This window comes from Heteronotia binoei, chromosome 8 (genome assembly GCF_032191835.1).
Source record: "Heteronotia binoei isolate CCM8104 ecotype False Entrance Well chromosome 8, APGP_CSIRO_Hbin_v1, whole genome shotgun sequence".
NCBI classification, from domain to species: Eukaryota; Metazoa; Chordata; class Lepidosauria; order Squamata; family Gekkonidae; genus Heteronotia; species Heteronotia binoei.
This window is the reverse complement of record NC_083230.1, coordinates 52906302-52978390: the sequence shown is the minus strand read 5'-3', so window position 1 is coordinate 52978390 and position 72089 is coordinate 52906302.

Below are 72089 nucleotides of genomic sequence, written 5' to 3'. Positions count from 1 at the left end.
AATTTTTCCCCATCAACACTGTACCATTCAGTGTGATATTAAAAATACATCTTATCCAACCCTAAACCCAACCCCAATATTCACCGAAACATAAGTGTGTCCTGAACTCTAACCCTAACCCTAACCCTTACCATATGGGCCCATTCATTCTAATGAATCTCATAGGCTATAATGGAGAATGGAAAAACATCCAAAAAATTTTCCCATCAAGAGTATACCATTCAGTGTGATATGAAAAATACATCTTACCCAACCCTAAACCCAACCCCAATATGCACCCGAACATAAGTGTGTCCTGAACTCTAACCCTAACCCTAACCCTAACCCTTACCATATGGGCCCATTCATTCTAATGAATCTCATAGGCTATAATGGAGAATGGAAAAACATCCAAAAAATTTTCCCATCAAGAGTATACCATTCAGTGTGATATTAAAAATACATCTTATCCAACCCTAAACCCAACCCCAATATTCACTCGAACATAAGTGTGTCCTGAACTCTAACCCTAACCCTAACCCTTACCATATGGGCCCATTCATTCTAATGAATCTCATAGGCTATAATGGAGAATGGAAAAACATCCAAAAATTTTCCCCATCAACAGTGTACCATTCAGTGTGATATTAAAAATTCATCTTATCCAACCCTAAACCCAACCCCAATATTCACCGAAACATAAGTGTGTCCTGAACTCTAACCCTAACCCTAACCCTTACCATATGGGCCCATTCATTCTAATGAATCTCATAGGCTATAATGGAGAATGTAAAAACATCCAAAATTTTTCCCCATCAACACTGTACCATTCAGTGTGATATTAAAAATACATCTTACCCAACCCTAAACCCAACCCCAATATGCACCCGAACATAAGTGTGTCCTGAACTCTAACCCTAACCCTAACCCTTACCATATGGGCCCATTCATTCTAATGAATCTCATAGGCTATAATGGAGAATGGAAAAACATCGAAAAAATTTTCCCATCAAGAGTATACCATTCAGTGTGATATTAAAAATACATCTTACCCAACCCTAAACCAAACCCCAATATTCACCCGAACTTAAGTGTGTCCTGAACTCTAACCCTAACCCTAACCCTTACCATATGGGCCCATTCATTCTAATGAATCTCATAGGCTATAATGGAGAATGGAAAAACATCCAAAAAAATTTCCCATAAAAAGTATACCATTCAGTGTGATATTAAAAATACATCTTACCCAACCCTAAACCCAACCCCAATATGCACCCGAACATAAGTGTGTCCTGAACTCTAACCCTAACCCTTACCATATGGGCCCATTCATTCTAATGAATCTCATAGGCTATTATGGAGAATGGAAAAACATCCAAAAAATTTTCCCATCAAGAGTATACCATTCAGTGTGATATTAAAAATACATCTTATCCAACCCTAAACCCAACCCCAATATGCACCCAAACATAAGTGCGTCCAGAACTCTAACCCTAACCCTAACCCTTACCATATGGGCCCATTTATTCTAATGAATCTCATAGGCTATAATGGAGAATGGAAAAACATCCAAAAATTTTCCCCATCAAGAGTATACCATTCAGTGTGGTATTAAAAATACATCTTACCCAACCCTAAAACAGACCCCAATCTTAAACCGAACATATGTGTGTCCTGAACTCTAACCCTAACCCTAACCCTTACCATATGGGCCCATTCATTCTAATGAATCTCATAGGGTATAATGGAGAATGGAAAAACATCCAAAAATTTTTCCCATCAAGAGTATACCATTCAGTGTGATTTTAAAAATACATCTTACCCAACCCTAAACCCAACCCCAATATGCACCCGAACATAAGTGTGTCCTGAACTCTAACCCTAACCCTAACCCTAACCCTTACCATATGGGCCCATTCATTCTAATGAATCTCATAGGCTATAATGGAGAATGGAAAAACATCCAAAAAATTTTCCCATCAAGAGTATACCATTCAGTGTGATATTAAAAAAACATCTTATCCAACCCTAAACCCAACCCCAATATTCACTCGAACATAAGTGTGTCCTGAACTCTAACCCTAACCCTTACCATATGGGCCCATTCATTGTAATGAATCTCATAGGCTATAATGGAGAATGGAAAAACATCCAAAAATTTTCCCCATCAACAGTGTACCATTCAGTGTGATATTAAAAATTCATCTTATCCAACCCTAAACCCAACCCCAATATTCACCGAAACATAAGTGTGTCCTGAACTCTAACCCTAACCCTAACCCTTACCATATGGGCCCATTCATTCTAATGAATCTCATAGGCTATAATGGAGAATGGAAAAACATCCAAAAATTTTTCCCATCAATAGTATACCATTCAGTGTGATATTAAAAATACATCTTACCCAACCCTAAACCCAACCCCAATATGCACCCGAACATAAGTGTGTCCTGAACTCTAACCCTAACCCTAACTCTTACCATATGGGCCCATTCATTCTAATGAATCTCATAGGCTATAATGGAGAATGGAAAAACATCCAAAATTTTTCCCCATCAACACTGTACCATTCAGTGTGATATTAAAAATACAACTTATCCAAACCTAAACCCAACCCCAATATTCACCAAAACATAAGTGTGTCCTGAACTCTAACCCTAACCCTAACCCTTACCATATGGGCCCATTCATTCTAATGAATCTCATAGGCTATAATGGAGAATGGAAAAACATCCAAAATTTTTCCCCATCAACACTGTACCATTCAGTGTGATATTAAAAATACATCTTATCCAACCCTAAACCCAACCCCAATATTCACTCGAACATAAGTGTGTCCTGAACTCTAACCCTAACCCTAACCCTTACCATATGGGCCCATTCATTCTAATGAATCTCATAGGCTATAATGGAGAATGGAAAAACATCCAAAATTTTTCCCCATCAACACTGTACCATTCAGTGTGATATTAAAAATACATCTTACCCAACCCTAACCCAAACCCCAATATGCACCCGAACATAAGTGTGTCCTGAACTCTAACCCTAACCCTAACCCTTACCATATGGGCCCATTCATTCTAATGAATCTCATAGGCTATAATGGAGAATGGAACAACATCCAAAATTTTTTCCCATCAAGAGTATACCATTCAGTGTGATATTAAAAATACATCTTATCCAACCCTAAACCCAACCCCAATATTCACTCGAACATAAGTGTGTCCTGAACTCTAACCCTAAGCCTTACCATATGGGCCCATTCATTGTAATGAATCTCATAGGCTATAATGGAGAATGGAAAAACATCCAAAAATTTTCCCCATCAACAGTGTACCATTCAGTGTGATATTAAAAATTCATCTTATCCAACCCTAAACCCAACCCCAATATTCACCGAAACATAAGTGTGTCCTGAACTCTAACCCTAACCCTAACCCTTACCATATGGGCCCATTCATTCTAATGAATCTCATCGGCTATAATGGAGAATGGAAAAACATCCAAAAAATTTTCCCATCAAGAGTATACCATTCAGTGTGATATTAAAAATACATCTTACCCAACCCTAAACCCAACCCCAATATGCACCCGAACATAAGTGTGTCCTGAACTCTAACCCTAACCCTAACGCTTACCATATGGGCACATTCATTCTAATGAATCTCATAGGCTATAATGGAGAATGGAAAAACATCCAAAATTTTTCCCCATCAACACTGTACCATTCAGTGTGATATTAAAAATACAACTTATCCAAACCTAAACCCAACCCCAATATTCACCGAAACATAAGTGTGTCCTGAACTCTAACCCTAACCCTAACCCTTACCATATGGGCCCATTCATTCTAATGAATCTCATAGGCTATAATGGAGAATGGAAAAACATCCAAAATTTTTCCCCATCAACACTGTACCATTCAGTGTGATATTAAAAATACATCTTATCCAACCCTAAACCCAACCCCAATATTCACTCGAACATAAGTGTGTCCTGAACTCTAACCCTAACCCTAACCCTTACCATATGGGCCCATTCATTCTAATGAATCTCATAGGCTATAATGGAGAATGGAAAAACATCCAAAATTTTTCCCCATCAACACTGTACCATTCAGTGTGATATTAAAAATACATCTTACCCAACCCTAACCCAAACCCCAATATGCACCCGAACATAAGTGTGTCCTGAACTCTAACCCTAACCCTAACCCTTACCATATGGGCCCATTCATTCTAATGAATCTCATAGGCTATAATGGAGAATGGAACAACATCCAAAATTTTTTCCCATCAAGAGTATACCATTCAGTGTGTTATTAAAAATACATCTTATCCAACCCTAAACCCAACCCCAATATTCACTCGAACATAAGTGTGTCCTGAACTCTAACCCTAACCCTTACCATATGGGCCCATTCATTGTAATGAATCTCATAGGCTATAATGGAGAATGGAAAAACATCCAAAAATTTTCCCCATCAACAGTGTACCATTCAGTGTGATATTAAAAATTCATCTTATCCAACCCTAAACCCAACCCCAATATTCACCGAAACATAAGTGTGTCCTGAACTCTAACCCTAACCCTAACCCTTACCATATGGGCCCATTCATTCTAATGAATCTCATAGGCTATAATGGAGAATGGAAAAACATCCAAAAAATTTTCCCATCAAGAGTATACCATTCAGTGTGATATTAAAAATACATCTTACCCAACCCTAAACCCAACCCCAATATGCACCCGAACATAAGTGTGTCCTGAACTCTAACCCTAACCCTAACGCTTACCATATGGGCACATTCATTCTAATGAATCTCATAGGCTATAATGGAGAATGGAAAAACATCCAAAATTTTTCCCCATCAACACTGTACCATTCAGTGTGATATTAAAAATACAACTTATCCAAACCTAAACCCAACCCCAATATTCACCGAAACATAAGTGTGTCCTGAACTCTAACCCTAACCCTAACCCTTACCATATGGGCCCATTCATTCTAATGAATCTCATAGGCTATAATGGAGAATGGAAAAACATCCAAAATTTTTCCCCATCAACACTGTACCATTCAGTGTGATATTAAAAATACATCTTATCCAACCCTAAACCCAACCCCAATATTCACTCGAACATAAGTGTGTCCTGAACTCTAACACTAACCCTAACCCTTACCATATGGGCCCATTCATTCTAATGAATCTCATAGGCTATAATGGAGAATGGAAAAACATCCAAAATTTTTCCCCATCAACACTGTACCATTCAGTGTGATATTAAAAATACATCTTACCCAACCCTAAACCCAACCCCAATATGCACCCGAACATAAGTGTGTCCTGAACTCTAACCCTAACCCTAACCCTTACCATATGGGCCCATTCATTCTAATGAATCTCATAGGCTATAATGGAGAATGGAACAACGTCCAAAAATTTTTCCCATCAAGAGTATACCATTCAGTGTGATATTAAAAATACATCTTATCCAACCCTAAACCCAACCCCAATATTCACTCGAACATAAGTGTGTCCTGAACTCTAACCCTAACCCTTACCATATGGGCCCATTCATTCTAATGAATCTCATAGGCTATAATGGAGAATGGAAAAACATCCAAAATTTTTCCCCATCAACACTGTACCATTCAGTGTGATATTAAAAATACATCTTATCCAACCCTAAACCCAACCCCAATATTCACTCGAACATAAGTGTGTCCTGAACTCTAACCCTAACCCTAACCCTTACCATATGGGCCCATTCATTCTAATGAATCTCATAGGCTATAATGGAGAATGGAAAAACATCCAAAATTTTTCCCCATCAACACTGTACCATTCAGTGTGATATTAAAAATACATCTTACCCAACCCTAACCCAAACCCCAATATGCACCCGAACATAAGTGTGTCCTGAACTCTAACCCTAACCCTAACCCTTACCATATGGGCCCATTCATTCTAATGAATCTCATAGGCTATAATGGAGAATGGAACAACATCCAAAATTTTTTCCCATCAAGAGTATACCATTCAGTGTGTTATTAAAAATACATCTTATCCAACCCTAAACCCAACCCCAATATTCACTCGAACATAAGTGTGTCCTGAACTCTAACCCTAACCCTTACCATATGGGCCCATTCATTGTAATGAATCTCATAGGCTATAATGGAGAATGGAAAAACATCCAAAAATTTTCCCCATCAACAGTGTACCATTCAGTGTGATATTAAAAATTCATCTTATCCAACCCTAAACCCAACCCCAATATTCACCGAAACATAAGTGTGTCCTGAACTCTAACCCTAACCCTAACCCTTACCATATGGGCCCATTCATTCTAATGAATCTCATAGGCTATAATGGAGAATGGAAAAACATCCAAAAAATTTTCCCATCAAGAGTATACCATTCAGTGTGATATTAAAAATACATCTTACCCAACCCTAAACCCAACCCCAATATGCACCCGAACATAAGTGTGTCCTGAACTCTAACCCTAACCCTAACGCTTACCATATGGGCACATTCATTCTAATGAATCTCATAGGCTATAATGGAGAATGGAAAAACATCCAAAATTTTTCCCCATCAACACTGTACCATTCAGTGTGATATTAAAAATACAACTTATCCAAACCTAAACCCAACCCCAATATTCACCGAAACATAAGTGTGTCCTGAACTCTAACCCTAACCCTAACCCTTACCATATGGGCCCATTCATTCTAATGAATCTCATAGGCTATAATGGAGAATGGAAAAAACATCCAAAATTTTTCCCCATCAACACTGTACCATTCAGTGTGATATTAAAAATACATCTTATCCAACCCTAAACCCAACCCCAATATTCACTCGAACATAAGTGTGTCCTGAACTCTAACACTAACCCTAACCCTTACCATATGGGCCCATTCATTCTAATGAATCTCATAGGCTATAATGGAGAATGGAAAAACATCCAAAATTTTTCCCCATCAACACTGTACCATTCAGTGTGATATTAAAAATACATCTTACCCAACCCTAAACCCAACCCCAATATGCACCCGAACATAAGTGTGTCCTGAACTCTAACCCTAACCCTAACCCTTACCATATGGGCCCATTCATTCTAATGAATCTCATAGGCTATAATGGAGAATGGAACAACGTCCAAAAATTTTTCCCATCAAGAGTATACCATTCAGTGTGATATTAAAAATACATCTTATCCAACCCTAAACCCAACCCCAATATTCACTCGAACATAAGTGTGTCCTGAACTCTAACCCTAACCCTTACCATATGGGCCCATTCATTGTAATGAATCTCATAGGCTATAATGGAGAATGGAAAAACATCCAAAAATTTTCCCCATCAACAGTGTACCATTCAGTGTGATATTAAAAATTCATCTTATCCAACCCTAAACCCAACCCCAATATTCACCGAAACATAAGTGTGTCCTGAACTCTAACCCTAACCCTAACCCTTACCATATGGGCCCATTCATTCTAATGAATCTCATAGGCTATAATGGAGAATGGAAAAACATCCAAAAAATTTTCCCATCAAGAGTATACCATTCAGTGTGATATTAAAAATACATCTTACCCAACCCTAAACCCAACCCCAATATTCACCGAAACATAAGTGTGTCCTGAACTCTAACCCTAACCCTAACTCTTACCATATGGGCCCATTCATTCTAATGAATCTCATAGGCTATAATGGAGAATGGAAAAACATCCAAAATTTTTCCCCATCAACACTGTACCATTCAGTGTGATATTAAAAATACAACTTATCCAAACCTAAACCCAACCCCAATATTCACCGAAACATAAGTGTGTCCTGAACTCTAACCCTAACCCTAACCCTTACCATATGGGCCCATTCATTCTAATGAATCTCATAGGCTATAATGGAGAATGGAAAAACATCCAAAATTTTTCCCCATCAACACTGTACCATTCAGTGTGATATTAAAAATACATCTTATCCAACCCTAAACCCAACCCCAATATTCACTCGAACATAAGTGTGTCCTGAACTCTAACCCTAACCCTAACCCTTACCATATGGGCCCATTCATTCTAATGAATCTCATAGGCTATAATGGAGAATGGAAAAACATCCAAAATTTTTCCCCATCAACACTGTACCATTCAGTGTGATATTAAAAATACATCTTACCCAACCCTAACCCAAACCCCAATATGCACCCGAACATAAGTGTGTCCTGAACTCTAACCCTAACCCTAACCCTTACCATATGGGCCCATTCATTCTAATGAATCTCATAGGCTATAATGGAGAATGGAACAACATCCAAAATTTTTTCCCATCAAGAGTATACCATTCAGTGTGATATTAAAAATACATCTTATCCAACCCTAAACCCAACCCCAATATTCACTCGAACATAAGTGTGTCCTGAACTCTAACCCTAACCCTTACCATATGGGCCCATTCATTGTAATGAATCTCATAGGCTATAATGGAGAATGGAAAAACATCCAAAAAATTTCCCCATCAACAGTGTACCATTCAGTGTGATATTAAAAATTCATCTTATCCAACCCTAAACCCAACCCCAATATTCACCGAAACATAAGTGTGTCCTGAACTCTAACCCTAACCCTAACCCTTACCATATGGGCCCATTCATTCTAATGAATCTCATAGGCTATAATGGAGAATGGAAAAACATCCAAAAAATTTTCCCATCAAGAGTATACCATTCAGTGTGATATTAAAAATACATCTTACCCAACCCTAAACCCAACCCCAATATGCACCCGAACATAAGTGTGTCCTGAACTCTAACCCTAACCCTAACTCTTACCATATGGGCACATTCATTCTAATGAATCTCATAGGCTATAATGGAGAATGGAAAAACATCCAAAATTTTTCCCCATCAACACTGTACCATTCAGTGTGATATTAAAAATACAACTTATCCAAACCTAAACCCAACCCCAATATTCACCGAAACATAAGTGTGTCCTGAACTCTAACCCTAACCCTTACCATATGGGCCCATTCATTCTAATGAATCTCATAGGCTATAATGGAGAATGGAAAAACATCCAAAATTTTTCCCCATCAACACTGTACCATTCAGTGTGATATTAAAAATACATCTTATCCAACCCTAAACCCAACCCCAATATTCACTCGAACATAAGTGTGTCCTGAACTCTAACCCTAACCCTAACCCTTACCATATGGGCCCATTCATTCTAATGAATCTCATAGGCTATAATGGAGAATGGAAAAACATCCAAAATTTTTCCCCATCAACACTGTACCATTCAGTGTGATATTAAAAATACATCTTACCCAACCCTAAACCCAACCCCAATATGCACCCGAACATAAGTGTGTCCTGAACTCTAACCCTAACCCTAACCCTTACCATATGGGCCCATTCATTCTAATGAATCTCATAGGCTATAATGGAGAATGGAACAACATCCAAAAAATTTTCCCATCAAGAGTATACCATTCAGTGTGATATTAAAAATACATCTTATCCAACCCTAAACCCAACCCCAATATTCACTCGAACATAAGTGTGTCCTGAACTCTAACCCTAACCCTTACCATATGGGCCCATTCATTGTAATGAATCTCATAGGCTATAATGGAGAATGGAAAAACATCCAAAAATTTTCCCCATCAACAGTGTACCATTCAGTGTGATATTAAAAATTCATCTTATCCAACCCTAAACCCAACCCCAATATTCACCGAAACATAAGTGTGTCCTGAACTCTAACCCTAACCCTAACCCTTACCATATGGGCCCATTCATTCTAATGAATCTCATAGGCTATAATGGAGAATGGAAAAACATCCAAAAATTTTTCCCATCAAGAGTATACCATTCAGTGTGATATTAAAAATACATCTTACCCAACCCTAAACCCAACCCCAATATTCACCGAAACATAAGTGTGTCCTGAACTCTAACCCTAACCCTAACTCTTACCATATGGGCCCATTCATTCTAATGAATCTCATAGGCTATAATGGAGAATGGAAAAACATCCAAAATTTTTCCCCATCAACACTGTACCATTCAGTGTGATATTAAAAATACAACTTATCCAAACCTAAACCCAACCCCAATATTCACCGAAACATAAGTGTGTCCTGAACTCTAACCCTAACCCTAACCCTTACCATATGGGCCCATTCATTCTAATGAATCTCATAGGCTATAATGGAGAATGGAAAAACATCCAAAATTTTTCCCCATCAACACTGTACCATTCAGTGTGATATTAAAAATACATCTTATCCAACCCTAAACCCAACCCCAATATTCACTCGAACATAAGTGTGTCCTGAACTCTAACCCTAACCCTAACACTTACCATATGGGCCCATTCATTCTAATGAATCTCATAGGCTATAATGGAGAATGGAAAAACATCCAAAATTTTTCCCCATCAACACTGTACCATTCAGTGTGATATTAAAAATACATCTTACCCAACCCTAAACCCAACCCCAATATGCACCCGAACATAAGTGTGTCCTGAACTCTAACCCTAACCCTAACCCTTACCATATGGGCCCATTCATTCTAATGAATCTCATAGGCTATAATGGAGAATGGAAAAACATCCAAAAAATTTTCCCATCAAGAGTATACCATTCAGTGTGATATTAAAAATACATCTTACCCAACCCTAAACCCAACCCCAATATGCACCCGAACATAAGTGTGTCCTGAACTCTAACCCTAACCCTAACTCTTACCATATGGGCCCATTCATTCTAATGAATCTCATAGGTTATAATGGAGAATGGAAAAACATCCAAAATTTTTCCCCATCAACACTGTACCATTCAGTGTGATATTAAAAATACAACTTATCCAAACCTAAACCCAACCCCAATATTCACCGAAACATAAGTGTGTCCTGAACTCTAACCCTAACCCTAACCCTTACCATATGGGCCCATTCATTCTAATGAATCTCATAGGCTATAATGGAGAATGGAAAAACATCCAAAATTTTTCCCCATCAACAGTGTACCATTCAGTGTGATATTAAAAATACATCTTATCCAACCCTAAACCCAACCCCAATATTCACCGAAACATAAGTGTGTCCTGAACTCTAACCCTAACCCTAACCCTTACCATATGGGCCCATTCATTCTAATGAATCTCATAGGCTATAATGGAGAATGGAAAAACATCCAAAAAATTTTCCCATCAAGAGTATACCATTCAGTGTGATATTAAAAATACATCTTACCCAACCCTAAACCCAACCCCAATATGCACCCGAACATAAGTGTGTCCTGAACTCTAACCCTAACTCTAACTCTTACCATATGGGCCCATTCATTCTAATGAATCTCATAGGCTATAATGGAGAATGGAAAAACATCCAAAATTTTTCCCCATCAACACTGTACCATTCAGTGTGATATTAAAAATACAACTTATCCAAACCTAAACCCAACCCCAATATTCACCGAAACATAAGTGTGTCCTGAACTCTAACCCTAACCCTAACCCTTACCATATGGGCCCATTCATTCTAATGAATCTCATAGGCTATAATGGAGAATGGAAAAACATCCAAAATTTTTCCCCATCAACAGTGTACCATTCAGTGTGATATTAAAAATACATCTTACCAACCCTAAACCAGACCCCAATTTTAAACCGAACATATGTGTGTCCTGAACTCTAACCCTAACCCTAACCCTTACCATATGGGCCCATTCATTCTAATGAATCTCATAGGCTATAATGGAGAATGGAAAAACATCCAAAAATTTTCCCCATCAAGAGTATACCATTCAGTGTGATATTAAAAATACATCTTACCCAACCCTAAACCCAACCCCAATATGCACCCGAACATAAGTGTGTCCTGAACTCTAACCCTAACCCTAAACCTTACCATATGGGCCCATTCATTCTAATGAATCTCATAGGCTATAATGGAGAATGGAAAAACATCCAAAATTTTTCCCCATCAACACTGTACCATTCAGTGTGATATTAAAAATACATCTTATCCAACCCTAAACCCAACCCCAATATTCACCGAAACATAAGTGTGTCCTGAACTCTAACCCTAACCCTAACCCTTACCATATGGGCCCATTCATTCTAATGAATCTCATAGGCTATAATGGAGAATGGAAAAACATCCAAAAAATTTTCCCATCAAGAGTATACCATTCAGTGTGATATTAAAAATACATCTTACCCAACCCTAAACCCAACCCCAATATGCACCCGAACATAAGTGTGTCCTGAACTCTAACCCTAACCCTAACTCTTACCATATGGGCCCATTCATTCTAATGAATCTCATAGGCTATAATGGAGAATGGAAAAACATCCAAAATTTTTCCCCATCAACACTGTACCATTCAGTGTGATATTAAAAATACAACTTATCCAAACCTAAACCCAACCCCAATATTCACCGAAACATAAGTGTGTCCTGAACTCTAACCCTAACCCTAACCCTTACCATATGGGCCCATTCATTCTAATGAATCTCATAGGCTATAATGGAGAATGGAAAAACATCCAAAATTTTTCCCCATCAACAGTGTACCATTCAGTGTGATATTAAAAATACATCTTACCAACCCTAAACCAGACCCCAATTTTAAACCGAACATATGTGTGTCCTGAACTCTAACCCTAACCCTAACCCTTACCATATGGGCCCATTCATTCTAATGAATCTCATAGGCTATAATGGAGAATGGAAAAACATCCAAAAATTTTCCCCATCAAGAGTATACCATTCAGTGTGATATTTAAAATACATCTTACCCAACCCTAAACCCAACCCCAATATGCACCCGAACATAAGTGTGTCCTGAACTCTAACCCTAACCCTAAACCTTACCATATGGGCCCATTCATTCTAATGAATCTCATAGGCTATAATGGAGAATGGAAAAACATCCAAAATTTTTCCCCATCAACACTGTACCATTCAGTGTGATATTAAAAATACATCTTATCCAACCCTAAACCCAACCCCAATATTCACCGAAACATAAGTGTGTCCTGAACTCTAACCCTAACCCTAACCCTTACCATATGGGCCCATTCATTCTAATGAATCTCATAGGCTATAATGGAGAATGGAAAAACATCCAAAAAATTTTCCCATCAAGAGTATACCATTCAGTGTGATATTAAAAATACATCTTACCCAACCCTAAACCCAACCCCAATATGCACCCGAACATAAGTGTGTCCTGAACTCTAACCCTAACCCTAACTCTTACCATATGGGCCCATTCATTCTAATGAATCTCATAGGCTATAATGGAGAATGGAAAAACATCCAAAAGTTTTCCCCATCAACACTGTACCATTCAGTGTGATATTAAAAATACAACTTATCCAAACCTAAACGCAACCCCAATATTCACCGAAACATAAGTGTGTCCTGAACTCTAACCCTAACCCTAACCCTTACCATATGGGCCCATTCATTCTAATGAATCTCATAGGCTATAATGGAGAATGGAAAAACATCCGAAATTTTTCCCCATCAACAGTGTACCATTCAGTGTGATATTAAAAATACATCTTACCAACCCTAAACCAGACCCCAATTTTAAACCGAACATATGTGTGTCCTGAACTCTAACAATAACCCTAACCGTTACCATATGGGCCCATTCATTCTAATGAATCTCATAGGCTATAATGGAGAATGGAAAAACATCCAAAAATTTTCCCCATCAACAGTGTACCATTCAGTGTGATATTAAAAATTCATGTTATCCAACCCTAAACCCAACCCCAATTTTAAACCCAACATAGGTGTGTCCTGAACTCTAACCCTAACCCTAACCCTTACCATATGGGCCCATTCATTCTAATGAATCTCATAGGCTATAATGGAGAATGGAAAAACATCCAAAATTTTTTCCCATCAACAGTGTACCATTCAGTGTGATATTAAAAATTCATCTTATCCAACCCTAAACCCAACCCCAATATTCAACGAAACATAAGTGTGTCCTGAACTCTAACCCTAACCCTAACCCTTACCATATTGGCCCATTCATTCTAATGAATCTCATAGGCTATAATGGAGAATGGAAAAACATCCAAAATTTTTCCCCATCAACAGTGTACCATTCAGTGTGATATTAAAAATACATCTTATCCCACCCTAAATCCAACCCCAATATTCACCGAAACATAAGTGTGTCCTGAACTCTAACCCTAACCCTTACCATATGGGCCCATTCATTCTAATGAATCTCATAGGCTATAATGGCGAATGGAAAAACATCGAAAAAATTTTCCCATCAAGAGTATACCATTCAGTGTGATATTAAAAATACATCTTACCCAACCCTAAACCCAACCCCAATATGCACCCGAACATAAGTGTGTCCTGAACTCTAACCCTAACCCTAACTCTTACCATATGGGCCCATTCATTCTAATGAATCTCATAGGTTATAATGGAGAATGGAAAAACATCCAAAATTTTTCCCCATCAACACTGTACCATTCAGTGTGATATTAAAAATACAACTTATCCAAACCTAAACCCAACCCCAATATTCACCGAAACATAAGTGTGTCCTGAACTCTAACCCTAACCCTAACCCTTACCATATGGGCCCATTCATTCTAATGAATCTCATAGGCTATAATGGAGAATGGAAAAACATCCAAAATTTTTCCCCATCAACAGTGTACCATTCAGTGTGATATTAAAAATACATCTTACCAACCCTAAACCAGACCCCAATTTTAAACCGAACATATGTGTGTCCTGAACTCTAACCCTAACCCTAACCCTTACCATATGGGCCCATTCATTCTAATGAATCTCATAGGCTATAATGGAGAATGGAAAAACATCCAAAAATTTTCCCCATCAAGAGTATACCATTCAGTGTGATATTAAAAATACATCTTACCCAACCCTAAACCCAACCCCAATATGCACCCGAACATAGGTGTGTCCTGAACTCTAACCCTAACCCTAAACCTTACCATATGGGCCCATTCATTCTAATGAATCTCATAGGCTATAATGGAGAATGGAAAAACATCCAAAATTTTTCCCCATCAACACTGTACCATTCAGTGTGATATTAAAAATACATCTTATCCAACCCTAAACCCAACCCCAATATTCACCGAACCATAAGTGTGTCCTGAACTCTAACCCTAACCCTAACCCTTACCATATGGGCCCATTCATTCTAATGAATCTCATAGGCTATAATGGAGAATGGAAAAACATCCAAAATTTTTCCCCATCAACACTGTACCATTCAGTGTGATATTAAAAATACATCTTATCCAACCCTAAACCCAACCCCAATATTCACCGAAACATAAGTGTGTCCTGAACTCTAACCCTAACCCTAACCCTTACCATATGGGCCCATTCATTCTAATGAATCTCATAGGCTATAATGGAGAATGGAAAAACATCCAAAAAATTTTCCCATCAAGAGTATACCATTCAGTGTGATATTAAAAATACATCTTACCCAACCCTAAACCCAACCCCAATATGCACCCGAACATAAGTGTGTCCTGAACTCTAACCCTAACCCTAACTCTTACCATATGGGCCCATTCATTCTAATGAATCTCATAGGCTATAATGGAGAATGGAAAAACATCCAAAAGTTTTCCCCATCAACACTGTACCATTCAGTGTGATATTAAAAATACAACTTATCCAAACCTAAACGCAACCCCAATATTCACCGAAACATAAGTGTGTCCTGAACTCTAACCCTAACCCTAACCCTTACCATATGGGCCCATTCATTCTAATGAATCTCATAGGCTATAATGGAGAATGGAAAAACATCCGAAATTTTTCCCCATCAACAGTGTACCATTCAGTGTGATATTAAAAATACATCTTACCAACCCTAAACCAGACCCCAATTTTAAACCGAACATATGTGTGTCCTGAACTCTAACAATAACCCTAACCCTTACCATATGGGCCCATTCATTCTAATGAATCTCATAGGCTATAATGGAGAATGGAAAAACATCCAAAAATTTTCCCCATCAACAGTGTACCATTCAGTGTGATATTAAAAATTCATGTTATCCAACCCTAAACCCAACCCCAATTTTAAACCGAACATATGTGTGTCCTGAACTCTAACCCTAACCCTAACCCTTACCATATGGGCCCATTCATTCTAATGAATCTCATAGGCTATAATGGAGAATGGAAAAACATCCAAAAAATTTTCCCATCAACAGTGTACCATTCAGTGTGATATTAAAAATTCATCTTATCCAACCCTAAACCCAACCCCAATATTCAACGAAACATAAGTGTGTCCTGAACTCTAACCCTAACCCTAACCCTTACCATATGGGCCCATTCATTCTAATGAATCTCATAGGCTATAATGGAGAATGGAAAAACATCCAAAATTTTTCCCCATCAACAGTGTACCATTCAGTGTGATATTAAAAATACATCTTATCCCACCCTAAATCCAACCCCAATATTCACCGAAACATAAGTGTGTCCTGAACTCTAACCCTAACCCTTACCATATGGGCCCATTCATTCTAATGAATCTCATAGGCTATAATGGCGAATGGAAAAACATCGAAAAAATTTTCCCATCAAGAGTATACCATTCAGTGTGATATTAAAAATACATCTTACCCAACCCTAAACCCAACCCCAATATGCACCCGAACATAAGTGTGTCCTGAACTCTAACCCTAACCCTAACTCTTACCATATGGGCCCATTCATTCTAATGAATCTCATAGGTTATAATGGAGAATGGAAAAACATCCAAAATTTTTCCCCATCAACACTGTACCATTCAGTGTGATATTAAAAATACAACTTATCCAAACCTAAACCCAACCCCAATATTCAGCGAAACATAAGTGTGTCCTGAACTCTAACCCTAACCCTAACCCTTACCATATGGGCCCATTCATTCTAATGAATCTCATAGGCTATAATGGAGAATGGAAAAACATCCAAAATTTTTCCCCATCAACAGTGTACCATTCAGTGTGATATTAAAAATACATCTTATCCAACCCTAAACCCAACCCCAATATTCACCGAAACATAAGTGTGTCCTGAACTCTAACCCTAACCCTAACCCTTACCATATGGGCCCATTCATTCTAATGAATCTCATAGGCTATAATGGAGAATGGAAAAACATCCAAAATTTTTCCCCATCAACAGTGTACCATTCAGTGTGATATTAAAAATACATCTTATCCAACCCTAAACCCAACCCCAATATTCACCGAAACATAAGTGTGTCCTGAACTCTAACCCTAACCCTAACCCTTACCATATGGGCCCATTCATTCTAATGAATCTCATAGGCTATAATGGAGAATGGAAAAACATCCAAAAAATTTTCCCATCAAGAGTATACCATTCAGTGTGATATTAAAAATACATCTTACCCAACCCTAAACCCAACCCCAATATGCACCCGAACATAAGTGTGTCCTGAACTCTAACCCTAACCCTAACTCTTACCATATGGGCCCATTCATTCTAATGAATCTCATAGGCTATAATGGAGAATGGAAAAACATCCAAAATTTTTCCCCATCAACACTGTACCATTCAGTGTGATATTAAAAATACATCTTACCCAACCCTAAACCCAACCCCAATATGCACCCGAACATAAGTGTGTCCTGAACTCTAACCCTAACCCTAACCCTTACCATATGGGCCCATTCATTCTAATGAATCTCATAGGCTATAATGGAGAATGGAAAAACATCCGAAATTTTTCCCCATCAACAGTGTACCATTCAGTGTGATATTAAAAATACATCTTACCAACCCTAAACCAGACCCCAATTTTAAACCGAACATATGTGTGTCCTGAACTCTAACAATAACCCTAACCCTTACCATATGGGCCCATTCATTCTAATGAATCTCATAGGCTATAATGGAGAATGGAAAAACATCCAAAAATTTTCCCCATCAACAGTGTACCATTCAGTGTGATATTAAAAATTCATGTTATCCAACCCTAAACCCAACCCCAATTTTAAACCGAACATATGTGTGTCCTGAACTCTAACCCTAACCCTAACCCTTACCATATGGGCCCATTCATTCTAATGAATCTCATAGGCTATAATGGAGAATGGAAAAACATCCAAAAATTTTTCCCATCAACAGTGTACCATTCAGTGTGATATTAAAAATTCATCTTATCCAACCCTAAACCCAACCCCAATATTCAACGAAACATAAGTGTGTCCTGAACTCTAACCCTAACCCTAACCCTTACCATATGGGCCCATTCATTCTAATGAATCTCATAGGCTATAATGGAGAATGGAAAAACATCCAAAATTTTTCCCCATCAACAGTGTACCATTCAGTGTGATATTAAAAATACATCTTATCCCACCCTAAATCCAACCCCAATATTCACCGAAACATAAGTGTGTCCTGAACTCTAACCCTAACCCTTACCATATGGGCCCATTCATTCTAATGAATCTCATAGGCTATAATGGCGAATGGAAAAACATCGAAAAAATTTTCCCATCAAGAGTATACCATTCAGTGTGATATTAAAAATACATCTTACCCAACCCTAAACCCAACCCCAATATGCACCCGAACATAAGTGTGTCCTGAACTCTAACCCTAACCCTAACTCTTACCATATGGGCCCATTCATTCTAATGAATCTCATAGGTTATAATGGAGAATGGAAAAACATCCAAAATTTTTCCCCATCAACACTGTACCATTCAGTGTGATATTAAAAATACAACTTATCCAAACCTAAACCCAACCCCAATATTCACCGAAACATAAGTGTGTCCTGAACTCTAACCCTAACCCTAACCCTTACCATATGGGCCCATTCATTCTAATGAATCTCATAGGCTATAATGGAGAATGGAAAAACATCCAAAATTTTTCCCCATCAACAGTGTACCATTCAGTGTGATATTAAAAATACATCTTATCCAACCCTAAACCCAACCCCAATATTCACCGAAACATAAGTGTGTCCTGAACCCTAACCCTAACCCTTACCATATGGGCCCATTCATTCTAATGAATCTCATAGGCTATAATGGAGAATGGAAAAACATCCAAAATTTTTCCCCATCAACAGTGTACCATTCAGTGTGATATTAAAAATACATCTTATCCAACCCTAAACCCAACCCCAATATTCACCGAAACATAAGTGTGTCCTGAACTCTAACCCTAACCCTAACCCTTACCATATGGGCCCATTCATTCTAATGAATCTCATAGGCTATAATGGAGAATGGAAAAACATCCAAAAAATTTTCCCATCACGAGTATACCATTCAGTGTGATATTAAAAATACATCTTACCCAACCCTAAACCCAACCCCAATATGCACCCGAACATAAGTGTGTCCTGAACTCTAACCCTAACCCTAACTCTTACCATATGGGCCCATTCATTCTAATGAATCTCATAGGCTATAATGGAGAATGGAAAAACATCCAAAAGTTTTCCCCATCAACACTGTACCATTCAGTGTGATATTAAAAATACAACTTATCCAAACCTAAACGCAACCCCAATATTCACCGAAACATAAGTGTGTCCTGAACTCTAACCCTAACCCTAACCCTTACCATATGGGCCCATTCATTCTAATGAATCTCATAGGCTATAATGGAGAATGGAAAAACATCCGAAATTTTTCCCCATCAACAGTGTACCATTCAGTGTGATATTAAAAATACATCTTACCAACCCTAAACCAGACCCCAATTTTAAACCGAACATATGTGTGTCCTGAACTCTAACAATAACCCTAACCCTTACCATATGGGCCCATTCATTCTAATGAATCTCATAGGCTATAATGGAGAATGGAAAAACATCCAAAAATTTTCCCCATCAACAGTGTACCATTCAGTGTGATATTAAAAATTCATGTTATCCAACCCTAAACCCAACCCCAATTTTAAACCGAACATATGTGTGTCCTGAACTCTAACCCTAACCCTAACCCTTACCATATGGGCCCATTCATTCTAATGAATCTCATAGGCTATAATGGAGAATGGAAAAACATCCAAAAATTTTTCCCATCAACAGTGTACCATTCAGTGTGATATTAAAAATTCATCTTATCCAACCCTAAACCCAACCCCAATATTCAACGAAACGTAAGTGTGTCCTGAACTCTAACCCTAACCCTAACCCTTACCATATGGGCCCATTCATTCTAATGAATCTCATAGGCTATAATGGAGAATGGAAAAACATCCAAAATTTTTCCCCATCAACAGTGTACCATTCAGTGTGATATTAAAAATACATCTTATCCCACCCTAAATCCAACCCCAATATTCACCGAAACATAAGTGTGTCCTGAACTCTAACCCTAACCCTTACCATATGGGCCCATTCATTCTAATGAATCTCATAGGCTATAATGGCGAATGGAAAAACATCGAAAAAATTTTCCCATCAAGAGTATACCATTCAGTGTGATATTAAAAATACATCTTACCCAACCCTAAACCAAACCCCAATATTCACCCGAACTTAAGTGTGTCCTGAACTCTAACCCTAACCCTAACCCTTACCATATGGGCCCAATCATTCTAATGAATCTCATAGGCTATAATGGAGAATGGAAAAACATCCAAAAAATTTTCCCATAAAAAGTATACCATTCAGTGTGATATTAAAAATACATCTTACCCAACCCTAAACCCAACCCCAATATGCACCCGAACATAAGTGTGTCCTGAACTCTAACCCTAACCCTTACCATATGGGCCCATTCATTCTAATGAATCTCATAGGCTATAATGGACAATGGAAAAACATCCAAAAAATTTTCCCATCAAGAGTATACCATTCAGTGTGATATTAAAAATACATCTTATCCAACCCTAAACCCAACCCCAATATTCACCCAAACATAAGTGCGTCCAGAACTCTAACCCTAACCCTAACCCTTACCATATGGGCCCATTTATTCTAATGAATCTCATAGGGTATAATGGAGAATGGAAAAACATCCAAAAATTTTCCCCATCAAGAGTATACCATTCAGTGTGGTATTAAAAATACATCTTACCCAACCCTAAACCAGACCCCAATTTTAAACCGAACATATGTGTGTCCTGAACTCTAACCCTAACCCTAACCCTTACCATATGGGCCCATTCATTCTAATGAATCTCATAGGGTATAATGGAGAATGGAAAAACATCCAAAAATTTTTCCCATCAAGAGTATACCATTCAGTGTGATATTAAAAATACATCTTACCCAACCCTAAACCCAACCCCAATATGCACCCGAACATAAGTGTGTCCTGAACTCTAACCCTAACCCTAACCCTAACCCTTACCATATGGGCCCATTCATTCTAATGAATCTCATAGGCTATAATGGAGAATGGAAAAACATCCAAAAATTTTCCCCATCAACAGTGTACCATTCAGTGTGATATTAAAAATTCATCTTATCCAACCCTAAACCCAACCCCAATATTCACCGAAACATAAGTGTGTCCTGAACTCTAACCCTAACCCTAACCCTTACCATATGGGCCCATTCATTCTAATGAATCTCATAGGCTATAATGGAGAATGGAAAAACATCAAAATTTTTCCCCATCAACACTGTACCATTCAGTGTGATATTAAAAATACATCTTATCCAACCCTAAACCCAACCCCAATATTCACCCAAACATAAGTGTGTCCTGAACTCTAACCCTAACCCTAACCCTTACCATATGGGCCCATTCATTCTAATGAATCTCATAGGCTATAATAGAGAATGGAAAAACATCCAAAATTTTTCCCATCAACAGTGTACCATTCAGTGTGATATTAAAAATTCATCTTATCCAACCCTAAACCCAACCCCAATATTCACCGAAACATAAGTGTGTCCTGAACTCTAACCCTAACCCTAACCCTTACCATATGGGCCCATTCATTCTAATGAATCTCATAGGCTATAATGGAGAATGGAAAAACATCCAAAATTTTTCCCCATCAACAGTGTACCATTCAGTGTGATATTAAAAATACATCTTATCCCACCCTAAATCCAACCCCAATATTCACCGAAACATAAGTGTGTCCTGAACTCTAACCCTAACCCTTACCATATGGGCCCGTTCATTCTAATGAATCTCATAGGCTATAATGGAGAATGGAAAAACATCCAAAAATTTTCCCCATCAAGAGTATACCATTCAGTGTGGTATTAAAAATACATCTTACCCAACCCTAAACCAGACCCCAATTTTAAACCGAACATATGTGTGTCCTGAACTCTAACCCAAACCCTTACCATATGGGCCCATTCATTCTAATGAATCTCATAGGGTATAATGGAGAATGGAAAAACATAAAAAAAATTTTCCCATCAAGAGTATACCATTCAGTGTGATATTAAAAATACATCTTACCCAACCCTAAACCAGACCCCAATTTTAAACCGAACATATGTGTGACCTGAACTCTAACCCTAACCCTAACCCTTACCATATGGGCCCATTCATTCTAATGAATCTCATAGGGTATAATGGAGAATGGAAAAACATCCAAAAAAAATTCCCATCAAGAGTATACCATTCAGTGTGATATTAAAAATACATCTTACCCAACCCTAAACCCAACCCCAATATGCACCCGAACATAAGTGTGTCCTGAACTCTAACCCTAACCCTAACCCTTACCATATGGGCCCATTCATTCTAATGAATCTCATAGGCTATAATGGAGAATGGAAAAACATCCAAAATTTTTCCCCATCAACACTGTACCATTCAGTGTGATATTAAAAATACATCTTATCCAACCCTAAACCGAACCCCAATATTCACCCAAACATAAGTGTGTCCTGAACTCTAACCCTAACCCTAACCCTTACCATATGGGCCCATTCATTCTAATGAATCTCATAGGCTATAATGGAGAATGGAAACAACATCCAAAAAATTTTCCCATCAAGAGTATACCATTCAGTGTGATATTAAAAATACATCTTATCCAACCCTAAACCCAACCCCAATATTCACTCGAACATAAGTGTGTCCAGAACGCTAACCCTAACCCTAACCCCTACCATATGGGCCCATTCATTCTAATGAATCTCATAGGCTATAATGGAGAACGGAAAAACATCCAAAATTTTCCCCATCAACAGTGTACCATTCAGTGTGATATTAAAAATACATCTTACCCAACCCTAAACCAAACCCCAATATTCACCCGAACTTAAGTGTGTCCTGAACTCTAACCCTAACCCTAACCCTTACCATATGGGCCCATTCATTCTAATGAATCTCATAGGCTATAATGGAGAATGGAAAAACATCCAAAAAATTTTCCCATAAAAAGTATACCATTCAGTGTGATATTAAAAATACATCTTACCCAACCCTAAGCGCAACCCCAATATGCACCCGAACATAAGTGTGTCCTGAACTCTAACCCTAACCCTAACCCTTACCATATGGGCCCATCCATTCTAATGAATCTCATAGGCTATAATGGAGAATGGAAAAACATCCAAAAAAAATTCCCATCAAGAGTATACCATTCAGTGTGATATTAAAAATACATCTTACCCAACCCTAAACCCAACCCCAATATGCACCCGAACATAAGTGTGTCCTGAACTCTAACCCTAACCCTAACCCTTACCATATGGGCCCATTCATTCTAATGAATCTCATAGGCTATAATGGAGAATGGAAAAACATCCAAAATTTTTCCCCATCAACACTGTACCATTCAGTGTGATATTAAAAATACATCTTATCCAACCCTAAACCCAACCCCAATATTCACCCAAACATAAGTGCGTCCTGAACTCTAACCCTAACCCTAACCCTTACCATATGGGCCCATTCATTCTAATGAATCTCATAGGCTATAATGGAGAATGGAACAACATCCAAAATTTTTCCCCATCAACAGTGTACCATTCAGTGTGATATCAAAAATACATCTTATCCAACCATAAACCAGACCCCAATTTTAAAACGAACATATGTGTGTCCTGAACTCTAACCCTAACCCTAACCCTTACCATATGGGCCCATTCATTCTAATGAATCTCATAGGCTATAATGGAGAATGGAAAAACATCCAAAAAATTTTCCCATCAACAGTGTACGATTCAGTGTGATATTAAAAATTCATCTTAAACAACCCTAAACCCAACCCCAATATTCAACGAAACATAAGTGTGTCCTGAACTCTAACCCTAACCCTAACCCTTACCATATGGGCCCATTCATTCTAATGAATCTCATAGGCTATAATGGAGAATGGAAAAACATCCAAAATTTTTCCCCATCAACAGTGTACCATTCAGTGTGATATTAAAAATACATCTTATCCCACCCTAAACCCAACACCAATATTCACCGAAACATAAGTGTGTCCTGAACTCTAACCCTAACCCTTACCATATGGGCCCATTCATTCTAATGAATCTCATAGGCTATAATGGAGAATGGAAAAACATCGAAAAAAATTTCCCATCAAGAGTATACCATTCAGTGTGATATTAAAAATACATCTTACCCAACCCTAAACCAAACCCCAATATTCACCCGAACTTAGGTGTGTCCTGAACTCTAACCCTAACCCTAACCCTTACCATATGGGCCCATTCATTCTAATGAATCTCATAGGCTATAATGGGGAATGGAAAAACATCCAAAAAATTTTCCCATAAAAAGTATACCATTCAGTGTGATATTAAAAATACATCTTAACCAACCCTAAGCGCAACCCCAATATGCACCCGAACATAAGTGTGTTCTGAACTCTAACCCTAACCCTTACCATATGGGCCCATTCATTCTAATGAATCTCATAGGCTATAATGGAGAATGGAAACAACATCCAAAAAATTTTCCCATCAAGAGTATACCATTCAGTGTGATATTAAAAATACATCTTATCCAACCCTAAACCCAACCCCAATATTCACTCGAACATAAGTGTGTCCAGAACGCTAACCCTAACCCTAACCCTTACCATATGGGCCCATTCATTCTAATGAATCTCATAGGCTATAATGGAGAATGGAAAAACATCCAAAAATTTTTACCATCAAGATTATACCATTCAGTGTGATATTAAAAATACATCTTACCCAACCCTAAACCCAACCCCAATATTCACCCAAACATAAGTGCTTCCAGAACTCTAACCCTAACCCTAACCCTTAACATATGGGCCCATTCATTCTAATGAATCTCATAGGCTATAATGGAGAATGGAAAAACATCCAAAATTTTTTCCCATCAAGAGCATACCATTCAGTGTGATATTAAAAATACATCTTATCCAACCCTAAACCCAACCCCAATATTCACTCGAACATAAGTGTGTCCTGAACTCTAACCCTAACCCTAACCCTTACCATATGGTCCCATTCATTCTAATGAATCTCATAGGGTATAATGGAGAATGGAAAAACATACAAAAAATTTTCCCATCAAGAGTATAGCATTCAGTGTGATATTAAAAATACATCTTATCCCACCCTAAATCCAACCCCAATATTCACCGAAACATAAGTGTGTCCTGAACTCTAACCCTAACCCTTACCATATGGGCCCATTCATTCTAATGAATCTCATAGGCTATAATGGCGAATGGAAAAACATCGAAAAATTTTTCCCATCAAGAGTATACCATTCAGTGTGATATTAAAAATACATCTTACCCAACCCTAAACCCAACCCCAATATGCACCCGAACATAAGTGTGTCCTGAACTCTAACCCTAACCCTAACTCTTACCATATGGGCCCATTCATTCTAATGAATCTCATAGGTTATAATGGAGAATGGAAAAACATCCAAAATTTTTCCCCATCAACACTGTACCATTCAGTGTGATATTAAAAATACAACTTATCCAAACCTAAACCCAACCCCAATATTCACCGAAACATAAGTGTGTCCTGAACTCTAACCCTAACCCTAACCCTTACCATATGGGCCCATTCATTCTAATGAATCTCATAGGCTATAATGGAGAATGGAAAAACATCCAAAATTTTTCCCCATCAACAGTGTACCATTCAGTGTGATATTAAAAATACATCTTATCCAACCCTAAACCCAACCCCAATATTCACCGAAACATAAGTGTGTCCTGAACCCTAACCCTAACCCTTACCATATGGGCCCATTCATTCTAATGAATCTCATAGGCTATAATGGAGAATGGAAAAACATCCAAAATTTTTCCCCATCAACAGTGTACCATTCAGTGTGATATTAAAAATACATCTTATCCAACCCTAAACCCAACCCCAATATTCACCGAAACATAAGTGTGTCCTGAACTCTAACCCTAACCCTAACCCTTACCATATGGGCCCATTCATTCTAATGAATCTCATAGGCTATAATGGAGAATGGAAAAACATCCAAAAAATTTTCCCATCAAGAGTATACCATTCAGTGTGATATTAAAAATACATCTTACCCAACCCTAAACCCAACCCCAATATGCACCCGAACATAAGTGTGTCCTGAACTCTAACCCTAACCCTAACTCTTACCATATGGGCCCATTCATTCTAATGAATCTCATAGGCTATAATGGAGAATGGAAAAACATCCAAAAGTTTTCCCCATCAACACTGTACCATTCAGTGTGATATTAAAAATACAACTTATCCAAACCTAAACGCAACCCCAATATTCACCGAAACATAAGTGTGTCCTGAACTCTAACCCTAACCCTAACCCTTACCATATGGGCCCATTCATTCTAATGAATCTCATAGGCTATAATGGAGAATGGAAAAACATCCGAAATTTTTCCCCATCAACAGTGTACCATTCAGTGTGATATTAAAAATACATCTTACCAACCCTAAACCAGACCCCAATTTTAAACCGAACATATGTGTGTCCTGAACTCTAACAATAACCCTAACCCTTACCATATGGGCCCATTCATTCTAATGAATCTCATAGGCTATAATGGAGAATGGAAAAACATCCAAAAATTTTCCCCATCAACAGTGTACCATTCAGTGTGATATTAAAAATTTATGTTATCCAACCCTAAACCCAACCCCAATTTTAAACCGAACATATGTGTGTCCTGAACTCTAACCCTAACCCTAACCCTTACCATATGGGCCCATTCATTCTAATGAATCTCATAGGCTATAATGGAGAATGGAAAAACATCCAAAAATTTTTCCCATCAACAGTGTACCATTCAGTGTGATATTAAAAATTCATCTTATCCAACCCTAAACCCAACCCCAATATTCAACGAAACGTAAGTGTGTCCTGAACTCTAACCCTAACCCTAACCCTTACCATATGGGCCCATTCATTCTAATGAATCTCATAGGCTATAATGGAGAAAGGAAAAACATCCAAAATTTTTCCCCATCAACAGTGTACCATTCAGTGTGATATTAAAAATACATCTTATCCCACCCTAAATCCAACCCCAATATTCACCGAAACATAAGTGTGTCCTGAACTCTAACCCTAACCCTTACCATATGGGCCCATTCATTCTAATGAATCTCATAGGCTATAATGGCGAATGGAAAAACATCGAAAAAATTTTTCCCATCAAGAGTATACCATTCAGTGTGATATTAAAAATACATCTTACCCCAACCCTAAACCAAACCCCAATATTCACCCCGAACTTAAGTGTGTCCTGAACTCTAACCCTAACCCTAACCCTTACCATATGGGCCCAATCATCTAATGAATCTCATAGGCTATAATGGAGAATGGAAAAACATCCAAAAAATTTTCCCATAAAAAGTATACCATTCAGTGTGATATTAAAAATACATCTTACCCTAACCCTAAACCCAACCCCAATATGCACCCGAAACATAAGTGTGTCCTGAACTCTAACCCTAACCCTTACCATATGGGCCCATTCATTCTAATGAATCTCATAGGCTATAATGGACAATGGAAAAACATCCAAAAAATTTTCCCATCAAGAGTATACCATTCAGTGTGATATTAAAAATACATCTTATCCAACCCTAAAACCCAACCCCAATATTCACCCAAACATAAGTGCGTCCAGAACTCTAACCCTAACCCTAACCCTTACCATATGGGCCCATTTATTCTAATGAATCTCATAGGGTATAATGGAGAATGGAAAAACATCCAAAAATTTTCCCCCATCAAGAGTATACCATTCAGTGTGGTATTAAAAATACATCTTACCCACCCTAAACCAGACCCCAATTTTGAAACCGAACCATATGTGTGTCCTGAACTCTAACCCTAACCCTAACCCCTTACCATATGGGCCCATTCATTCTAATGAATCTCATAGGGTATAATGGAGAATGGAAAAACATCCAAAAAATTTTTCCCATCAAGAGTATACCATTCAGTGTGATATTAAAAATACATCTTACCCAACCCTAAACCCAACCCCAATATGCACCCGAACATAAGTGTGTCCTGAACTCTAACCCTAACCCTAACCCCTAACCCTTACCATATGGGCCCATTCATTCTAATGAATCTCATAGGCTATAATGGAGAATGGAAAAACATCCAAAAATTTTCCCCATCACACAGTGTACCATTCAGTGTGATATTAAAAATTCATCTTATCCAACCCTAAACCCAACCCCAATATTCACCGAAACATAAGTGTGTCCTGAACTCTAACCCTAACCCTAACCCCTTACCATATGGGCCCATTCATTCTAATGAATCTCATAGGCTATAATGGAGAATGGAAAAACATCAAAATTTTTCCCCATCAACACTGTACCATTCAGTGTGAATATTAAAAATACATCTTATCCAACCCTAAACCCAACCCCAATATTCACCCCAAACATAAGTGTGTCCGTAGCTTACAGTGAACTCTAACCCTAACCCTAACCCTTACCATATGGGCCCATTCATTCTAATGAATCTCATAGGCTATAATAGAGAATGGAAAAACATCCAAAAATTTTTCCCATCAACAGTGTACCATTCAGTGTGATATTAAAAATTCATCTTATCCAACCCTAAACCCAACCCCAATATTCACCGAAACATAAGTGTGTTCCTGAACTCTAACCCTAACCCTAACCCTTACCATATGGGCCCATTCATTCTAATGAATCTCATAGGCTATAATGGAGAATGGAAAAACATCCAAAATTTTTTCCCCATCAACAGTGTACCATTCAGTGTGATATTAAAAATACATCTTATCCCACGCTAAATCCAACCCCAATATTCACCGAAACATAAGTGTGTCCTGAACTCTAACCCTAACCCTTACCATATGGGCCCGTTCATTCTAATGAATCTCATAGGCAACATCCAAAAATTTTCCCCATCAAGAGTATACCATTCAGTGTGGTATTAAAAATACATCTTACCCAACCCTAAACCAGACCCCAATTTTAAACCGAACATATGTGTGTCCTGAACTCTAACCCAAACCCTTACCATATGGGCCCATTCATTCTAATGAATCTCATAGGGTATAATGGAGAATGGAAAAACATAAAAAAAATTTTCCCATCAAGAGTATACCATTCAGTGTGATATTAAAAATACATCTTACCCAACCCTAAACCAGACCCCAATTTTAAACCGAACATATGTGTGACCTGAACTCTAACCCTAACCCTAACCCTTACCATATGGGCCCATTCATTCTAATGAATCTCATAGGGTATAATGGAGAATGGAAAAACATCCAAAAAAAATTCCCATCAAGAGTATACCATTCAGTGTGATATTAAAAATACATCTTACCCAACCCTAAACCCAACCCCAATATGCACCCGAACATAAGTGTGTCCTGAACTCTAACCCTAACCCTAACCCTTACCATATGGGCCCATTCATTCTAATGAATCTCATAGGCTATAATGGAGAATGGAAAAACATCCAAAATTTTTCCCCATCAACACTGTACCATTCAGTGTGATATTAAAAATACATCTTATCCAACCCTAAACCGAACCCCAATATTCACCCAAACATAAGTGTGTCCTGAACTCTAACCCTAACCCTAACCCTTACCATATGGGCCCATTCATTCTAATGAATCTCATAGGCTATAATGGAGAATGGAACAACATCCAAAATTTTTCCCCATCAACAGTGTACCATTCAGTGTGATATCAAAAATACATCTTATCCAACCATAAACCAGACCCCAATTTTAAAACGAACATATGTGTGTCCTGAACTCTAACCCTAACCCTAACCCTTACCATATGGGCCCATTCATTCTAATGAATCTCATAGGCTATAATGGAGAATGGAAAAACATCCAAAAAATTTTCCCATCAACAGTGTACGATTCAGTGTGATATTAAAAATTCATCTTAAACAACCCTAAACCCAACCCCAATATTCAACGAAACATAAGTGTGTCCTGAACTCTAACCCTAACCCTAACCCTTACCATATGGGCCCATTCATTCTAATGAATCTCATAGGCTATAATGGAGAATGGAAAAACATCCAAAATTTTTCCCCATCAACAGTGTACCATTCAGTGTGATATTAAAAATACATCTTATCCCACCCTAAACCCAACACCAATATTCACCGAAACATAAGTGTGTCCTGAACTCTAACCCTAACCCTTACCATATGGGCCCATTCATTCTAATGAATCTCATAGGCTATAATGGAGAATGGAAAAACATCGAAAAAAATTTCCCATCAAGAGTATACCATTCAGTGTGATATTAAAAATACATCTTACCCAACCCTAAACCAAACCCCAATATTCACCCGAACTTAGGTGTGTCCTGAACTCTAACCCTAACCCTAACCCTTACCATATGGGCCCATTCATTCTAATGAATCTCATAGGCTATAATGGGGAATGGAAAAACATCCAAAAAATTTTCCCATAAAAAGTATACCATTCAGTGTGATATTAAAAATACATCTTAACCAACCCTAAGCGCAACCCCAATATGCACCCGAACATAAGTGTGTTCTGAACTCTAACCCTAACCCTTACCATATGGGCCCATTCATTCTAATGAATCTCATAGGCTATAATGGAGAATGGAAACAACATCCAAAAAATTTTCCCATCAAGAGTATACCATTCAGTGTGATATTAAAAATACATCTTATCCAACCCTAAACCCAACCCCAATATTCACTCGAACATAAGTGTGTCCAGAACGCTAACCCTAACCCTAACCCCTACCATATGGGCCCATTCATTCTAATGAATCTCATAGGCTATAATGGAGAACGGAAAAACATCCAAAATTTTCCCCATCAACAGTGTACCATTCAGTGTGATATTAAAAATACATCTTACCCAACCCTAAACCAAACCCCAATATTCACCCGAACTTAAGTGTGTCCTGAACTCTAACCCTAACCCTAACCCTTACCATATGGGCCCATTCATTCTAATGAATCTCATAGGCTATAATGGAGAATGGAAAAACATCCAAAAAATTTTCCCATAAAAAGTATACCATTCAGTGTGATATTAAAAATACATCTTACCCAACCCTAAGCGCAACCCCAATATGCACCCGAACATAAGTGTGTCCTGAACTCTAACCCTAACCCTAACCCTTACCATATGGGCCCATCCATTCTAATGAATCTCATAGGCTATAATGGAGAATGGAAAAACATCCAAAAAAAATTCCCATCAAGAGTATACCATTCAGTGTGATATTAAAAATACATCTTACCCAACCCTAAACCCAACCCCAATATGCACCCGAACATAAGTGTGTCCTGAACTCTAACCCTAACCCTAACCCTTACCATATGGGCCCATTCATTCTAATGAATCTCATAGGCTATAATGGAGAATGGAAAAACATCCAAAATTTTTCCCCATCAACACTGTACCATTCAGTGTGATATTAAAAATACATCTTATCCAACCCTAAACCCAACCCCAATATTCACCCAAACATAAGTGCGTCCTGAACTCTAACCCTAACCCTAACCCTTACCATATGGGCCCATTCATTCTAATGAATCTCATAGGCTATAATGGAGAATGGAACAACATCCAAAATTTTTCCCCATCAACAGTGTACCATTCAGTGTGATATCAAAAATACATCTTATCCAACCATAAACCAGACCCCAATTTTAAAACGAACATATGTGTGTCCTGAACTCTAACCCTAACCCTAACCCTTACCATATGGGCCCATTCATTCTAATGAATCTCATAGGCTATAATGGAGAATGGAAAAACATCCAAAAAATTTTCCCATCAACAGTGTACGATTCAGTGTGATATTAAAAATTCATCTTAAACAACCCTAAACCCAACCCCAATATTCAACGAAACATAAGTGTGTCCTGAACTCTAACCCTAACCCTAACCCTTACCATATGGGCCCATTCATTCTAATGAATCTCATAGGCTATAATGGAGAATGGAAAAACATCCAAAATTTTTCCCCATCAACAGTGTACCATTCAGTGTGATATTAAAAATACATCTTATCCCACCCTAAACCCAACACCAATATTCACCGAAACATAAGTGTGTCCTGAACTCTAACCCTAACCCTTACCATATGGGCCCATTCATTCTAATGAATCTCATAGGCTATAATGGAGAATGGAAAAACATCGAAAAAAATTTCCCATCAAGAGTATACCATTCAGTGTGATATTAAAAATACATCTTATCCAACCCTAAACCCAACCCCAATATTCACTCGAACATAAGTGTGTCCTGAACTCTAACCCTAACCCTAACCCTTACCATATGGTCCCATTCATTCTAATGAATCTCATAGGGTATAATGGAGAATGGAAAAACATACAAAAAATTTTCCCATCAAGAGTATAGCATTCAGTGTGATATTAAAAATACATCTTATCCAACCCTAAACCCAACCCCAATATTCACTCGAACATAAGTGTGTCCTGAACTCTAACCCTAACCCTAACCCCTACCATATGGGCCCATTCATTCTAATGAATCTCATAGGCTATAATGGAGAATGGAAAAACATCGAAAAAAATTTCCCATCAAGAGTAAACCATTCAGTGTGATATTAAAAATACATCTTACCCAACCCTAAACCAAACCCCAATATTCACCCGAACTTAAGTGTGTCCTGAACTCTAACCCTAACCCTAACCCTTACCATATGGGCCCATCCATTCTAATGAATCTCATAGGCTATAATGGAGAATGGAAAAACATCCAAAAAATTTTCCCATAAAAAGTATACCATTCAGTGTGATATTAAAAATACATCTTACCCAACCCTAAGCGCAACCCCAATATGCACCCGAACATAAGTGTGTCCTGAACTCTAACCCTAACCCTAACCCTTAACATATGGGCCCATTCATTCTAATGAATCTCATAGGCTATAATGGAGAATGGAACAACATCCAAAAAATTTTCCCATCAAGAGTATACCATTCAGTGTGATATTAAAAATACATCTTATCCAACCCTAAACCCAACCCCAATATTCACCCAAACATAAGTGCGTCCAGAACGCTAACCCTAACCCTAACCCTTACCATATGGGCCCATTTATTCTAATGAATCTCATAGGGTATAATGGAGAATGGAAAAACATACAAAAAATTTTCCCATCAAGAGTATACCATTCAGTGTGATATTAAAAATACATCTTATCCAACCCTAAACCCAACCCCAATATTCACTCGAACATAAGTGTGTCCTGAACTCTAACCCTAACCCTAACCCCTACCATATGGGCCCATTCATTCTAATGAATCTCATAGGCTATAATGGAGAATGGAAAAACATCCAAAATTTTCCCCATCAACAGTGTACCATTCAGTGTGATATTAAAAATACATCTTATCCAACCCTAAACCCAACCCCAATATTCATCGAAACATAAGTGTGTCCTGAACTCTAACCCTAACCCTAACCCTTACCATATGGGCCCATTCATTCTAATGAATCTCATAGGCTATAATGGAGAATGGAAAAACATCCAAAAATTTTTCCCATCAAGAGTATACCATTCAGTGTGATATTAAAAATACATCTTATCCAACCCTAAACCCAACCCCAATATTCACTCGAACATAAGTGTGTCCTGAACTTTAACCCTAACCCTAACCCTTACCATATGGGCGCATTCATTCTAATGAATCTCCTAGGCTATAATGGAGAATGGAAAAACATCCAAAAATTTTCCCCATCAACAGTGTAGCATTCAGTGTGATATTAAAAATTAATCTTATCCACCCCTAAACCCAACCCCAATATTCACCGAAACATAAGTGTGTCCTGAACTCTAACCCTAACCCTAACCCTTACCATATGTGCCCATTCATTCTAATGAATCTCATAGGCTATAATGGAGAATGGAAAAACATCCACAATTTTTCCCCATCAACAGTGTACCATTCAGTGTGATATTAAAAATACATCTTATCCAACCCTAAACCCAACCCCAATATTCACTGAAACATAAGTGTGACCTGAACTCTAACCCTAACCCTAACCCTTACCATATGGGCCCATTCATTCTAATGAATCTCATAGGCTATAATGGAGAATGGAAAAACATCTAAAAAATTTTACCATCAAGATTATACCATTCAGTGTGATATTAAAAATACATCTTACCCAACCCTAAACCCAACCCCAATATTCACCCAAACATAAGTGCGTCCAGAACTCTAACCCTAACCCTAACCCTTAACATATGGGCCCATTCATTCTAATGAATCTCATAGGCTATAATGGAGAATGGAAAAACATCCAAAATTTTTTCCCATCAAGAGTATACCATTCAGTGTGATATTAAAAATACATCTTATCCAACCCTAAACCCAACCCCAATATTCACTCGAACATAAGTGTGTCCTGAACTCTAACCCTAACCCTAACCCTTACCATATGGTCCCATTCATTCTAATGAATCTCATAGGCTATAATGGAGAATGGAAAAACATCCAAAATTTTTTCCCATCAAGAGTATACCATTCAGTGTGATATTAAAAATACATCTTATCCAACACTAAACCCAACCCCAATATTCACTCGAACATAAGTGTGTCCTGAACTCTAACCCTAACCCTAACCCTTACCATATGGGCCCATTCATTCTAATGAATCTCATAGGGTATAATGGAGAATGGAAAAACATACAAAACGTTTTCCCATCAAGAGTATACCATTCAGTGTGATATTAAAAATACATCTTATCCAACCCTAAACCCAACCCCAATATTCACTCGAACATAAGTGTGTCCTGAACTCTAACCCTAACCCTAACCCTTACCATATGGGCCCATTCATTCTAATGAATCTCATAGGCTATAATGGAGAATGGAAAAACATCCAAAAATTTTCCCCATCAAGAGTATACCATTCAGTGTGGTATTAAAAATACATCTTACCCAACCCTAAACCAGACCCCAATTTTAAACCGAACATATGTGTGTCCTGAACTCTAACCCTAACCCTTACCATATGGGCCCATTCATTCTAATGAATCTCATAGGGTATAATGGAGAATGGAAAAACATACAAAAATTTTTCCCATCAAGAGTATACCATTCAGTGTGATATTAAAAATACATCTTATCCAACCATAAACCCAACCCCAATATTCACTCGAACATAAGTGTGTCCTGAACTCTAACCCTAACCCTAACCCCTACCATATGGGCCCATTCATTCTAATGAATCTCATAGGCTATAATGGAGAATGGAAAAACATCCAAAATTTTCCCCACCAACAGTGTACCATTCAGTGTGATATTAAAAATACATCTTATCCAACCCTAAACCCAACCCCAATATTCACCGAAACATAAGTGTGTCCTGAACTCTAACCCTAACCCTAACCCTTACCATATGGGCCCATCCATTCTAATGAATCTCATAGGCTATAATGGAGAATGGAAAAACATACAAAATTTTTCCCCATCAACAGTGTACCATTCCGTGTGATATTAAAAATACATCTTACCCAACCCTAAACCCAACCCCAATATTCACCCAAACATAAGTGCGTTCAGAACTCTAACCCTAACCCTAACCCTTACCATATGGGCCCATTCATTCTAATGAATCTCATAGGCTATAATGGAGAATGGAAAAACATCCAAAAATTTTTCCCATCAAGAGTATACCATTCAGTGTGATATTAAAAATACATCTTATCCAACCCTAAACCCAACCCCAATATTCACTCGAACATAAGTGTGTCCTGAACTCTAACCCTAACCCTAACCCTTACCATATGGGCCCATTCATTCTAATGAATCTCCTAGGCTATAATGGAGAATGGAAAAACATCCAAAAATTTTCCCCATCAACAGTGTACCATTCAGTGTGATATTAAAAATTAATCTTATCCAACCCTAAACCCAACCCCAATATTCACCGAAACATAAGTGTGTCCTGAACTCTAACCCTAACCCTAACCCTTACCATATGGGCCCATTCATTCTAATGAATCTCATAGGCTATAATGGAGAATGGAAAAACATCCAAAAATTTTTACCATCAAGATTATACCATTCAGTGTGATATTAAAAATACATCTTACCCAACCCTAAACCCAACCCCAATATTCACCCAAACATAAGTGCGTCCAGAACTCTAACCCTAACCCTAACCCTTAACATATGGGCCCATTCATTCTAATGAATCTCATAGGCTATAATGGAGAATGGAAAAACATCCAAAATTTTTTCCCATCAAGAGTATACCATTCAGTGTGATATTAAAAATACATCTTATCCAACCCTAAACCCAACCCCAATATTCACTCGAACATAAGTGTGTCCTGAACTCTAACCCTAACCCTAACCCTTACCATATGGTCCCATTCATTCTAATGAATCTCATAGGCTATAATGGAGAATGGAAAAACATCCAAAATTTTTTCCCATCAAGAGTATACCATTCAGTGTGATATTAAAAAGACATCTTATCCAACACTAAACCCAACCCCAATATTCACTCGAACATAAGTGTGTCCTGAACTCTAACCCTAACCCTAACCCTTACCATATGGGCCCATTCATTCTAATGAATCTCATAGGGTATAATGGAGAATGGAAAAACATACAAAACTTTTTCCCATCAAGAGTATACCATTCAGTGTGATATTAAAAATACATCTTATCCAACCCTAAACCCAACCCCAATATTCACTCGAACATAAGTGTGTCCTGAACTCTAACCCTAACCCTAACCCTTACCATATGGGCCCATTCATTCTAATGAATCTCATAGGCTATAATGGAGAATGGAAAAACATCCAAAAATTTTCCCCATCAAGAGTATACCATTCAGTGTGATATTAAAAATACATCTTACCCAACCCTAAACCAGACCCCAATTTTAAACCGAACATATGTGTTTCCTGAACTCTAACCCTAACCCTTACCATATGGGCCCATTCATTCTAATGAATCTCATAGGGTATAATGGAGAATGGAAAAACATACAAAAATTTTTCCCATCAAGAGTATACCATTCAGTGTGATATTAAAAATACATCTTATCCAACCATAAACCCAACCCCAATATTCACTCGAACATAAGTGTGTCCTGAACTCTAACCCTAACCCTAACCCCTACCATATGGGCCCATTCATTCTAATGAATCTCATAGGCTATAATGGAGAATGGAAAAACATCCAAAATTTTCCCCACCAACAGTGTACCATTCAGAGTGATATTAAAAATACATCTTATCCAACCCTAAACCCAACCCCAATATTCACCGAAACATAAGTGTGTCCTGAACTCTAACCCTAACCCTAACCCTTACCATATGGGCCCATCCATTCTAATGAATCTCATAGGCTATAATGGAGAATGGAAAAACATACAAAAATTTTCCCCATCAACAGTGTACCATTCCGTGTGATATTAAAAATACATCTTACCCAACCCTAAACCCAACCCCAATATTCACCCAAACATAAGTGCGTTCAGAACTCTAACCCTATCCCTAACCCTTACCATATGGGCCCATTCATTCTAATGAATCTCATAGGCTATAATGGAGAATGGAAAAACATCCAAAAATTTTTCCCATCAAGAGTATACCATTCAGTGTGATATTAAAAATACATCTTATCCAACCCTAAACCCAACCCCAATATTCACTCGAACATAAGTGTGTCCTGAACTCTAACCCTAACCCTAACCCTTACCATATGGGCCCATTCATTCTAATGAATCTCCTAGGCTATAATGGAGAATGGAAAAACATCCAAAAATTTTCCCCATCAACAGTGTACCATTCAGTGTGATATTAAAAATTAATCTTATCCAACCCTAAACCCAACCCCAATATTCACCGAAACATAAGTGTGTCCTGAACTCTAACCCTAACCCTAACCCTTACCATATGGGCCCATTCATTCTAATGAATCTCCTAGGCTATAATGGAGAATGGAAAAACATCCAAAAATTTTTACCATCAAGATTATACCATTCAGTGTGATATTAAAAATACATCTTACCCAACCCTAAACCCAACCCCAATATTCACCCGAACATAAGTGTGTCCAGAACTCTAACCCTAACCCTAACCCTTAACATATGGGCCCATTCATTCTAATGAATCTCATAGGCTATAATGGAGAATGGAAAAACATCCAAAATTTTTTCCCATCAAGAGTATACCATTCAGTGTGATATTAAAAATACATCTTATCCAACCCTAAACCCAACCCCAATATTCACTCGAACATAAGTGTGTCCTGAACTCTAACCCTAACCCTAACCCTTACCATATGGTCCCATTCATTCTAATGAATCTCATAGGCTATAATGGAGAATGGAAAAACATCCAAAATTTTTTCCCATCAAGAGTATACCATTCAGTGAGATATTAAAAAGACATCTTATCCAACACTAAACCCAACCCCAATATTCACTCGAACATAAGTGTGTCCTGAACTCTAACCCTAACCCTAACCCTTACCATATGGGCCCATTCATTCTAATGAATCTCATAGGGTATAATGGAGAATGGAAAAACATACAAAACTTTTTCCCATCAAGAGTATACCATTCAGTGTGATATTAAAAATACATCTTATCCAACCCTAAACCCAACCCCAATATTCACTCGAACATAAGTGTGTCCTGAACTCTAACCCTAACCCTAACCCTTACCATATGGGCCCATTCATTCTAATGAATCTCATAGGCTATAATGGAGAATGGAAAAACATCCAAAAGTTTTCCCCATCAAGAGTATACCATTCAGTGTGGTATTAAAAATACATCTTACCCAACCCTAAACCAGACCCCAATTTTAAACCGAACATATGTGTGTCCTGAACTCTAACCCTAACCCTTACCATATGGGCCCATTCATTCTAATGAATCTCATAGGGTATAATGGAGAATGGAAAAACATACAAAAAATTTTCCCATCAAGAGTATACCATTCAGTATGATATTAAAAATACATCTTATCCAACCCTAAACCCAACCCCAATATTCACTCGAACATAAGTGTGTCCTGAACTCTAACCCTAACCCTAACCCCTACCATTTGGGCCCATTCATTCTAATGAATCTCATAGGCTATAATGGAGAATGGAAAAACATCCAAAATTTTCCCCATCAACAGTGTACCATTCAGTGTGATATTAAAAATACATCTTATCCAACCCTAAACCCAACCCCAATATTCACCGAAACATAAGTGTGTCCTGAACTCTAACCCTAACCCTAACCCTTACCATATGGGCCCATTCATTCTAATGAATCTCATAGGGTATAATGGAGAATGGAAAAACATCCAAAAATTTTTACCATCAAGATTATACCATTCAGTGTGATATTAAAAATACATCTTACCCAACCCTAAACCCAACCCCAATATTCACCCAAACATAAGTGCGTTCAGAACTCTAACCCTAACCCTAACCCTTACCATATGGGCCCATTCATTCTAATGAATCTCATAGGCTATAATGGAGAATGGAAAAACATCCAAAAAATTTTCCCATCAAGAGTATACCATTCAGTGTGATATTAAAAATACATCTTATCCAACCCTAAACCCAACCCCAATATTCACTCGAACATAAGTGTGTCCTGAACTCTAACCCTAACCCTAACCCTTACCATATGGGCCCATTCATTCTAATGAATCTCCTAGGCTATAATGGAGAATGGAAAAACATCCAAAAATTTTCCCCATCAACAGTGTACCATTCAGTGTGATATTAAAAATTAATCTTATCCAACCCTAAACCCAACCCCAAAATCACCGAAACATAAGTGTGTCCTGAACTCTAACCCTAACCCTAACCCTTACCATATGGGCCCATTCATTCTAATGAATCTCATAGGCTATAATGGAGAATGGAAAAACATCCACAATTTTTCCCCATCAAGAGTGTACCATTCAGTGTGATATTAAAAATACATCTTATCCAACCCTAAACCCAACCCCAATATTCACTGAAACATAAGTGTGACCTGAACTCTAACCCTAACCCTAACCCTTACCATATGGGCCCATTCATTCTAATGAATCTCATAGGCTATAATGGAGAATGGAAAAACATCCAAAAAATTTTACCATCAAGATTATACCATTCAGTGTGATATTAAAAATACATCTTACCCAACCCTAAACCCAACCCCAATATTCACCCCAAAAAAAGTGTGACCTGAACTCTAACCCTAACCCTAACCCTTACCATATGGGCCCATTCATTCTAATGAATATCATAGGCTATAATGGAGAATGGAAAAACATCCAAAATTTTCCCCATCAACAGTGTACCATTCAGTGTGATATTAAAAATACATCTTATCCAACCCTAAACCCAACCCCAATATTCACCGAAACATAAGTGTGTCCTGAACTCTAACCCTAACCCTAACCCTTACCATATGGGCCCATTCATTCTAATGAATCTCATAGGCTATAATGGAGAATGGAAAAACATCCAAAATTTTTCCCCATCAACAGTGTACCATTCAGTGAGATATTAAAAAGACATCTTATCCAACACTAAACCCAACCCCCATATTCACTCGAACATAAGTGTGTCCTGAACTCTAACCCTAACCCTAACCCTTACCATATGGGCCCATTCATTCTAATGAATCTCCTAGGCTATAATGGAGAATGGAAAAACATCCAAAAATTTACCCCATCAACAGTGTACCATTCAGTGTGATATTAAAAATTAATCTTATCCAACCCTAAACCCAACCCCAAAATCACCGAAACATAAGTGTGTCCTGAACTCTAACCCTAACCCTAACCCTTACCATATGGGCCCATTCATTCTAATGAATCTCATAGGCTATAATGGAGAATGGAAAAACATCCACAATTTTTCCCCATCAACAGTGTACCATTCAGTGTGATATTAAAAATACATCTTATCCAACCCTAAACCCAACCCCAATATTCACCCAAACATAAGTGCGTTCAGAACTCTAACCCTAACCCTAACCCTTACCATATGGGCCCATTCATTCTAATGAATCTCATAGGCTATAATGGAGAATGGAAAAACATCCAAAAGTTTTCCCCATCAAGAGTATACCATTCAGTGTGGTATTAAAAATACATCTTACCCAACCCTAAACCAGACCCCAATTTTAAACCGAACATATGTGTGTCCTGAACTCTAACCCTAACCCTAACCCTTACCATATGGGCCCATTCATTCTAATGAATCTCATAGGCTATAATGGAGAATGGAAAAACATCCAAAATTTTTTACCATCAAGATTATACCATTCAGTGTGATATTAAAAATACATCTTACCCAACCCTAAACCCAACCCCAATATTCACCCAAACATAAGTGCGTTCAGAACTCTAACCCTAACCCTAACCCTTACCATATGGGCCCATTCATTCTAATGAATCTCATAGGCTATAATGGAGAATGGAAAAACATCCAAAAAATTTTCCCATCAAGAGTATACCATTCAGTGTGATATTAAAAATACATCTTATCCAACCCTAAACCCAACCCCAATATTCACTCGAACATAAGTGTGTCCTGAACTCTAACCCTAACCCTAACCCTTACCATATGGGCCCATTCATTCTAATGAATCTCCTAGGCTATAATGGAGAATGGAAAAACATCCAAAAATTTACCCCATCAACAGTGTACCATTCAGTGTGATATTAAAAATTAATCTTATCCAACCCTAAACCCAACCCCAAAATCACCGAAACATAAGTGTGTCCTGAACTCTAACCCTAACCCTAACCCTTACCATATGGGCCCATTCATTCTAATGAATCTCATAGGATATAATGGAGAATGGAAAAACATCCACAATTTTTCCCCATCAACAGTGTACCATTCAGTGTGATATTAAAAATACATCTTATCCAACCCTAAACCCAACCCCAATATTCACCCAAACATAAGTGCGTTCAGAACTCTAACCCTAACCCTAACCCTTACCATATGGGCCCATTCATTCTAATGAATCTCATAGGCTATAATGGAGAATGGAAAAACATCCAAAAGTTTTCCCCATCAAGAGTATACCATTCAGTGTGGTATTAAAAATACATCTTACCCAACCCTAAACCAGACCCCAATTTTAAACCGAACATATGTGTGTCCTGAACTCTAACCCTAACCCTAACCCTTACCATATGGGCCCATTCATTCTAATGAATCTCATAGGCTATAATGGAGAATGGAAAAACATCCAAAATTTTTTCCCATCAAGAGTATACCATTCAGTGTGATATTAAAAAGACATCTTATCCAACACTAAACCCAACCCCAATATTCACTCGAACATAAGTGTGTCCTGAACTCTAACCCTAACCCTAACCCTTACCATATGGGCCCATTCATTCTAATGAATCTCATAGGGTATAATGGAGAATGGAAAAACATACAAAACTTTTTCCCATCAAGAGTATACCATTCAGTGTGATATTAAAAATACATCTTATCCAACCCTAAACCCAACCCCAATATTCACTCGAACATAAGTGTGTCCTGAACTCTAACCCTAACCCTAACCCTTACCATATGGGCCCATTCATTCTAATGAATCTCATAGGCTATAATGGAGAATGGAAAAACATCCAAAAGTTTTCCCCATCAAGAGTATACCATTCAGTGTGGTATTAAAAATACATCTTACCCAACCCTAAACCAGACCCCAATTTTAAACCGAACATATGTGTGTCCTGAACTCTAACCCTAACCCTTACCATATGGGCCCATTCATTCTAATGAATCTCATAGGGTATAATGGAGAATGGAAAAACATCCAAAAAATTTTCCCATCAAGAGTATACCATTCAGTGTGATATTAAAAATACATCTTATCCAACCCTAAACCCATCCCCAATATTCACTCGAACATAAGTGTGTCCTGAACTCTAACCCTAACCCTAACCCTTACCATATGGGCCCATTCATTCTAATGAATCTCCTAGGCTATAATGGAGAATGGAAAAACATCCAAAAATTTACCCCATCAACAGTGTACCATTCAGTGTGATATTAAAAATTAATCTTATCCAACCCTAAACCCAACCCCAAAATCACCGAAACATAAGTGTGTCCTGAACTCTAACCCTAACCCTAACCCTTACCATATGGGCCCATTCATTCTAATGAATCTCATAGGCTATAATGGAGAATGGAAAAACATCCACAATTTTTCCCCATCAACAGTGTACCATTCAGTGTGATATTAAAAATACATCTTATCCAACCCTAAACCCAACCCCAATATTCACCCAAACATAAGTGCGTTCAGAACTCTAACCCTAACCCTAACCCTTACCATATGGGCCCATTCATTCTAATGAATCTCATAGGCTATAATGGAGAATGGAAAAACATCCAAAAGTTTTCCCCATCAAGAGTATACCATTCAGTGTGGTATTAAAAATACATCTTACCCAACCCTAAACCAGACCCCAATTTTAAACCGAACATATGTGTGTCCTGAACTCTAACCCTAACCCTAACCCTTACCATATGGGCCCATTCATTCTAATGAATCTCATAGGCTATAATGGAGAATGGAAAAACATCCAAAAATTTTTCCCATCAAGAGTATACCATTCAGTGTGATATTAAAAAGACATCTTATCCAACACTAAACCCAACCCCAATATTCACTCGAACATAAGTGTGTCCTGAACTCTAACCCTAACCCTAACCCTTACCATATGGGCCCATTCATTCTAATGAATCTCATAGGGTATAATGGAGAATGGAAAAACATACAAAACTTTTTCCCATCAAGAGTATACCATTCAGTGTGATATTAAAAATACATCTTATCCAACCCTAAACCCAACCCCAATATTCACTCGAACATAAGTGTGTCCTGAACTCTAACCCTAACCCTAACCCTTACCATATGGGCCCATTCATTCTAATGAATCTCATAGGCTATAATGGAGAATGGAAAAACATCCAAAAGTTTTCCCCATCAAGAGTATACCATTCAGTGTGGTATTAAAAATACATCTTACCCAACCCTAAACCAGACCCCAATTTTAAACCGAACATATGTGTGTCCTGAACTCTAACCCTAACCCTTACCATATGGGCCCATTCATTCTAATGAATCTCTTAGGGTATAATGGAGAATGGAAAAACATCCAAAAAATTTTCCCATCAAGAGTATACCATTCAGTGTGATATTAAAAATACATCTTATCCAACCCTAAACCCAACCCCAATATTCACTCGAACATAAGTGTGTCCTGAACTCTAACCCTAACCCTAACCCTTACCATATGGGCCCATTCATTCTAATGAATCTCCTAGGCTATAATGGAGAATGGAAAAACATCCAAAAATTTACCCCATCAACAGTGTACCATTCAGTGTGATATTAAAAATTAATCTTATCCAACCCTAAACCCAACCCCAAAATCACCGAAACGTAAGTGTGTCCTGAACTCTAACCCTAACCCTAACCCTTACCATATGGGCCCATTCATTCTAATGAATCTCATAGGCTATAATGGAGAATGGAAAAACATCCACAATTTTTCCCCATCAACAGTGTACCATTCAGTGTGATATTAAAAATACATCTTATCCAACCCTAAACCCAACCCCAATATTCACCCAAACATAAGTGCGTTCAGAACTCTAACCCTAACCCTAACCCTTACCATATGGGCCCATTCATTCTAATGAATCTCATAGGCTATAATGGAGAATGGAAAAACATCCAAAAGTTTTCCCCATCAAGAGTATACCATTCAGTGTGGTATTAAAAATACATCTTACCCAACCCTAAACCAGACCCCAATTTTAAACCGAACATATGTGTGTCCTGAACTCTAACCCTAACCCTTACCATATGGGCCCATTCATTCTAATGAATCTCATAGGGTATAATGGAGAATGGAAAAACATACAAAAATTTTTCCCATCAAGAGTATACCATTCAGTATGATATTAAAAATACATCTTATCCAACCCTAAACCCAACCCCAATATTCACTCGAACATAAGTGTGTCCTGAACTCTAACCCTAACCCTAACCCTTACCATATGGGCCCATTCATTCTAATGAATCTCCTAGGCTATAATGGAGAATGGAAAAACATCCAAAAATTTTCCCCATCAACAGTGTACCATTCAGTGTGATATTAAAAATTAATCTTATCCAACCCTAAACCCAACCCCAATATTCACCGAAACATAAGTGTGTCCTGAACTCTAACCCTAACCCTAACCCTTACCATATGGGCCCATTATTCTAATGAATCTCATAGGCTATAATGGAGAATGGAAAAACATCCAAAAATTTTTACCATCAAGATTATACCATTCAGTGTGATATTAAAAATACATCTTACCCAACCCTAAACCCAACCCCAATATTCACCCAAACATAAGTGCGTCCAGAACTCTAACCCTAACCCTAACCCTTAACATATGGGCCCATTCATTCTAATGAATCTCATAGGCTATAATGGAGAATGGAAAAACATCCAAAATTTTTTCCCATCAAGAGTATACCATTCAGTGTGATATTAAAAATACATCTTATCCAACCCTAAACCCAACCCCAATATTCACTCGAACATAAGTGTGTCCTGAACTCTAACCCTAACCCTAACCCTTACCATATGGTCCCATTCATTCTAATGAATCTCATAGGCTATAATGGAGAATGGAAAAACATCCAAAATTTTTTCCCATCAAGAGTATACCATTCAGTGTGATATTAAAAATACATCTTATCCAACCCTAAACCCAACCCCAATATTCACTCGAACATAAGTGTGTCCTGAACTCTAACCCTAACCCTAACCCTTACCATATGGGCCCATTCATTCTAATGAATCTCATAGGCTATAATGGAGAATGGAAAAACATCCAAAAGTTTTCCCCATCAAGAGTATACCATTCAGTGTGGTATTAAAAATACATCTTACCCAACCCTAAACCAGACCCCAATTTTAAACCGAACATATGTGTGTCCTGAACTCTAACCCTAACCCTTACCATATGGGCCCATTCATTCTAATGAATCTCATAGGGTATAATGGAGAATGGAAAAACATACAAAAATTTTTCCCATCAAGAGTATACCATTCAGTATGATATTAAAAATACATCTTATCCAACCCTAAACCCAACCCCAATATTCACTCGAACATAAGTGTGTCCTGAACTCTAACCCTAACCCTAACCCCTACCATTTGGGCCCATTCATTCTAATGAATCTCATAGGCTATAATGGAGAATGGAAAAACATCCAAAATTTTCCCCATCAACAGAGTACCATTCAGTGTGATATTAAAAATACATCTTATCCAACCCTAAACCCAACCCCAATATTCACCGAAACATAAGTGTGTCCTGAACTCTAACCCTAACCCTAACCCTTACCATATGGGCCCATTCATTCTAATGAATCTCATAGGGTATAATGGAGAATGGAAAAACATACAAAACTTTTTCCCATCAAGAGTATACCATTCAGTGTGATATTAAAAATACATCTTATCCAACCCTAAACCCAACCCCAATATTCACTCGAACATAAGTGTGTCCTGAACTCTAACCCTAACCCTTACCTTATGGGCCCATTCATTCTAATGAATCTCATAGGCTATAATGGAGAATGGAAAAACATCCAAAAGTTTTCCCCATCAAGAGTATACCATTCAGTGTGGTATTAAAAATACATCTTACCCAACCCTAAACCAGACCCCAATTTTAAACCGAACATATGTGTGTCCTGAACTCTAACCCTAACCCTTACCATATGGGCCCATTCATTCTAATGAATCTCATAGGGTATAATGGAGAATGGAAAAACATACAAAAATTTTTCCCATCAAGAGTATACCATTCAGTATGATATTAAAAATACATCTTATCCAACCCTAAACCCAACCCCAATATTCACTCGAACATAAGTGTGTCCTGAACTCTAACCCTAACCCTAACCCCTACCATATGGGCCCATTCATTCTAATGAATCTCATAGGCTATAATGGAGAATGGAAAAACATCCAAAATTTTCCCCATCAACAGTGTACCATTCAGTGTGATATTAAAAATACATCTTATCCAACCCTAAACCCAAACCCAATATTCACCGAAACATAAGTGTGTCCTGAACTCTAACCCTAACCCTAACCCTTACCATATGGGCCCATTATTCTAATGAATCTCATAGGCTATAATGGAGAATGGAAAAACATCCAAAAATTTTTACCATCAAGATTATACCATTCAGTGTGATATTAAAAATACATCTTACCCAACCCTAAACCCAACCCCAATATTCACCCAAACATAAGTGCGTCCAGAACTCTAACCCTAACCCTAACCCTTAACATATGGGCCCATTCATTCTAATGAATCTCATAGGCTATAATGGAGAATGGAAAAACATCCAAAATTTTTTCCCATCAAGAGTATACCATTCAGTGTGATATTAAAAATACATCTTATCCAACCCTAAACCCAACCCCAATATTCACTCGAACATAAGTGTGTCCTGAACTCTAACCCTAACCCTAACCCTTACCATATGGTCCCATTCATTCTAATGAATCTCATAGGCTATAATGGAGAATGGAAAAACATCCAAAATTTTTTCCCTTCAAGAGTATACCATTCAGTGTGATATTAAAAAGACATCTTATCCAACACTAAACCCAACCCCAATATTCACTCGAACATAAGTGTGTCCTGAACTCTAACCCTAACCCTAACCCTTACCATATGGGCCCATTCATTCTAATGAATCTCATAGGGTATAATGGAGAATGGAAAAACATACAAAACTTTTTCCCATCAAGAGTATACCATTCAGTGTGATATTAAAAATACATCTTATCCAACCCTAAACCCAACCCCAATATTCACTCGAACATAAGTGTGTCCTGAACTCTAACCCTAACCCTAACCCTTACCATATGGGCCCATTCATTCTAATGAATCTCATAGGCTATAATGGAGAATGGAAAAACATCCAAAAGTTTTCCCCATCAAGAGTATACCATTCAGTGTGGTATTAAAAATACATCTTACCCAACCCTAAACCAGACCCCAATTTTAAACCGAACATATGTGTGTCCTGAACTCTAACCCTAACCCTTACCATATGGGCCCATTCATTCTAATGAATCTCATAGGGTATAATGGAGAATGGAAAAACATACAAAAATTTTTCCCATCAAGAGTATACCATTCAGTATGATATTAAAAATACATCTTATCCAACCCTAAACCCAACCCCAATATTCACTCGAACATAAGTGTGTCCTGAACTCTAACCCTAACCCTAACCCCTACCATTTGGGCCCATTCATTCTAATGAATCTCATAGGCTATAATGGAGAATGGAAAAACATCCAAAATTTTCCCCATCAACAGTGTACCATTCAGTGTGATATTAAAAATACATCTTATCCAACCCTAAACCCAACCCCAATATTCACCGAAACATAAGTGTGTCCTGAACTCTAACCCTAACCCTAACCCTTACCATATGGGCCCATTCATTCTAATGAATCTCATAGGGTATAATGGAGAATGGAAAAACATACAAAACTTTTTCCCATCAAGAGTATACCATTCAGTGTGATATTAAAAATACATCTTATCCAACCCTAAACCCAACCCCAATATTCACTCGAACATAAGTGTGTCCTGAACTCTAACCCTAACCCTTACCATATGGGCCCATTCATTCTAATGAATCTCATAGGCTATAATGGAGAATGGAAAAACATCCAAAAGTTTTCCCCATCAAGAGTATACCATTCAGTGTGGTATTAAAAATACATCTTACCCAACCCTAAACCAGACCCCAATTTTAAACCGAACATATGTGTGTCCTGAACTCTAACCCTAACCCTTACCATATGGGCCCATTCATTCTAATGAATCTCATAGGGTATAATGGAGAATGGAAAAACATACAAAAATTTTTCCCATCAAGAGTATACCATTCAGTATGATATTAAAAATACATCTTATCCAACCCTAAACCCAACCCCAATATTCACTCGAACATAAGTGTGTCCTGAACTCTAACCCTAACCCTAACCCCTACCATATGGGCCCATTCATTCTAATGAATCTCATAGGCTATAATGGAGAATGGAAAAACATCCAAAATTTTCCCCATCAACAGTGTACCATTCAGTGTGATATTAAAAATACATCTTATCCAACCCTAAACCCAAACCCAATATTCACCGAAACATAAGTGTGTCCTGAACTCTAACCCTAACCCTAACCCTTACCATATGGGCCCATCCATTCTAATGAATCTCATAGGCTATAATGGAGAATGGAAAAACATCCAAAAATTTTTACCATCAAGATTATACCATTCAGTGTGATATTAAAAATACATCTTACCCAACCCTAAACCCAACCCCAATACTCACCCAAACATAAGTGCGTTCAGAACTCTAACCCTAACCCTAACCCTTACCATATGGGCCCATTCATTCTAATGAATCTCATAGGCTATAATGGAGAATGGAAAAACATCCAAAAAATTTTCCCATCAAGAGTATACCATTCAGTGTGATATTAAAAATACATCTTATCCAACCCTAAACCCAACCCCAATATTCACTCGAACATAAGTGTGTCCTGAACTCTAACCCTAACCCTAACCCCTACCATATGGGCCCATTCATTCTAATGAATCTCATAGGCTATAATGGAGAATGGAAAAACATCCAAAATTTTCCCCATCAACAGTGTACCATTCAGTGTGATATTAAAAATACATCTTATCCAACCCTAAACCCAAACCCAATATTCACCGAAACATAAGTGTGTCCTGAACTCTAACCCTAACCCTAACCCTTACCATATGGGCCCATCCATTCTAATGAATCTCATAGGCTATAATGGAGAATGGAAAAACATACAAAACTTTTTCCCATCAAGAGTATACCATTCAGTGTGATATTAAAAATACATCTTATCCAACCCTAAACCCAACCCCAATATTCACTCGAACATAAGTGTGTCCTGAACTCTAACCCTAACCCTTACCATATGGGCCCATTCATTCTAATGAATCTCATAGGCTATAATGGAGAATGGAAAAACATCCAAAAGTTTTCCCCATCAAGAGTATACCATTCAGTGTGGTATTAAAAATACATCTTACCCAACCCTAAACCAGACCCCAATTTTAAACCGAACATATGTGTGTCCTGAACTCTAACCCTAACCCTTACCATATGGGCCCATTCATTCTAATGAATCTCATAGGGTATAATGGAGAATGGAAAAACATACAAAAATTTTTCCCATCAAGAGTATACCATTCAGTATGATATTAAAAATACATCTTATCCAACCCTAAACCCAACCCCAATATTCACTCGAACATAAGTGTGTCCTGAACTCTAACCCTAACCCTAACCCCTACCATATGGGCCCATTCATTCTAATGAATCTCATAGGCTATAATGGAGAATGGAAAAACATCCAAAATTTTCCCCATCAACAGTGTACCATTCAGTGTGATATTAAAAATACATCTTATCCAACCCTAAACCCAAACCCAATATTCACCGAAACATAAGTGTGTCCTGAACTCTAACCCTAACCCTAACCCTTACCATATGGGCCCATCCATTCTAATGAATCTCATAGGCTATAATGGAGAATGGAAAAACATCCAAAAATTTTTACCATCAAGATTATACCATTCAGTGTGATATTAAAAATACATCTTACCCAACCCTAAACCCAACCCCAATACTCACCCAAACATAAGTGCGTTCAGAACTCTAACCCTAACCCTAACCCTTACCATATGGGCCCATTCATTCTAATGAATCTCATAGGCTATAATGGAGAATGGAAAAACATCCAAAAAATTTTCCCATCAAGAGTATACCATTCAGTGTGATATTAAAAATACATCTTATCCAACCCTAAACCCAACCCCAATATTCACTCGAACATAAGTGTGTCCTGAACTCTAACCCTAACCCTAACCCCTACCATATGGGCCCATTCATTCTAATGAATCTCATAGGCTATAATGGAGAATGGAAAAACATCCAAAATTTTCCCCATCAACAGTGTACCATTCAGTGTGATATTAAAAATACATCTTATCCAACCCTAAACCCAAACCCAATATTCACCGAAACATAAGTGTGTCCTGAACTCTAACCCTAACCCTAACCCTTACCATATGGGCCCATCCATTCTAATGAATCTCATAGGCTATAATGGAGAATGGAAAAACATCCAAAAATTTTTACCATCAAGATTATACCATTCAGTGTGATATTAAAAATACATCTTACCCAACCCTAAACCCAACCCCAATATTCACCCAAACATAAGTGCGTTCAGAACTCTAACCCTAACCCTAACCCTTACCATATGGGCCCATTCATTCTAATGAATCTCATAGGCTATAATGGAGAATGGAAAAACATCCAAAAAATTTTCCCATCAAGAGTATACCATTCAGTGTGATATTAAAAATACATCTTATCCAACCCTAAACCCAACCCCAATATTCACTCGAACATAAGTGTGTCCTGAACTCTAACCCTAACCCTAACCCTTACCATATGGGCCCATTCATTCTAATGAATCTCCTAGGCTATAATGGAGAATGGAAAAACATCCAAAAATTTACCCCATCAACAGTGTACCATTCAGTGTGATATTAAAAATTAATCTTATCCAACCCTAAACCCAACCCCAAAATCACCGAAACATAAGTGTGTCCTGAACTCTAACCCTAACCCTAACCCTTACCATATGGGCCCATTCATTCTAATGAATCTCATAGGCTATAATGGAGAATGGAAAAACATCCACAATTTTTCCCCATCAACAGTGTACCATTCAGTGTGATATTAAAAATACATCTTATCCAACCCTAAACCCAACCCCAATATTCACTGAAACATAAGTGTGACCTGAACTCTAACCCTAACCCTAACCCTTACCATATGGGCCCATTCATTCTAATGAATCTCATAGGCTATAATGGAGAATGGAAAAACATCCAAAAATTTTTACCATCAAGATTATACCATTCAGTGTGATATTAAAAATACATCTTACCCAACCCTAAACCCAATCCCAATATTCACCCCAAAAAAAGTGTGACCTGAACTCTAACCCTAACCCTAACCCTTACCATATGGGCCCATTCATTCTAATGAATCTCATAGGCTATAATGGAGAATGGAAAAACATCCAAAAGTTTTCCCCATCAAGAGTATACCATTCAGTGTGGTATTAAAAATACATCTTACCCAACCCTAAACCAGACCCCAATTTTAAACCGAACATATGTGTGTCCTGAACTCTAACCCTAACCCTTACCATATGGGCCCATTCATTCTAATGAATCTCATAGGGTATAATGGAGAATGGAAAAACATACAAAAATTTTTCCCATCAAGAGTATACCATTCAGTATGATATTAAAAATACATCTTATCCAACCCTAAACCCAACCCCAATATTCACTCGAACATAAGTGTGTCCTGAACTCTAACCCTAACCCTAACCCCTACCATATGGGCCCATTCATTCTAATGAATCTCATAGGCTATAATGGAGAATGGAAAAACATCCAAAATTTTCCCCATCAACAGTGTACCATTCAGTGTGATATTAAAAATACATCTTATCCAACCCTAAACCCAAACCCAATAATCACCGAAACATAAGTGTGTCCTGAACTCTAACCCTAACCCTAACCCTTACCATATGGGCCCATCCATTCTAATGAATCTCATAGGCTATAATGGAGAATGGAAAAACATCCAAAAATTTTTACCATCAAGATTATACCATTCAGTGTGATATTAAAAATACATCTTACCCAACCCTAAACCCAACCCCAATATTCACCCAAACATAAGTGCGTTCAGAACTCTAACCCTAACCCTAACCCTTACCATATGGGCCCATTCATTCTAATGAATCTCATAGGCTATAATGGAGAATGGAAAAACATCCAAAAAATTTTCCCATCAAGGGTATACCATTCAGTGTGATATTAAAAATACATCTTATCCAACCCTAAACCCAACCCAAATATTCACTCGAACATAAGTGTGTCCTGAACTCTAACCCTAACCCTAACCCCTACCATATGGGCCCATTCATTCTAATGAATCTCATAGGCTATAATGGAGAATGGAAAAACATCCAAAATTTTCCCCATCAACAGTGTACCATTCAGTGTGATATTAAAAATACATCTTACGCAACCCTAAACCCAACCCCAATATTCACTCGAACATAAGTGTGTCCTGAACTCTAACCCTAACCCTAACCCCTACCATATGGGCCCATTCATTCTAATGAATCTCATAGGCTATAATGGAGAATGGAAAAACATCCAAAATTTTCCCCATCAACAGTGTACCATTCAGTGTGATATTAAAAATACATCTTATCCAACCCTAAACCCAAACCCAATATTCACCGAAACATAAGTGTGTCCTGAACTCTAACCCTAACCCTAACCCTTACCATATGGGCCCATCCATTCTAATGAATCTCATAGGCTATAATGGAGAATGGAAAAACATCCAAAAATTTTTACCATCAAGATTATACCATTCAGTGTGATATTAAAAATACATCTTACCCAACCCTAAACCCAACCCCAATATTCACCCAAACATAAGTGCGTTCAGAACTCTAACCCTAACCCTAACCCTTACCATATGGGCCCATTCATTCTAATGAATCTCATAGGCTATAATGGAGAATGGAAAAACATCCAAAATTTTTTCCCATCAAGAGTATACCATTCAGTGTGATATTAAAAAGACATCTTATCCAACACTAAACCCAACCCCAATATTCACTCGAACATAAGTGTGTCCTGAACTCTAACCCTAACCCTAACCCTTACCATATGGGCCCATTCATTCTAATGAATCTCATAGGGTATAATGGAGAATGGAAAAACATACAAAACTTTTTCCCATCAAGAGTATACCATTCAGTGTGATATTAAAAATACATCTTATCCAACCCTAAACCCAACCCCAATATTCACTCGAACATAAGTGTGTCCTGAACTCTAACCCTAACCCTAACCCTTACCATATGGGCCCATTCATTCTAATGAATCTCATAGGCTATAATGGAGAATGGAAAAACATCCAAAAGTTTTCCCCATCAAGAGTATACCATTCAGTGTGGTATTAAAAATACATCTTACCCAACCCTAAACCAGACCCCAATTTTAAACCGAACATATGTGTGTCCTGAACTCTAACCCTAACCCTTACCATATGGGCCCATTCATTCTAATGAATCTCATAGGGTATAATGGAGAATGGAAAAACATCCAAAAAATTTTCCCATCAAGAGTATACCATTCAGTGTGATATTAAAAATACATCTTATCCAACCCTAAACCCAACCCCAATATTCACTCGAACATAAGTGTGTCCTGAACTCTAACCCTAACCCTAACCCTTACCATATGGGCCCATTCATTCTAATGAATCTCCTAGGCTATAATGGAGAATGGAAAAACATCCAAAAATTTACCCCATCAACAGTGTACCATTCAGTGTGATATTAAAAATTAATCTTATCCAACCCTAAACCCAACCCCAAAATCACCGAAACATAAGTGTGTCCTGAACTCTAACCCTAACCCTAACCCTTACCATATGGGCCCATTCATTCTAATGAATCTCATAGGCTATAATGGAGAATGGAAAAACATCCACAATTTTTCCCCATCAACAGTGTACCATTCAGTGTGATATTAAAAATACATCTTATCCAACCCTAAACCCAACCCCAATATTCACCCAAACATAAGTGCGTTCAGAACTCTAACCCTAACCCTAACCCTTACCATATGGGCCCATTCATTCTAATGAATCTCATAGGCTATAATGGAGAATGGAAAAACATCCAAAAGTTTTCCCCATCAAGAGTATACCATTCAGTGTGGTATTAAAAATACATCTTACCCAACCCTAAACCAGACCCCAACTTTAAACCGAACATATGTGTGTCCTGAACTCTAACCCTAACCCTAACCCTTACCATATGGGCCCATTCATTCTAATGAATCTCATAGGCTATAATGGAGAATGGAAAAACATCCAAAAATTTTTCCCATCAAGAGTATACCATTCAGTGTGATATTAAAAAGACATCTTATCCAACACTAAACCCAACCCCAATATTCACTCGAACATAAGTGTGTCCTGAACTCTAACCCTAACCCTAACCCTTACCATATGGGCCCATTCATTCTAATGAATCTCATAGGGTATAATGGAGAATGGAAAAACATACAAAACTTTTTCCCATCAAGAGTATACCATTCAGTGTGATATTAAAAATACATCTTATCCAACCCTAAACCCAACCCCAATATTCACTCGAACATAAGTGTGTCCTGAACTCTAACCCTAACCCTAACCCTTACCATATGGGCCCATTCATTCTAATGAATCTCATAGGCTATAATGGAGAATGGAAAAACATCCAAAAGTTTTCCCCATCAAGAGTATACCATTCAGTGTGGTATTAAAAATACATCTTACCCAACCCTAAACCAGACCCCAATTTTAAACCGAACATATGTGTGTCCTGAACTCTAACCCTAACCCTTACCATATGGGCCCATTCATTCTAATGAATCTCTTAGGGTATAATGGAGAATGGAAAAACATCCAAAAAATTTTCCCATCAAGAGTATACCATTCAGTGTGATATTAAAAATACATCTTATCCAACCCTAAACCCAACCCCAATATTCACTCGAACATAAGTGTGTCCTGAACTCTAACCCTAACCCTAACCCTTACCATATGGGCCCATTCATTCTAATGAATCTCCTAGGCTATAATGGAGAATGGAGAAACATCCAAAAATTTACCCCATCAACAGTGTACCATTCAGTGTGATATTAAAAATTAATCTTATCCAACCCTAAACCCAACCCCAAAATCACCGAAACGTAAGTGTGTCCTGAACTCTAACCCTAACCCTAACCCTTACCATATGGGCCCATTCATTCTAATGAATCTCATAGGCTATAATGAAGAATGGAAAAACATCCACAATTTTTCCCCATCAACAGTGTACCATTCAGTGTGATATTAAAAATACATCTTATCCAACCCTAAACCCAACCCCAATATTCACCCAAACATAAGTGCGTTCAGAACTCTAACCCTAACCCTAACCCTTACCATATGGGCCCATTCATTCTAATGAATCTCATAGGCTATAATGGAGAATGGAAAAACATCCAAAAGTTTTCCCCATCAAGAGTATACCATTCAGTGTGGTATTAAAAATACATCTTACCCAACCCTAAACCAGACCCCAATTTTAAACCGAACATATGTGTGTCCTGAACTCTAACCCTAACCCTTACCATATGGGCCCATTCATTCTAATGAATCTCATAGGGTATAATGGAGAATGGAAAAACATACAAAAATTTTTCCCATCAAGAGTATACCATTCAGTATGATATTAAAAATACATCTTATCCAACCCTAAACCCAACCCCAATATTCACTCGAACATAAGTGTGTCCTGAACTCTAACCCTAACCCTAACCCTTACCATATGGGCCCATTCATTCTAATGAATCTCCTAGGCTATAATGGAGAATGGAAAAACATCCAAAAATTTTCCCCATCAACAGTGTACCATTCAGTGTGATATTAAAAATTAATCTTATCCAACCCTAAACCCAAACCCAATATTCACCGAAACATAAGTGTGTCCTGAACTCTAACCCTAACCCTAACCCTTACCATATGGGCCCATTATTCTAATGAATCTCATAGGCTATAATGGAGAATGGAAAAACATCCAAAAATTTTTACCATCAAGATTATACCATTCAGTGTGATATTAAAAATACATCTTACCCAACCCTAAACCCAACCCCAATATTCACCCAAACATAAGTGCGTCCAGAACTCTAACCCTAACCCTAACCCTTAACATATGGGCCCATTCATTCTAATGAATCTCATAGGCTATAATGGAGAATGGAAAAACATCCAAAAATTTTTCCCATCAAGAGTATACCATTCAGTGTGATATTAAAAATACATCTTATCCAACCCTAAACCCAACCCCAATATTCACTCGAACATAAGTGTGTCCTGAACTCTAACCCTAACCCTAACCCTTACCATATGGTCCCATTCATTCTAATGAATCTCATAGGCTATAATGGAGAATGGAAAAACATCCAAAATTTTTTCCCATCAAGAGTATACCATTCAGTGTGATATTAAAAAGACATCTTATCCAACACTAAACCCAACCCCAATATTCACTCGAACATAAGTGTGTCCTGAACTCTAACCCTAACCCTAACCCTTACCATATGGGCCCATTCATTCTAATGAATCTCATAGGGTATAATGGAGAATGGAAAAACATACAAAACTTTTTCCCATCAAGAGTATACCATTCAGTGTGATATTAAAAATACATCTTATCCAACCCTAAACCCAACCCCAATATTCACTCGAACATAAGTGTGTCCTGAACTCTAACCCTAACCCTAACCCTTACCATATGGGCCCATTCATTCTAATGAATCTCATAGGCTATAATGGAGAATGGAAAAACATCCAAAAGTTTTCCCCATCAAGAGTATACCATTCAGTGTGGTATTAAAAATACATCTTACCCAACCCTAAACCAGACCCCAATTTTAAACCGAACATATGTGTGTCCTGAACTCTAACCCTAACCCTTACCATATGGGCCCATTCATTCTAATGAATCTCATAGGGTATAATGGAGAATGGAAAAACATACAAAAATTTTTCCCATCAAGAGTATACCATTCAGTATGATATTAAAAATACATCTTATCCAACCCTAAACCCAACCCCAATATTCACTCGAACATAAGTGTGTCCTGAACTCTAACCCTAACCCTAACCCCTACCATTTGGGCCCATTCATTCTAATGAATCTCATAGGCTATAATGGAGAATGGAAAAACATCCAAAATTTTCCCCATCAACAGAGTACCATTCAGTGTGATATTAAAAATACATCTTATCCAACCCTAAACCCAACCCCAATATTCACCGAAACATAAGTGTGTCCTGAACTCTAACCCTAACCCTAACCCTTACCATATGGGCCCATTCATTCTAATGAATCTCATAGGGTATAATGGAGAATGGAAAAACATACAAAACTTTTTCCCATCAAGAGTATACCATTCAGTGTGATATTAAAAATACATCTTATCCAACCCTAAACCCAACCCCAATATTCACTCGAACATAAGTGTGTCCTGAACTCTAACCCTAACCCTTACCATATGGGCCCATTCATTCTAATGAATCTCATAGGCTATAATGGAGAATGGAAAAACATCCAAAAGTTTTCCCCATCAAGAGTATACCATTCAGTGTGGTATTAAAAATACATCTTACCCAACCCTAAACCAGACCCCAATTTTAAACCGAACATATGTGTGTCCTGAACTCTAACCCTAACCCTTACCATATGGGCCCATTCATTCTAATGAATCTCATAGGGTATAATGGAGAATGGAAAAACATACAAAAATTTTTCCCATCAAGAGTATACCATTCAGTATGATATTAAAAATACATCTTATCCAACCCTAAACCCAACCCCAATATTCACTCGAACATAAGTGTGTCCTGAACTCTAACCCTAACCCTAACCCCTACCATATGGGCCCATTCATTCTAATGAATCTCATAGGCTATAATGGAGAATGGAAAAACATCCAAAATTTTCCCCATCAACAGTGTACCATTCAGTGTGATATTAAAAATACATCTTATCCAACCCTAAACCCAAACCCAATATTCACCGAAACATAAGTGTGTCCTGAACTCTAACCCTAACCCTAACCCTTACCATATGGGCCCATTATTCTAATGAATCTCATAGGCTATAATGGAGAATGGAAAAACATCCAAAAATTTTTACCATCAAGATTATACCATTCAGTGTGATATTAAAAATACATCTTACCCAACCCTAAACCCAACCCCAATATTCACCCAAACATAAGTGCGTCCAGAACTCTAACCCTAACCCTAACCCTTAACATATGGGCCCATTCATTCTAATGAATCTCATAGGCTATAATGGAGAATGGAAAAACATCCAAAATTTTTTCCCATCAAGAGTATACCATTCAGTGTGATATTAAAAATACATCTTATCCAACCCTAAACCCAACCCCAATATTCACTCGAACATAAGTGTGTCCTGAACTCTAACCCTAACCCTAACCCTTACCATATGGTCCCATTCATTCTAATGAATCTCATAGGCTATAATGGAGAATGGAAAAACATCCAAAATTTTTTCCCATCAAGAGTATACCATTCAGTGTGATATTAAAAAGACATCTTATCCAACACTAAACCCAACCCCAATATTCACTCGAACATAAGTGTGTCCTGAACTCTAACCCTAACCCTAACCCTTACCATATGGGCCCATTCATTCTAATGAATCTCATAGGGTATAATGGAGAATGGAAAAACATACAAAACTTTTTCCCATCAAGAGTATACCATTCAGTGTGATATTAAAAATACATCTTATCCAACCCTAAACCCAACCCCAATATTCACTCGAACATAAGTGTGTCCTGAACTCTAACCCTAACCCTAACCCTTACCATATGGGCCCATTCATTCTAATGAATCTCATAGGCTATAATGGAGAATGGAAAAACATCCAAAAGTTTTCCCCATCAAGAGTATACCATTCAGTGTGGTATTAAAAATACATCTTACCCAACCCTAAACCAGACCCCAATTTTAAACCGAACATATGTGTGTCCTGAACTCTAACCCTAACCCTTACCATATGGGCCCATTCATTCTAATGAATCTCATAGGGTATAATGGAGAATGGAAAAACATACAAAAATTTTTCCCATCAAGAGTATACCATTCAGTATGATATTAAAAATACATCTTATCCAACCCTAAACCCAACCCCAATATTCACTCGAACATAAGTGTGTCCTGAACTCTAACCCTAACCCTAACCCCTACCATTTGGGCCCATTCATTCTAATGAATCTCATAGGCTATAATGGAGAATGGAAAAACATCCAAAATTTTCCCCATCAACAGTGTACCATTCAGTGTGATATTAAAAATACATCTTATCCAACCCTAAACCCAACCCCAATATTCACCGAAACATAAGTGTGTCCTGAACTCTAACCCTAACCCTAACCCTTACCATATGGGCCCATTCATTCTAATGAATCTCATAGGGTATAATGGAGAATGGAAAAACATACAAAACTTTTTCCCATCAAGAGTATACCATTCAGTGTGATATTAAAAATACATCTTATCCAACCCTAAACCCAACCCCAATATTCACTCGAACATAAGTGTGTCCTGAACTCTAACCCTAACCCTTACCATATGGGCCCATTCATTCTAATGAATCTCATAGGCTATAATGGAGAATGGAAAAACATCCAAAAGTTTTCCCCATCAAGAGTATACCATTCAGTGTGGTATTAAAAATACATCTTACCCAACCCTAAACCAGACCCCAATTTTAAACCGAACATATGTGTGTCCTGAACTCTAACCCTAACCCTTACCATATGGGCCCATTCATTCTAATGAATCTCATAGGGTATAATGGAGAATGGAAAAACATACAAAAATTTTTCCCATCAAGAGTATACCATTCAGTATGATATTAAAAATACATCTTATCCAACCCTAAACCCAACCCCAATATTCACTCGAACATAAGTGTGTCCTGAACTCTAACCCTAACCCTAACCCCTACCATATGGGCCCATTCATTCTAATGAATCTCATAGGCTATAATGGAGAATGGAAAAACATCCAAAATTTTCCCCATCAACAGTGTACCATTCAGTGTGATATTAAAAATACATCTTATCCAACCCTAAACCCAAACCCAATATTCACCGAAACATAAGTGTGTCCTGAACTCTAACCCTAACCCTAACCCTTACCATATGGGCCCATCCATTCTAATGAATCTCATAGGCTATAATGGAGAATGGAAAAACATCCAAAAATTTTTACCATCAAGATTATACCATTCAGTGTGATATTAAAAATACATCTTACCCAACCCTAAACCCAACCCCAATATTCACCCAAACATAAGTGCGTTCAGAACTCTAACCCTAACCCTAACCCTTACCATATGGGCCCATTCATTCTAATGAATCTCATAGGCTATAATGGAGAATGGAAAAACATCCAAAAAATTTTCCCATCAAGAGTATACCATTCAGTGTGATATTAAAAATACATCTTATCCAACCCTAAACCCAACCCCAATATTCACTCGAACATAAGTGTGTCCTGAACTCTAACCCTAACCCTAACCCCTACCATATGGGCCCATTCATTCTAATGAATCTCATAGGCTATAATGGAGAATGGAAAAACATCCAAAATTTTCCCCATCAACAGTGTACCATTCAGTGTGATATTAAAAATACATCTTATCCAACCCTAAACCCAAACCCAATATTCACCGAAACATAAGTGTGTCCTGAACTCTAACCCTAACCCTAACCCTTACCATATGGGCCCATCCATTCTAATGAATCTCATAGGCTATAATGGAGAATGGAAAAACATCCAAAAATTTTTACCATCAAGATTATACCATTCAGTATGATATTAAAAATACATCTTACCCAACCCTAAACCCAACCCCAATATTCACCCAAACATAAGTGCGTTCAGAACTCTAACCCTAACCCTAACCCTTACCATATGGGCCCATTCATTCTAATGAATCTCATAGGCTATAATGGAGAATGGAAAAACATCCAAAAAATTTTCCCATCAAGAGTATACCATTCAGTGTGATATTAAAAATACATCTTATCCAACCCTAAACCCAACCCCAATATTCACTCGAACATAAGTGTGTCCTGAACTCTAACCCTAACCCTAACCCTTACCATATGGGCCCATTCATTCTAATGAATCTCCTAGGCTATAATGGAGAATGGAAAAACATCCAAAAATTTACCCCATCAACAGTGTACCATTCAGTGTGATATTAAAAATTAATCTTATCCAACCCTAAACCCAACCCCAAAATCACCGAAACATAAGTGTGTCCTGAACTCTAACCCTAACCCTAACCCTTACCATATGGGCCCATTCATTCTAATGAATCTCATAGGCTATAATGGAGAATGGAAAAACATCCACAATTTTTCCCCATCAACAGTGTACCATTCAGTGTGATATTAAAAATACATCTTATCCAACCCTAAACCCAACCCCAATATTCACTGAAACATAAGTGTGACCTGAACTCTAACCCTAACCCTAACCCTTACCATATGGGCCCATTCATTCTAATGAATCTCATAGGCTATAATGGAGAATGGAAAAACATCCAAAAATTTTTACCATCAAGATTATACCATTCAGTGTGATATTAAAAATACATCTTACCCAACCCTAAACCCAATCCCAATATTCACCCCAAAAAAAGTGTGACCTGAACTCTAACCCTAACCCTAACCCTTACCATATGGGCCCATTCATTCTAATGAATCTCATAGGCTATAATGGAGAATGGAAAAACATCCAAAAGTTTTCCCCATCAAGAGTATACCATTCAGTGTGGTATTAAAAATACATCTTACCCAACCCTAAACCAGACCCCAATTTTAAACCGAACATATGTGTGTCCTGAACTCTAACCCTAACCCTTACCATATGGGCCCATTCATTCTAATGAATCTCATAGGGTATAATGGAGAATGGAAAAACATACAAAAATTTTTCCCATCAAGAGTATACCATTCAGTATGATATTAAAAATACATCTTATCCAACCCTAAACCCAACCCCAATATTCACTCGAACATAAGTGTGTCCTGAACTCTAACCCTAACCCTAACCCCTACCATATGGGCCCATTCATTCTAATGAATCTCATAGGCTATAATGGAGAATGGAAAAACATCCAAAATTTTCCCCATCAACAGTGTACCATTCAGTGTGATATTAAAAATACATCTTATCCAACCCTAAACCCAAACCCAATATTCACCGAAACATAAGTGTGTCCTGAACTCTAACCCTAACCCTAACCCTTACCATATGGGCCCATCCATTCTAATGAATCTCATAGGCTATAATGGAGAATGGAAAAACATCCAAAAATTTTTACCATCAAGATTATACCATTCAGTGTGATATTAAAAATACATCTTACCCAACCCTAAACCCAACCCCAATATTCACCCAAACATAAGTGCGTTCAGAACTCTAACCCTAACCCTAACCCTTACCATATGGGCCCATTCATTCTAATGAATCTCATAGGCTATAATGGAGAATGGAAAAACATCCAAAAAATTTTCCCATCAAGGGTATACCTTTCAGTGTGATATTAAAAATACATCTTATCCAACCCTAAACCCAACCCAAATATTCACTCGAACATAAGTGTGTCCTGAACTCTAACCCTAACCCTAACCCCTACCATATGGGCCCATTCATTCTAATGAATCTCATAGGCTATAATGGAGAATGGAAAAACATCCAAAATTTTCCCCATCAACAGTGTACCATTCAGTGTGATATTAAAAATACATCTTATCCAACCCTAAACCCAAACCCAATATTCACCGAAACATAAGTGTGTCCTGAACTCTAACCCTAACCCTAACCCTTACCATATGGGCCCATCCATTCTAATGAATCTCATAGGCTATAATGGAGAATGGAAAAACATCCAAAAATTTTTACCATCAAGATTATACCATTCAGTGTGATATTAAAAATACATCTTACCCAACCCTAAACCCAACCCCAATATTCACCCAAACATAAGTGCGTTCAGAACTCTAACCCTAACCCTAACCCTTACCATATGGGCCCATTCATTCTAATGAATCTCATAGGCTATAATGGAGAATGGAAAAACATCCAAAAAATTTTCCCATCAAGAGTATACCATTCAGTGTGATATTAAAAATACATCTTATCCAACCCTAAACCCAACCCCAATATTCACTCGAACATAAGTGTGTCCTGAACTCTAACCCTAACCCTAACCCCTACCATATGGGCCCATTCATTCTAATGAATCTCATAGGCTATAATGGAGAATGGAAAAACATCCAAAATTTTCCCCATCAACAGTGTACCATTCAGTGTGATATTAAAAATACATCTTATCCAACCCTAAACCCAAACCCAATATTCACCGAAACATAAGTGTGTCCTGAACTCTAACCCTAACCCTAACCCTTACCATATGGGCCCATCCATTCTAATGAATCTCATAGGCTATAATGGAGAATGGAAAAACATCCAAAAATTTTTACCATCAAGATTATACCATTCAGTGTGATATTAAAAATACATCTTACCCAACCCTAAACCCAACCCCAATATTCACCCAAACATAAGTGCGTTCAGAACTCTAACCCTAACCCTAACCCTTACCATATGGGCCCATTCATTCTAATGAATCTCATAGGCTATAATGGAGAATGGAAAAACATCCAAAAAATTTTCCCATCAAGAGTATACCATTCAGTGTGATATTAAAAATACATCTTATCCAACCCTAAACCCAACCCCAATATTCACTCGAACATAAGTGTGTCCTGAACTCTAACCCTAACCCTAACCCCTACCATATGGGCCCATTCATTCTAATGAATCTCATAGGCTATAATGGAGAATGGAAAAACATCCAAAATTTTCCCCATCAACAGTGTACCATTCAGTGTGATATTAAAAATACATCTTATCCAACCCTAAACCCAAACCCAATATTCACCGAAACATAAGTGTGTCCTGAACTCTAACCCTAACCCTAACCCTTACCATATGGGCCCATCCATTCTAATGAATCTCATAGGCTATAATGGAGAATGGAAAAACATCCAAAAATTTTTACCATCAAGATTATACCATTCAGTGTGATATTAAAAATACATCTTACCCAACCCTAAACCCAACCCCAATATTCACCCAAACATAAGTGCGTTCAGAACTCTAACCCTAACCCTAACCCTTACCATATGGGCCCATTCATTCTAATGAATCTCATAGGCTATAATGGAGAATGGAAAAACATCCAAAAAATTTTCCCATCAAGAGTATACCATTCAGTGTGATATTAAAAATACATCTTATCCAACCCTAAACCCAACCCCAATATTCACTCGAACATAAGTGTGTCCTGAACTCTAACCCTAACCCTAACCCCTACCATATGGGCCCATTCATTCTAATGAATCTCATAGGCTATAATGGAGAATGGAAAAACATCCAAAATTTTCCCCATCAACAGTGTACCATTCAGTGTGATATTAAAAATACATCTTATCCAACCCTAAACCCAAACCCAATATTCACCGAAACATAAGTGTGTCCTGAACTCTAACCCTAACCCTAACCCTTACCATATGGGCCCATCCATTCTAATGAATCTCATAGGCTATAATGGAGAATGGAAAAACATCCAAAAAATTTTCCCATCAAGAGTATACCATTCAGTGTGATATTAAAAATACATCTTATCCAACCCTAAACCCAACCCCAATATTCACTCGAACATAAGTGTGTCCTGAACTCTAACCCTAACCCTAACCCCTACCATATGGGCCCATTCATTCTAATGAATCTCATAGGCTATAATGGAGAATGGAAAAACATCCAAAATTTTCCCCATCAACAGTGTACCATTCAGTGTGATATTAAAAATACATCTTATCCAACCCTAAACCCAAACCCAATATTCACCGAAACATAAGTGTGTCCTGAACTCTAACCCTAACCCTAACCCTTACCATATGGGCCCATCCATTCTAATGAATCTCATAGGCTATAATGGAGAATGGAAAAACATCCAAAAATTTTTACCATCAAGATTATACCATTCAGTGTGATATTAAAAATACATCTTACCCAACCCTAAACCCAACCCCAATATTCACCCAAACATAAGTGCGTTCAGAACTCTAACCCTAACCCTAACCCTTACCATATGGGCCCATTCATTCTAATGAATCTCATAGGCTATAATGGAGAATGGAAAAACATCCAAAAAATTTTCCCATCAAGAGTATACCATTCAGTGTGATATTAAAAATACATCTTATCCAACCCTAAACCCAACCCCAATATTCACTCGAACATAAGTGTGTCCTGAACTCTAACCCTAACCCTAACCCCTACCATATGGGCCCATTCATTCTAATGAATCTCATAGGCTATAATGGAGAATGGAAAAACATCCAAAATTTTCCCCATCAACAGTGTACCATTCAGTGTGATATTAAAAATACATCTTATCCAACCCTAAACCCAAACCCAATATTCACCGAAACATAAGTGTGTCCTGAACTCTAACCCTAACCCTAACCCTTACCATATGGGCCCATCCATTCTAATGAATCTCATAGGCTATAATGGAGAATGGAAAAACATCCAAAAATTTTTACCATCAAGATTATACCATTCAGTGTGATATTAAAAATACATCTTACCCAACCCTAAACCCAACCCCAATATTCACCCAAACATAAGTGCGTTCAGAACTCTAACCCTAACCCTAACCCTTACCATATGGGCCCATTCATTCTAATGAATCTCATAGGCTATAATGGAGAATGGAAAAACATCCAAAAAATTTTCCCATCAAGAGTATACCATTCAGTGTGATATTAAAAATACATCTTATCCAACCCTAAACCCAACCCCAATATTCACTCGAACATAAGTGTGTCCTGAACTCTAACCCTAACCCTAACCCCTACCATATGGGCCCATTCATTCTAATGAATCTCATAGGCTATAATGGAGAATGGAAAAACATCCAAAATTTTCCCCATCAACAGTGTACCATTCAGTGTGATATTAAAAATACATCTTATCCAACCCTAAACCCAAACCCAATATTCACCGAAACATAAGTGTGTCCTGAACTCTAACCCTAACCCTAACCCTTACCATATGGGCCCATCCATTCTAATGAATCTCATAGGCTATAATGGAGAATGGAAAAACATCCAAAAATTTTTACCATCAAGATTATACCATTCAGTGTGATATTAAAAATACATCTTACCCAACCCTAAACCCAACCCCAATATTCACCCAAACATAAGTGCGTTCAGAACTCTAACCCTAACCCTAACCCTTACCATATGGGCCCATTCATTCTAATGAATCTCATAGGCTATAATGGAGAATGGAAAAACATCCAAAAAATTTTCCCATCAAGAGTATACCATTCAGTGTGATATTAAAAATACATCTTATCCAACCCTAAACCCAACCCCAATATTCACTCGAACATAAGTGTGTCCTGAACTCTAACCCTAACCCTAACCCTTACCATATGGGCCCATTCATTCTAATGAATCTCCTAGGCTATAATGGAGAATGGAAAAACATCCAAAAATTTACCCCATCAACAGTGTACCATTCAGTGTGATATTAAAAATTAATCTTATCCAACCCTAAACCCAACCCCAAAATCACCGAAACATAAGTGTGTCCTGAACTCTAACCCTAACCCTAACCCTTACCATATGGGCCCATTCATTCTAATGAATCTCATAGGCTATAATGGAGAATGGAAAAACATCCACAATTTTTCCCCATCAACAGTGTACCATTCAGTGTGATATTAAAAATACATCTTATCCAACCCTAAACCCAACCCCAATATTCACTGAAACATAAGTGTGACCTGAACTCTAACCCTAACCCTAACCCTTACCATATGGGCCCATTCATTCTAATGAATCTCATAGGCTATAATGGAGAATGGAAAAACATCCAAAAATTTTTACCATCAAGATTATACCATTCAGTGTGATATTAAAAATACATCTTACCCAACCCTAAACCCAATCCCAATATTCACCCCCAAAAAAGTGTGACCTGAACTCTAACCCTAACCCTAACCCTTACCATATGGGCCCATTCATTCTAATGAATCTCATAGGCTATAATGGAGAATGGAAAAACATCCAAAAGTTTTCCCCATCAAGAGTATACCATTCAGTGTGGTATTAAAAATACATCTTACCCAACCCTAAACCAGACCCCAATTTTAAACCGAACATATGTGTGTCCTGAACTCTAACCCTAACCCTTACCATATGGGCCCATTCATTCTAATGAATCTCATAGGCTATAATGGAGAATGGAAAAACATACAAAAATTTTTCCCATCAAGAGTATACCATTCAGTATGATATTAAAAATACATCTTATCCAACCCTAAACCCAACCCCAATATTCACTCGAACATAAGTGTGTCCTGAACTCTAACCCTAACCCTAACCCCTACCATATGGGCCCATTCATTCTAATGAATCTCATAGGCTATAATGGAGAATGGAAAAACATCCAAAATTTTCCCCATCAACAGTGTACCATTCAGTGTGATATTAAAAATACATCTTATCCAACCCTAAACCCAAACCCAATATTCACCGAAACATAAGTGTGTCCTGAACTCTAACCCTAACCCTAACCCTTACCATATGGGCCCATCCATTCTAATGAATCTCATAGGCTATAATGGAGAATGGAAAAACATCCAAAAATTTTTACCATCAAGATTATACCATTCAGTGTGATATTAAAAATACATCTTACCCAACCCTAAACCCAACCCCAATATTCACCCAAACATAAGTGCGTTCAGAACTCTAACCCTAACCCTAACCCTTACCATATGGGCCCATTCATTCTAATGAATCTCATAGGCTATAATGGAGAATGGAAAAACATCCAAAAAATTTTCCCATCAAGAGTATACCATTCAGTGTGATATTAAAAATACATCTTATCCAACCCTAAACCCAACCCCAATATTCACTCGAACATAAGTGTGTCCTGAACTCTAACCCTAACCCTAACCCCTACCATATGGGCCCATTCATTCTAATGAATCTCATAGGCTATAATGGAGAATGGAAAAACATCCAAAATTTTCCCCATCAACAGTGTACCATTCAGTGTGATATTAAAAATACATCTTATCCAACCCTAAACCCAAACCCAATATTCACCGAAACATAAGTGTGTCCTGAACTCTAACCCTAACCCTAACCCTTACCATATGGGCCCATCCATTCTAATGAATCTCATAGGCTATAATGGAGAATGGAAAAACATCCAAAAATTTTTACCATCAAGATTATACCATTCAGTGTGATATTAAAAATACATCTTACCCAACCCTAAACCCAACCCCAATATTCACCCAAACATAAGTGCGTTCAGAACTCTAACCCTAACCCTAACCCTTACCATATGGGCCCATTCATTCTAATGAATCTCATAGGCTATAATGGAGAATGGAAAAACATCCAAAAAATTTTCCCATCAAGAGTATACCATTCAGTGTGATATTAAAAATACATCTTATCCAACCCTAAACCCAACCCCAATATTCACTCGAACATAAGTGTGTCCTGAACTCTAACCCTAACCCTAACCCTTACCATATGGGCCCATTCATTCTAATGAATCTCCTAGGCTATAATGGAGAATGGAAAAACATCCAAAAATTTACCCCATCAACAGTGTACCATTCAGTGTGATATTAAAAATTAATCTTATCCAACCCTAAACCCAACCCCAAAATCACCGAAACATAAGTGTGTCCTGAACTCTAACCCTAACCCTAACCCTTACCATATGGGCCCATTCATTCTAATGAATCTCATAGGCTATAATGGAGAATGGAAAAACATCCACAATTTTTCCCCATCAACAGTGTACCATTCAGTGTGATATTAAAAATACATCTTATCCAACCCTAAACCCAACCCCAATATTCACCCAAACATAAGTGCGTTCAGAACTCTAACCCTAACCCTAACCCTTACCATATGGGCCCATTCATTCTAATGAATCTCATAGGCTATAATGGAGAATGGAAAAACATCCAAAAGTTTTCCCCATCAAGAGTATACCATTCAGTGTGGTATTAAAAATACATCTTACCCAACCCTAAACCAGACCCCAATTTTAAACCGAACATATGTGTGTCCTGAACTCTAACCCTAACCCTTACCATATGGGCCCATTCATTCTAATGAATCTCATAGGGTATAATGGAGAATGGAAAAACATACAAAATTTTTTCCCATCAAGAGTATACCATTCAGTATGATATTAAAAATACATCTTATCCAACCCTAAACCCAACCCCAATATTCACTCGAACATAAGTGTGTCCTGAACTCTAACCCTAACCCTAACCCTTACCATATGGGCCCATTCATTCTAATGAATCTCCTAGGCTATAATGGAGAATGGAAAAACATCCAAAAATTTTCCCCATCAACAGTGTACCATTCAGTGTGATATTAAAAATTAATCTTATCCAACCCTAAACCCAACCCCAATATTCACCGAAACATAAGTGTGTCCTGAACTCTAACCCTAACCCTAACCCTTACCATATGGGCCCATTATTCTAATGAATCTCATAGGCTATAATGGAGAATGGAAAAACATCCAAAAATTTTTACCATCAAGATTATACCATTCAGTGTGATATTAAAAATACATCTTACCCAACCCTAAACCCAACCCCAATATTCACCCAAACATAAGTGCGTCCAGAACTCTAACCCTAACCCTAACCCTTAACATATGGGCCCATTCATTCTAATGAATCTCATAGGCTATAATGGAGAATGGAAAAACATCCAAAATTTTTTCCCATCAAGAGTATACCATTCAGTGTGATATTAAAAATACATCTTATCCAACCCTAAACCCAACCCCAATATTCACTCGAACATAAGTGTGTCCTGAACTCTAACCCTAACCCTAACCCTTACCATATGGTCCCATTCATTCTAATGAATCTCATAGGCTATAATGGAGAATGGAAAAACATCCAAAATTTTTTCCCATCAAGAGTATACCATTCAGTGTGATATTAAAAAGACATCTTATCCAACACTAAACCCAACCCCAATATTCACTCGAACATAAGTGTGTCCTGAACTCTAACCCTAACCCTAACCCTTACCATATGGGCCCATTCATTCTAATGAATCTCATAGGGTATAATGGAGAATGGAAAAACATACAAAACTTTTTCCCATCAAGAGTATACCATTCAGTGTGATATTAAAAATACATCTTATCCAACCCTAAACCCAACCCCAATATTCACTCGAACATAAGTGTGTCCTGAACTCTAACCCTAACCCTAACCCTTACCATATGGGCCCATTCATTCTAATGAATCTCATAGGCTATAATGGAGAATGGAAAAACATCCAAAAGTTTTCCCCATCAAGAGTATACCATTCAGTGTGGTATTAAAAATACATCTTACCCAACCCTAAACCAGACCCCAATTTTAAACCGAACATATGTGTGTCCTGAACTCTAACCCTAACCCTTACCATATGGGCCCATTCATTCTAATGAATCTCATAGGGTATAATGGAGAATGGAAAAACATACAAAAATTTTTCCCATCAAGAGTATACCATTCAGTATGATATTAAAAATACATCTTATCCAACCCTAAACCCAACCCCAATATTCACTCGAACA